At 56.6% G+C, this 68880-nt stretch overlaps 2 protein-coding genes across 3 annotated transcripts; one reads left to right on the forward strand and one right to left on the reverse strand.

The window, feature by feature from the left end:
- Positions 1 to 6648: 6648 nt before the first annotated feature.
- Positions 6649 to 40365, forward strand: TMPRSS6 (transmembrane serine protease 6). Its single transcript, XM_047786356.1, has 17 exons — positions 6649 to 6844; positions 11587 to 11720; positions 12958 to 13025; positions 13838 to 14028; positions 14267 to 14308; positions 17780 to 17984; positions 21216 to 21352; positions 22790 to 22902; positions 23183 to 23292; positions 30844 to 30989; positions 31366 to 31464; positions 32429 to 32542; positions 33875 to 33991; positions 34343 to 34511; positions 36297 to 36568; positions 38879 to 39015; positions 39519 to 40365. Exons 1-17 carry the CDS (start codon positions 6649 to 6651, stop codon positions 39675 to 39677), a joined length of 2409 nt encoding a protein of 802 aa, XP_047642312.1. The 3' UTR covers positions 39678 to 40365.
- Positions 40366 to 43268: 2903 nt separating this feature from the next.
- On the reverse strand, positions 43269 to 54715 carry KCTD17 (potassium channel tetramerization domain containing 17). 2 transcript variants are annotated; one of them, XM_047786359.1, is made up of 9 exons: positions 54496 to 54715; positions 52922 to 53030; positions 50395 to 50486; positions 49367 to 49462; positions 47057 to 47182; positions 45611 to 45707; positions 45364 to 45436; positions 44906 to 45013; positions 43269 to 43990 (listed from the first exon to the last, which is right to left on the reverse strand). In XM_047786359.1, exons 1-9 carry the CDS (start codon positions 54688 to 54690, stop codon positions 43921 to 43923), a joined length of 966 nt encoding a protein of 321 aa, XP_047642315.1. In that variant the 5' UTR covers positions 54691 to 54715; the 3' UTR covers positions 43269 to 43920. The 2 variants fall into 2 exon arrangements, with proteins under 2 accessions (XP_047642315.1, XP_047642314.1); XM_047786358.1 differs by having other exon boundaries at positions 43269 to 45436.
- Positions 54716 to 68880: the final 14165 nt, after the last annotated feature.

Below are 68880 nucleotides of genomic sequence, written 5' to 3' on the forward strand. Positions count from 1 at the left end.
ATTTGCCAGGCTGAGTACCTACCCTCATTTTGCAGGGCCAGACAAGCTGTCCCCTCCAGGCCCCACTGGAGCTTCTGGTACAGGAGACAGGCCCAGAGCCCCCTGTTATGCTAATCAGGGGGCAGGCTCAGAGTTGAAAGTGGCTCTGTGTGTGTATGTGTGTGTGTGTGTTCATTCGAGCACACGCACGCATGCAAGCTTGCATCAGGACTGTATGTCACAGGCTTCAGTGTGTTTCTGTGTGTGCACATCCATATGTGAGTTTATGAGTGTGTCTGTGTAAGAAGGGATTTCACCCACTCCCCGCACGATCGCAGTCAAAGCAGCTCAGAGTGGGGACTGACTGACCATGAGGCCTGAATGGCCTCAGTGGAAAGTCCCAGATCAGAATCCCAGCTCTGCCCGCTCTGCTCTGCCTTCCCCGGGCTCAGTGACCTCGGGTGGGTCATTTTCTCTCTCTGGACCTCAGTTTCCCCAACCGTCAGGTAGAGAGAGCAAGGCAAACATCCCAGCCGGCTGGAGGCTGAGACAGCCTCTGGTCGTGGCAGCGCAGGAGGAGGCTGGCCCGCAGGAGGAGGAACCGCCCAGCCCCAGAGAGCTCAGCCTCCAGCAGGCAGACTGTGGACCCGCCAATGGTCAGAGGGCAGGAGGGAGGGAGAAGCAGGTGCCAGGCTGGGGTTCCGTTTCTCAGATCAGAGGCGAAGCCTCAGGCCCCTGTGGCAATTGGGGTCTACCCAGTCCCTCCTTCCAGGGGCTCACCTTCAGGGGGACAGAGAGAATGTCCCCAAGGGGAACAGCATATTGATAGAGGTGGCCCAGGACTCTTCAGAGGAGCAGCCACCCCTCCAGGAGCCTTCTGGGAGGGCTGCCGGGAGGAGGTGAGAGCTGAGCTGGGATGCAAAGGAGCCGAATAGGAGATGGGCTGCTCAGGCAGAAGGAAGAAAGCCAGGTGGTGAGCAAGAGTTTTCAGGGTTCAAGTAGCAAAAGGTGATAACCTTCACCCAGAGCTGGCTCGGAGCCCCAGATCCGCAAGATGCTTCTACCCTCCTCGCTATTTGCATTGATCACCGAGAAGTCCAGTGTCACTGGGTGCAGCAAGGGAAAAGAGGGAGACAGGAGGAGGGAGCCAGGGGATGCTGCCAGGCTGCACGGGCACCCAGAACCCTGGCTGAGCTGGAAGGAATCCCAATCTGCTCTCGGAGCAGGGCACGCGGGAAAACGGAACAAGGCCCTGCTCTGGGGCAGCTCGCGGCTGGGGAGCAGCCAGACCAAGGACACAGAAGCATGTTGTGTAATTCTGGTCTTGAGAAGAGCTATAAAGAAAAATGCAGGAATTCCCGTTGTGGCTCAGTGGGTTAAGAACCCAACGAGTATCCCTGAGGATGCGAGTTTGATCCCTGGCCTGACTCAGTGGGTTGAGGATCCGGCGTTGCTGTGGCTGTGGGGTAGGTTGGCAACTGCAGCTCCTTCTGATTCATCCCCTAGCCTGGGAATTTCCATATGCCAAGGTACAGCCCTTAAAGAAAGTAAGAGAGAGAGAAAGAAAGAAAAGAGGAGTTCCCGTTGTGGCACAGTGGTTAATGAATCCAACCAAGGACCATGAGGTTGCAGGTTTGATCCCTGGCCTTGCTCAGTGGGTTAAGGATCTGGCATTGCTGTGAGCTGTGGTGTAGGTTGCAGATGCGGCTTGGATCCCGCGTTGCTGTGGCTCTGGCGTAGGCTGGTGGCTGCAGCTCCTGATTAGACCCCTAGCCTGGGAACCTCCATATGCAGCAGGAGCAGCCCTAGGAAAGGCAAAAAGACAAAAAAAAAGACAAAGAGAGAGAGAAGGAAGAAAGTTAGTTCCCATTGTGGTGCAGTGGAAACAAATCTGACTAGGAACCATGAGGTTGTAGGTTCGATTCCTGGCCTCGCTCAGTGGGATAAGGATCTGGCATTGCTGTGAGCTGTGGTGTAGATCACAGATGCAGCTCAGATCTGGCATTGCTGTGGCTGTGGTGTAGACTGGAGGCTACAGTTCAAATTTGACCCCTAGCCTGGGAACCTCCATATGATGCAGATGTAGCCCTAAAAAGCAAAAAGGAAAGAAAGAAAGGAGGAAGGAAAGAAAGGAAGAAAAAGAAAAGAAAAGATGCAGCAGAGAGAGAGCAGTGGTCAGAGAAGGCCTTGCTGAAGTAACATTTGAGCAAAGGCTTGAAGCAGGTCATGAGGCAGGACTGGAGGAAAAGCATTCCAGAAGGAACAGCTGGTGCAAAGGCCCTGAGGTGGCCTGTACTTGATGTGCTGAAGGTCTGGCTGGGAGCTGGGTGTGGCCGCAGCAGAAGGAGGGAGAGGATAGCAAGATGCACAGAGGCGATATCACAGAGGCCCTGGTGGGCTGTGACAGGCGCTTCGGGCTCTGTCCTAGATGGAGAGGAGCCATGCGGGGCTCGGGGGCAGGGCGCGTGGTGAGGGCCACTCTGGAGTTGTGCAGGAATTCACCGGTTTAGGGTGACCGGACGACTGCCTAGTCTAAGAGTCAAGGTGATGGATGATATTGACCTGGATGATGGGGGGAGCCACAGAGGTGCCAAGAAGGGGACAGGTTCTAGGAATAACTGAAAGGTAGAGCCACAGACTTTCCTGATGACTGGACCCTCATAACAACCAGGAAGCTGGTGTATAATAATAAAAGACCAGAGGGGGAGGAGGAGGAAAAGGGGGAGGGGGAGAAAGTGGGATGGACAGGGAGTTGGGGGTTGGTACATGCAAACTCTTCCATTTAGATGGATAAGCAATGAGGTCCTGCTGTCCACAGCGCAGGGAACACTACCCAGTCTCTTGGGATGGACCATGATGGAAGATAGGATAAGAAAAAGAATACGTATGGAGTTCCCGTCGTGGCTCAGCAGTAGCGAATCCAACAAGTATCCATGAGGTTGCAGGTTCGATCCCTGGACTCGCTCAGTAGGTTAAAGGATCTGGCATTGCCGTGAGCTGTGGCGTAGGTCACAGATACAGCTCAGATCCCGTGTGGCTGTGGCTGTGGTATAGGCTGCCCGCTGCAGCTCCAATTTGACCCCTAGCCTGGAAACTTCCATATGCCATGGGTGCCGCCAAAAAAAGAAAAAGGAAAAGAAAGAACATACATATATGTATAGATGGGTCACTATGTTGTACAGCAGAAATTGGCACAACACTGTGTAAATCAACTATATTCTCATTTTAAAAAAGAGAAAATAGCGTTCAAAAAAAAGATAAGGGCTTGGGATCATGTTCACAGCTGTCAGTTGCCACAATTGTCCACCACCTGCTGGGCCATCAGCCCCAAGAGGATCGGAATGCAGCCTCTTCTGTTCACCAGTGTGGCCCTGTGCCCAGCACAGAGCTGCCTCCAAGCAGGTGCTCAGTAAAAACAGAGGGGCCCATAACCAAGTCTACCGCTCCAGAGGCTCACACCCGCTTCCAAGGCCGAAGACAGGAAGATGCGGGAGAGAGCACTGCTCTGGGAGTCTGAGGCCTGCGGGCTCTACTCATCCATTGTTTGAAAGTTCCTTTCCACTCATCTGTTCTTTCACGGGGCATTCATTCAGGTGGCAGGCCCTGTGCTGGGTTCTAGGAGGATCTGAGGTGAATAAGACACAGGCGTGCCATTCTTAATCTTTTTTTTTTTTCTTTTCTTTTCTTTTTAAGGCTGCACCCGTGGCATATGGAAGTTCCCGGGCTAGCGGTTGAATCGGAGCTACAGCTGCCAGCCACAGCCACAGACACAGCAATGCCAGCTCCGAGCCGTGTCTGTGACCTACACCACAGCTCACGGCAACCCAGGATCCTGAACCCACTGAGCATGGTCAGGGGTTGAACCCGCATCCTTTTGGAGATTAGTGGGGTTTGTTCCTGCTGGGCCACGATGGGAACTCCGCCATTCTTGTGGGGAGAGAAATGAAGCCAAAATCCAGGCAGGTTGTTGATCTGACCAAAGGCTGCCTAGGGGAGGAGGTGGCTTACTCCCCAGGGCTCCATCACTGGGCAGGTGGCACTGGAGCAGCTTTTAAGGGTCCCTGGCGTCCCTCAGGCAGAGGGCGTGGCTGTACAAAGGTGCACGCCGTGGACCTGCATGTGATGTGTGATGGAAGTTAAGGCTACAGGGGTGAGGGCAGCAGCCTGGTCATGGGGGGTCCTGGGTGACATGGCAAGGGGGGGAGCTGGGAACCTTGAGAGGACTCAGCAGGTGAATGGGTGGAGGTGGGTGGGGAGACCTCCCTGGGGACAACGTGGAGGGTGTGCTGGAGGAGGAGAGGGAGGCCGGGAGGGAGTTAAGAGGCTGCCCTAGGATCCGGGTGGGAGGGGATGGGAGCTCAGGTGAATTGTGTCCCCCACATACACCACCCCCAGTTTTTTTTTGTTTTTTGTTTTGTTTTGTTTTTTCTTTTCAGGGCCACACCCACTGCATATGAAAGTTCACAGGCTAGAGGTTGAATTGGAGCTGCAGCTGCCAGCCTATGTCACAGCCACAGCAACCTGTGATCTCAGCTGCATCATGACCTATGCCGAAGCTTGTGGCCACGCTGGATCCTTAACCCATTGAGCGAGGCCAGGGATCGAACCAGCATCCTCATGGACACTAGCTGGGTTCTATACCAGCTGAGCCACAATGGGAACTCCCTAATTTCTTCTTTTTCTCCTCCTCCTCCTTTTTTTTCCTCTTCCTCTCCTTCTCCCCGCCCCCCTTCCCCCTTCTTCTCCTTCTTTAAATTTTATGGCCTCATCCACAGCATATGGAAATTCCTGGGCCAAGGCTTGAATCTGAGCTGCAGCTGTGACCTATGCCACAGCTACAGCAACACCGGATCCTTTAACCCACTGCACTGGGCCAGGTATTGAACCCACGCCTCCACAGTGACCTAAGCCATGGCAGTCAGGTTCTTACCTACGGCGCCACAGCAGGAGCTCCCGAGAGGTTAACTTCTTAGGGGTCTGGAATCCTTGCTCTGCTGAGAGGTGGCAGGTAAAGGGCCTTCCTTGCACTGTGGGAAAACTTGTCCAAGAAGCCAAAGAGCACTCAGAAGTTTGCCTGGGGGTCTAGAGTTAGAGCGGCAGGTCCAGGCACTTACAGGGTGGCATTTGGGGATTACTTCATCAAGATTTATTAATTATCAGCTGATTCACAGAAAGTAGCCCAGAATAGTGGAAAGATTGGGGAGTTAGGCACTTGGGTTTGACCCCCCACTTACCTGCTGTGTGACTTTGGGTAAGTGGCTTAGCCTCTCTGGGCTTCGGTTTTTCCAGCTGCAAAGGGGGCTGGTTGTCCATGCCAGACAATCAAATCACCTTGGGAAATAAGGCAGGGAAAACTCTGGGGTGAGTTTTTGCTAAAACATCCTGGGTGGAGTTCCCGTCATGGCTCAGCAGATACAATCCAACTCGCGTCCATGAGGACGCAGGTTGATTCCTGGCCTCGTTCAGTGGGTTAAGGATCCGGCGTTGCTGTGAGCTGTGGTGTAGGTTGTAGACGTGGCTTGGATCTGGCGTTGCTGTGGCTGTGCTATAGGCCAGCAGCTATAGCTCTGATTCCACCCCTAGCCTGGGAACCTCCATCTGCCATGGATGCAGTCCTTAAAAAAAAAAAAAAAAAAGAAAAGACAAAAATAAAAATATCCTGGGTCTCAGTTTCAGTTTCCTCATCTGTCCAATGGGTGCAGGACCTTGAAAGGCATTTGGAGGTTAAGCAAGATAACACATGTAAAGTGTCCATATAGAGTGTGCCGAGGAAGGAGAAGGCATGGGGACCTTGTCCCCACATCCCGGGTGACCAGAGGATTAAGTAGGGTGATGTCTGTGAAATGTCTTATACAGATTCTAAATGAATATTAATTTTTCTCTCCTTCTTCTGCCCCTAAGAGACTTGTGGGTGGTGGGGAGACAAGAGGGATGGCATTCTTTGAGGGGCAGTCCCTGGCCCAGCACAGAGCTGGTTCAGGGCTCCTGGAGGAGGGTGAAGCGAGTGGTTTGCATCCATACCGTGGAAAGCTCTGCTCTGAGGACTAGGAGGAAGGAAAAAACATCCCCCGGGGTGGCAGGGAGAGGGCAAGAGGAGCTCGTTTACAGAAACTTGTACCCTGTCCGTACCACAGTTTCATCTGCTGGTACAGCCTTTGGGGGTGGGGTTCAGGCACCAAAGCCTCCATCTCTCCTCTGACCGCAGATGCAAAGATGGGGGCTCTGGAGCCAGATCGGGTCCGCCTGTGAGCCGTGAGCTGGCTCAGCCCCCTACCTGCAGGCACTGCTCCCTGGCGTTATCATCCTCCTTTTCCAAAAGGCAGGGACGCCGTCTTGCTTCCAGGCAAGGCTGATGTTCAGTATAGGCTCCCATGCAAATGCCAGGCTGGGAGTTCCCGCTGTGGCTCAGCGGGTTAAGAACACGACTAGTATCCATGAGGACGCAGGTTTGATCCCTGGCCTTGCTCAGCGGATTGGGTGTTGCCCCCAGCTATGCGTAGGTTGCAAATTCAGCTCAGATCTGGCATTGCTGTGGCTGTGGTGTAGGCTGGCAGCTGTAGCTCTGATTTGACCCCTAGCCTGGGAACTTCCATATGCAGCAGGTGTGGCCCTAAAAAAAAAAAAAAAAAAGGCAGGCTGTTTTCAGCCCTGGTCTGTTTCTTCGCCAGGATGCCCATGGCCGAGGCCCCCCATGCAGCTGGTGGGCAGGGTGATGGAGGTGATGGCGAGGAGGCCGAGCCGGAGGGAATGTTCAGGCCCCCCAAGGATTCCAAGAGAAAAGTCCGCGACTACCTCCGTTTGGCTCCGCTGTGGCTGGCCCTGGTTGTGCTGGCTTCAGCGGGGGTCCTGCTCTGGTATTTCCTAGGTAACTGTGTGGGCCCCTGGGAGGGGCAGCCGGGGAGGACTTGGGGTGACTGAGGGGGCGCAGCAGGACAGACCTGATTCCAGGCTCAGCAACACCTAGACACCCCTGGGTGACCTTGGACTAGCACTTCTCCCTGAGTCTCCCTTCCTGCTCTGGGTGATGGGAGTGCAAGTTCCTTGCTGGGGCCAAGTGTCCCCTGCTCTCAGCAGCTGGGGAAGAAGTGCTCTCCCAGCACCCAGTCCTTCTGAACTAACAAGTCAAAGGAGAGTAATCATTGCTTCCCTTTCCCGCAGCCCTCCTGGGTTGCCCCTGGGGCTCGGAGCCAGCCGGCTAAGCTGAAGCACCAATTAGTGCTTCTGCTCGCTTGCGCCCAAACTGGGAACTCTCTCCTAGGGTGGGGACCATAGCTCTTTCATCTCGGGGTCTCCAGGGCTCAGCACGAGCGGGGAGGAAGGGGAGGGGGGAACAGGACTCAGGCGTTCAGGGGTGCGTCCATGTACACAGATACCTCAGCACAGCACACGTGGAATTCAACCAGGAATGAACTGGCGGTGGGTCTGGAGTGTCCAGAACAGAGGGCTCGGGCCTCTCCCATGTCCTGAATTTGGGCCCTCCCTCTCTGGTCTCACAGCCCTCAGTCAGTTCCCTGGAGCCCCAGCAGGAACTGGCCCATGTTCTGGGTCCATTCATCCATCCTTCACTCACTCATTCATCATCCATCCATTCATTCTTTCATCTATCCATCCACTCATCCCTTCATTCATTCACTCATTCTTTTATGCACAACCCAACACCTCCTGTAGCCAGTTCTGTGCCAGGTTCTAAAGATAGTCCATGCCCTCAACATAAAGCATAGCACGTGCCAGGACAGAGCAAGCTGTGGGGGTCCTGGCAGAGCCATAGCAGGGATGGCCCACCCTGCTCAAGTGATGAGAGACCTTCCATTAGACACTGGGCAAAAGTTAGATCTTTTTCTTACTGACTGCATCTCCTGGTGGAATTTCAGGTCCATTGAAAGGTATGGGGAGCCACTTTGGAGCAGCCATTGGGGCGATCAGCCTAAGCCCAGCCCCCCAGATTGAAGCTGCTAGGAAGCCTAGGTCTGATGCAGACCCTCCCACCCGTGACGCAGGGTGGATTGTGACTCTGCTCAGAGCTGAGCAACGCCGGCAGGGAGTGGAAGCTGTGTGCATTTCACCAGCGGCAGGAAGCCAGTGCCCCAAATAGCACGGGGCTGCGGCGGCCTCCTTAGACTACAGGATAATGAGTCTTCAGGGGAAACCACAGAGCGTCAGACCGGAGGGCCAGGAACTCACCTGCCAATTGTCTTTCTTCACAGAGTCTAATTTCTCCTGATTATGCTCCAGTAGTGAACTGGCCCCAGGGAATGGGTGCTCCGTGGGGCTGACGCCCCAGGGAGTGGGTGCGCCAAAGCCTCAGCTGGGGGACACCAACCCCTTCCCCAAAGGGATGAGGGTAGAGGAGGCACTTTAGGAGATGTTTGAAGGATTGCTCCCGCCCCGGGCCAGGCTGTGCTCCAGGGACCGGGCACCCAGTGAGCGGGTGGATCAGAGATGAGCCCTGCCCGGTCTGGAAGGGGAGACAGACGAGAGGCCCATTACGCTGGAGCAGGATGCGCTTGAAGGGTGGAGCGAATGACTTGGTTAAATGGCAGCCTCTTGATCCAGAAAGCGGCCCAGGAGAGGAGAGGTGGCATCTGGCTTCCCAGAGCCAGTGGGTCCTGGGCTAGTCCACGCGGATCCCCCAGAGCGGGGCCGTTCACGCTGTCCAGCTGTATTTTCCTGGTCCTTTCCCTCTCCTGCGCTCCTGGGCCACTGTGAGCCTCCCGCACACCCCCCCACCCATCTTGCCTCCTGCTTCAATGAGAAAGTGGAACCACTCAGAAGAGAAGCCCATAGGTGCCCTCCTAGTGGTGAGCATGTGCGCTGCCCTCCGCCTGTCCCCACGGGTGAAGCAGCCCTGCAATGTCTAAAGCCAGCTGTCCTCCTGGCCCAGATCCCACCCTCTTTGTCTACCTGCTGTTGGAGCAGGTTGGGGAGGGGGGAGAAAGGGAGCCACGCCCATCTCCTCCAGCCACGCCCATCTCCTCCAGCCACGCCCCTCCCATCCAGCCACGCCCCTGTCTCCTCAAGCAGCAGCATCCATCAGTGCAGACAGAGTACCTTGCCTTCTCGTTCCTCCTGTGCCAAAGTTCTCTGGTGCGCCCCCAAAACAGCCACTTCTCTGCTCCCCTTTGCAGCAAACTCCTGCCGTGTCAAAGTGCTGCTGCCTCCAGGTCCACCCCCCTTACCCCCGGTTCTCTCTGTACACTTTCCAATTTGACTTCCGGCCCTCCAGGCCCCCACAAGCCCGACGGCACTTGTTAAGGTCACCCATCTTCACGTTGCTAACACAATGGCCAGTCCTCATTGACTCTGACCCACTGGCGGCACTTGGCCAGGTGCCTCAGCCCCTCGGCCTTGAAACTTTTTCCCACTTGACTCCTCCTCTGGGCCTCCGCTCACTCCCTTACCCCCCATGATTCCCACATTTGCATTTCCAGCCTGTGACGTCACAGGGGCCTGCCCTCCTCCAGGATGTCTAAGGGCGTCTCAGAACCCCTGAGACTTAACTCTTTTGTAAACTGTCAGTCCGCCTTTTGAGTGTATTTTAAAGGGGCCTTAATTTAATTGATTTTCACCAATTGTTAACATAAAATGATATTGAACTATTGATTTTCCATGTCTCAGAGGCAATGTTTATATATAAGATTTTTTGGGGGGGTTGTGCTCACGGCATGCCGGGGTTTCAGGGACAGGGATCCAACCCTCACCATAGCAGTCACAACCCTGGACCCTTAACCCACTGGGCCACCAGGGAACTCCATGTAAGATTTTTAGAAGTTCAAGGTTTTGATAAATGAAATATAACTTGATGGTTTATATAACCATCAAGTTATATTAACTGGGCAAAAAAATGAAGGATTAGAACCTAACTCTCCATTATTTCCTCCAAACCTGCACCCCCACATGCCGGCCGGTGGTCCTTTCATAGTTCCCACTGCTCCCTCTTATTCCTTTTCTTTTACAGCCCAGCCCCACTTTGCCAGCCTGCAAACCATGACCGCTCTAATTTCAAAATATACCCTGATTCCAGCCACTTCTCTCCCTCTTCGCTGTGCAGCCTGGTCTGGGCTCCGTGGCCTCTTCCCTGGACCACTCTCCCTGGACGGCTGCAGGAGCTTCCTGTAGATCTCCCGGCTTCTGCCCTTGCTCCTTAGAGCCTGTTCTTAACCCAAAGATGGTTTTATCAAGTGGAGCAAATCATCTCACTTCTCATCTCATCTCATCTAACCCATCTCACTCTGACCTCCTGGGGTTGTAAGGCCCTACATGATGTCCCCTCCCCCATCTCCCTTTGTCCGGCTTCCCCCTCACTCAGTCTTTCCTCGTCCTCAAACACACCAAACAAACTCCTGCCTCAGGGCCTTTGCACCTGCTGGTCCTGCTGCCTGGAATGCTCTTTCCACAGATCAACACCCAGGAGGCTAATAGCATCCCCATCTTCCCTGGCCTCCGTGTTGCAGCCCACACCAGCCCCTGATTTCCACTGCACTTACACCGCTAACATATTATATATTTAAGTTTATTGTTTCTTATCTTTCTTGCCAGACTAAAGGCTCTTAAGGGCAGGGTTTTTTTTTTTTTTTCTTCATTATTTTGTTCATCGTCATGCCGGTGTATGCCCACGTGCTCCAGGCCAGGCCCGACACGCAGTAGATTGTCAACAGATGTTTGCCGAGATATTTGCTGAGACTCATATTTGAATAAATGACTGAATCGGGGTATAAACCCCGGGCTGTGAATCTATTCCCTTCACATCAGCCAAAACGATCTTTGCAAAACGGAAATCTGATGACATCATGCCTGATTTGAAACCTTTCATGGTTTCTCTCATTCATCAGGGAAAGACCAAAACCCTGCCCTGCTGCTACCTCCGCTGCTTAGCAGCCCTCCCCCATCTGCTGGCTCCACCCCAATGGGCTTTCGGGCCCTGGCCCTGGCTTTCGGCCTCTGTCTCAGGGCCTTTGCACCTGCTCTTCCTTTCTGCTCTGAAGGTACTTCCCTGTATCCCCTCTTCCCAATTTATTCTCCCTTCCTCCTGTCTCAGTTGGAGGGTCACCCTGGCCCAAGCTGGGCTTCCTTGTCATGTCCCCTCATTTGTACCTGTGCTTCCCCTTTAAGACAGAAGAAGATGAATCCTACAGGTTGTGTGTGAATGGGAAGAATGTCTGTCTTACCCACCCGTGTCAGCTCCGTGCGGGGAGACACACCTGTCTCGGTTTACTCGGGCACCTCACTCAGGAGGTGCAACCTGGACAAGCCTCCGGACAACACAGAGGTGCTAAATCAAGAACTTGACCTTCTGGACCCATGTGGCTTTCTTGGCCTTCACGTCATCCATGTCCTGGCTGGATCACTGTGTCAGCTTCTCACTGGGACTCACAGGGACACCAGCCATCTGGGGGCCTCTTTCCTTCCTGGTGTTGTGGGGCCAGTTTGTCACTACTTAAACCCTGAATGACAGTGACAAGATGACGATGATGGTGGTGGTGGCTCCTTGGAGGTCCAAGATGCTGGAGGCTGAGCCGAGGGTTTGGGGCGGTAGGGAAAGGTGTGGGGGACCCAGGAGCCTTTCCCACCTGCTCCCTTGGTTACCATTGCTGGTTTCTTCCTGGGCAGGATACAAGGCGGAGGTGACAGTCAGCCAGGTGTACTCAGGCAGCCTCCGCGTGCTCAATCGCCACTTCTCCCAGGACCTTGCCCGTCGCGAGTCCAGTGCCTTCCGCAGTGAAACCGCCAAAGCCCAGAAGATGGTAGGAAGGATTGCGGGGATGGGAGGGAAGGATGGTGGGGCAAGAAGAGAGAGGGGAGGGGCCTGATCGTGTCAAGCCAGTTGATTGGTCCATGCAGAGCACCCATGGGTGCAGAGGCGTGCTCCAGGCATGAAGAAAGGGAGGTGGTGTAAGGCGGCGGGGAAGTTAGTAGACTCTGGGGTCAGATGTACTTGGACCGATCCTGACTGTGCCCCGTAGCAGGATCATGACCTTCAGAAAGTTAAGGGGTGCTGCCAGAACCCACCCACACCCCGTCTCCTCCCGGAAGGCCATGGCTTAGGGAACTGGGGGTGGTCTCCTGCTGTGAGCCCCCACCACTCTCAGGCTCAGGACCCCACCCTGCCCAGCAAGGCAGGTGGGAAGTGCTGAGAAGTTATTCCCAGCAGCAACCCTCAGGCAGGAGAGATGGAGAGGGTGGATAAATAGCCCAGCTCCCTTGGTCCCTGGAGAGGGCGGTTCTGAGGCTGCCCCGCCCCTCTGAGAGCTCCCCGTTGCCCTGTGCCGCCGCTGCCCATAGCTGCCCCCCACCTCTCTGGCACCTGCATGGCCCTGTTTCTCTTCCCCACCTGCATCATCCTCAGAATCACCTCCAAATGAACCACTTGCCTCATGTCCTGGATTGGGACCTGCTTCTGGGGACCCAGTCAAGGCTATCTTTCCTTCTCTGTCGAGTCGGGTAACAACAGCAGTGCTTGTCTGCACGGCTGCCGTGGGGTTGAAGCGAGAGAGGAGAGAGTGTGGCTGTTGTATCTATACTATTCAGAGTGCCTTAAGAAGCCACCGTCCTGCCATCCCTCCCAGCTGGCAGCACCAACACTGAATATGCAAAGACCAACCAGCTGAGCTCCCAGTTGGTGGCTCAGGCTCAGGAGGGGACCCAAGGGGGACTGAGGAGCCCAGTGGGGCCTCTCAGAGTCAAAGAGTGACTTTTGATGAGGGGGAGAGGCTCTTGGTGCCTTCTGGTCAAGGTCGGAGCTTGTGGGGGTGGGGGCAGTGCTTGGGGGTAGGGGTAGGGACAAAAAGATGCAACGAGTTTTGTTTCCTGGCGTGGCCACTGCCCACCATGTGACCACAGGCAAGCCTTTCTACCCCGTGGACTCCTCTGTCAAGCAGGGCTGCTGAGAGGGGGCAACAGGCATCCCAAGGCAGGAGGGGCTTTCTGCAGAGGGTCACAGTGGGCAGGGGAGGGGGCTCTGACTGTTTCTCCCCCTTTTAGCTCAAGGAGCTCATTGCCAGCACCCGTCTGGGTACTTACTACAACTCCAGCTCTGTCTACTCCTTTGGGTGAGTCCTTCCAACGGCCCCCCAACAGGCCCCTGCTAGAATCTTAGGCTCCAAGAATAGGAGAGGACACTGGAGGCTTCCGATGCAATGACTTCATGTTTTAAAAATGGGAAACTGCAGTTCCCGTTGTGGCTCAGTCGTTTACGAACCCTAGTAGTATCCACGAGGATGGGGGTTTGATCCCTGGCCTCGCTCAGTTGGGTTAAGGAAGCAGCTTTGCTGTGAGTTGAGGTGTAGGTCACAGATGCGGCTCGGATCCTGTGTGGCTGTGGCTGTGGCTGTGGCTGTGGTGTAGGCTGGCAGCTACAGCTCTGATTCAACCCCTAGCCTGGGAACTTCCATACGCCATGGGGGTGGCCCTAAAAAGCAGAATGATAATAATAATAATAAAAAACATGGGGAAACTGAGCCACAGAGAGGCAACTTGGCTTCCCGTGTGTGACCTCCCTTCACCAAGTTTGGTTTCCTCATCTGTAGAATGGGCACAGTGGCCTGGTAGGGACTACCCTGAACAGTAGCCGTGGCGTCCTTAGCAAAGGCCTGATGGCATCGGGTGAGACCGTGGAGAAGCGGTCCTGGGGATGGCCCGGCTGTCCCGTGCAGGTCTGGTTCCACCGCTTACGACAGGTTCCTTGGCACACGGCCTAACCACTTGTGGCTCAGTTCCCTCACCTGCCGGTCGAATGGGGATGCTGAGAGCACCTCCCTCAAAGCTTCCCACGGGCTTTCCGATGCCTGAGAGGTAGTAAGTGCTCGCTGGGGCCCAGACGCCACACTCCCTCGCCAGCCCCTCTCAATTCTGCCCACCTCAGGGAGGGACCGCTCACCTGCTTCTTCTGGTTCATCCTCCAAATCCCTGAGCACCGCCGGCCGATGCTGAGCCCCGACGTGGTGCGGGCCCTGCTGGTGGAGGAGCTGCTGTCCACGGCCAACAGCTCGGCCCCTGCCGCCGCTGCCTACAGGGCCGAGTATGAGGTGGACCCCGAGGGCCTGGTGATCCTGGGTCAGTACCGGGGCAGGGGAGGCCTGGGAAGGCTGCCACCAGGGCTGGGGCGCTTTCAGGGATGGGCCCCCACCCAGGTGGCCAAGAGCCAGGACCGAGGGGCGGCCCCCGGGGAGGATGGGCGGTCAGGGTAGAGCTCAGTCAGGCTGGCTCTGATGGCCTCTTCTATTTTTATTTTCCTTTTGTGTTTCTATTTATTTTTTATCTCTTTATTTGATTGTTCCTTTCCTTTTAACAGAAGCCAGCGTGAAAGACATATTTGCACTGAATTCCACGCTGGGTAGGCGACTTTGGTGTTTCAAACTCTCCACTTTCCTTTGAGTTGGTGTTTTTCTTGGTTTGGTCGAGTGTCGGGGGTCCACATGGCTTTCATGGTGGGTGCAGAGGGGAGTGGCCTGGGGCACCCAGGCGGTGCCATGGTGGACTTGGTGATGGGTTTGAACAAGGCTGGGCACCTCTGGGGGGAGGAGAGGAGGTGTTGCACCGGTGTGAACACGTGTGTATCTTGTACAGAAGTATGGACGTGCTGCATGTGTGGGGTGCGAGAGTGAGTAGCAGATTTAGTTGCACATAAACATGACCCTGCTTTTCTGTCATAGAATTCCATTTGCCCACGATCCACCGTTTCCACTGACGGTAGAAAATAATCTTGCTAACTCGAGGTGTGCTTTGGCTTTAAAACTTAGTCTTTGGAGATATTTCTGTCACTCTCAAGGATACTCCCTCTCCACCTTTTCCTTTCCTTTCTCAGCCAGCCAGGCTAACCTGGCCTCTCCTCACAGCCCTCCCCTGTGCCCCTGTGCCCTGTCGCTAGAGTCTTGCTTTTCTCCAAGAGGCTCACAGTATTCCTGCTAAGCCCTGGGAAGTAAAGCACCAGCAGGACCCCTGTGCTGCACAATGCCAGGGAGTGATACCCACGTTGTAGTCTCTATGACTGGAGACGCCTGGAGTTGTGCAGTGCACCACCTGTGCTACTGTACCTTGTGACTCTGAGCATGAGCTCCTACGTTCTCAGATTCTTCCTAGACCACCTAGAAGTTTCTTTTTTTTCTTTTGGCTTTATAGGGCCACACCTGCAGTATATGGAAGTTCCCAGGCTAGGGGTTGAATCAGAGCTGCAGCTGCCGGCCTACGCCACAGCCTCTGCAATGCCTGACCCAAGCTGCATCTAAGACCTACACCACAGCTCACAGCAACACAGGATCCTTAACCCACTGAGCGAGGCCAAGGTTCGAGCCAGCATCCTCGTGGATATTAATCAGGTTTGTTTCCACTGAGCCACAACAGGAACTTCCTTAAAGCCTTTAAACAGGCTTTTGGAGCATCCTGTCCATGCCAGGCCCCATACCTGCTCTGGTGACACCACCTGACCTTGTCCTCACCCCTGCCCTCAGAGGAGCTCCAAGCCCCAAGAGGGAGACAGACACATAAACAGATTCTCACAACATCAAGTGCCAGGGTTAGAAGAGAGATCCTGGAGGCAATGCAGAAAGGGAATCATTCTGCCCTGGGGACAGAGATGGATCCCCAGGGGCCGAGATCCAAAGCAGAGCAAGGGATGGCCTCTGGAGGGAGGAAGGAGTTGCTCCTGACCAGGGGTCCCTGAAGCCTTCATGGAGGAGGAGGCAACAGACTCAGGACAGGAGGAAAGGCAGGAATCGGTCAGGTCCTGCAGGGGAGAGGGCACTCTGGGCTGAGGGACGAGCAGGAGCAAAGGCCAGGGGAGAACACACAAGGTCATGTACTTTCTCCCAGGCTCCCCAAAGACCTTTCCTCCTTTTTCCCCTCCTTCCTTCCTTTCCTTTTTAGGGCCACACCTATGGCACATGGAGGTTCCCAGGCTAGGGGTCAAATTAGAGCTGTAGCTGCCAGCCTACACCACGGCCACAACCACGCCAGACCTGAGCCACATCTGTGACCTACACCACAGCTCACGGCAACATTAGCTCCTTAACCCACTGAGCGAGGCCAGGGATCGAACACGCGCCCTCCCAGATACTAGTCTGGTTCATTACCACTGAGCCACAGTGGGAACTCCCAGCCACAATGGGAACTCACAGAATTCAGAGTGGCTGAGATACTGACCCAGAGTCACACAGTGGATGAGAGGTGGAGCCAGGATGATAAGGCAGAGTGTGAACGCCCCACATACCAGGCTGTCTCCCACATCTGGGGCTCACGCCCGCACCCCTAGTGCTTCCTGGCAGAGCACCCAACCTCCCTGCTTCACAGGCTCCTGGTGAGGTTTAAATGACATCCTTATGGCCCGTGGACCTCTGCTGGTCCCTGGAGCCTACATCAAGCACAGAGTAGGTGCCCAATAACAATGCTGAATGAATGGATGGATGGATGGGTGGGTGGGTGGTATAGGTGAAAATGGTGACAAGTCACAGAACTTTCTCCCCAGCTCCACCTTCTCCCTCCCCGCACATCCACCTAAAGAAGAACTGTCACTATGCATACTGAGCACCTGCTGTGTGCAAGGCACTATGCTGAGAACTCAGACATGCACCCTCCCTAAGCTCTGGGACAACCAGGCAAGAATTGTCATTGCCCCCACATTACAGAGGACAAAACTGGGCCCCAGGAAAGACTAGGTGGAGATTAGAGGAATCTAGGTTTTCTGGCCCAGGTCTGTAAAATGGGAACAATGAAACTATTTCATGGAGCTCTCGGGAGTTCTCGTTGTAGCTCAGTGGGTTAAGAACCTGACTAGTATCCATGGGGTTGTGGGTACAATCCCTGGCCTCGTTCAGTGGGTTAAGGATCTGCCGTTGCCAAGCCGTGGCATAGGTCAAGGATGAGGCTCAGATCTGGCGTTGCTGTGGCTGCGGCTTTAATGGGACCCCTGGCCTGGGAACTTCCATATGCCGTGGGTATAGCCCTCAAAAATAAAAGAAACACATTTGATTCCCGGGCGGCACACCAAAATAATAATAATAATAAAATAAAATAAAAATAAAAGACACACGTAAAAAAACCCCAACCCCCCAAAAAACTATTTCATGGAGCCATTAAATGAGATGGTAGGTGCATGGCCCTGAGCTCAGCTCCCTGCAGGCATCAAAGCGCTGGCTAAGTGCCATCTGTTTATTCTCGTGGTTTGGTTATCACTCGCTTCCTCCACCTGGGCGGCCTCTCAGCCCCCCTGGAACATACCCCCTTCTCTCCACCTGCAATGAAACCCTCAGCTGCTCCTCTTACTGCTGGGCACCTCCCAGCCCCTGAACTAGTCCCCGCCCCCAGTCTCCCGGCCTCCCCAGCCTTGCTCCCAGCAGCCAGAGGAGTCTATGATTCCAGCCCTGCCTAACCTTCCATGGCTCCTGTGGCCACAGGAGGAAAAGGCTCATTTCCTGGCGTGATCTGAGCCCTGCCTCCCTCCTCCAACTGGCCCTCCTGCCTTGGAGTCCCCTGCCCGCTCAGCAGGCAGCCGTCACTGTCCTGCCTGCATCTGTATCTGTCCCCAAAGTTTGTTGCTCCCGGGCAGCGACAGGGCCTTGCTCTGGTACTCGCCAAGTGCAGCAGGGGAAGGAATGCATGAGCCGGTGAACGAGTGGGTGGGTGAGGAGGCTGAAGATGGGAGCAGCAGCGGGACAGAGAGATGGGACTGAGCACCTCGGGGCTGATCCCCACCAGCGGCTCTCCCGCCCCCAGCCCTGCCCGGGTGAGGACCTGACGGGGCTGGCCCCACCCCGGGTCTCTCCTCCCAGCTAACAGGGGTCAGGGGGCCTGTCCCTCTCCCCCGCTCCAGGCTGCTACCGCTACAGCTACGTGGGCCGGGGCCAGGTCCTCCGGCTGAAGGGACCCGACCACCTGGCCTCCAGCTGCCTGTGGCACCTGCAGGGTCCCGAGGACCTCATGCTCAAACTCCGGCTCGAGTGGACGCTGGCGGACTGCCGGGACCGGCTGGCCATGTACGACGTGGCGGGGCCCCTCGAGGGGAGGCTCATCACCTCGTGAGTCCCTGGGAAGGCGGGGCGGGGGGCGGGCAGGGGGGGTGCTGGGAATGGGAAGGGGATGGAGGGGTGGGGTCAAAACCACCCCCAGATTCTGAGACAAGGGGCTGTGTGACGCTGGCCCCCGCAGTTGGTACCTGGGGACAGGGAGGCTAGCCCAGAGCGGGGTGGCGAGGGGAGACTGTACTGTGGGCAACCCCTCCCCCTCCCCCAGCCTCAGTTTCCCCATTCGTAACAAAACAGTTGCACTGGGAGTTCCCTTTGTGGCTCAGTGGTAATGAACCCAACTAGTATCCATGAGAACTCAGGTTCGGTCCCTGGCCTCACTCAGTGGGTTAAGGATCCAACGTTGCTGTGAGCTGTGTGCTGTAGACCACAGAAGCAGCTCGGATCCCACGTTGCTGTAGGGACTGCGACTGGCAGCTGCAGCTGCGATTCAGCCCCTAGCCTGGGAACATCCATGTGTCACGTGTGCGGCCCTAAAAGAAAAAAAAAAGTCAGCTCTGGGAGGTGACATGATCTTGCTAGAATGCTTCAGAATCTGGCAGCCCCAGACTTCCGGCCCCACTCTGCTACTTCCTAGCTGTGTGCCCTAAGGCAAGTTACTTTGCCTCTCTGAGCCTCAGTTTCCTCACCTGTAAAACAGGTGCACAACCACGCTTACCTTGCCGGGTTATGGTGGGAATTTTCATCAGTCCCTCTGTGCCCAGATCCTCACACATAGTAAGCACCAGTATCACTGTACATTACGTATACCCGTTAAACATCCCATGCCATCCACTATCCCTCGTCATCTAGAGTCTAGCTGGGGCTGGGTCATAAAGGGCATGGAATGCCAAGGGCAGTCTGAATGTTCACACTTGGTCAGCGAGGAACGAACGGGAAGTTCTTGAGCAGAGGAGCAGGACTTTAGGATAAGGCGTGGAATGCAGAAGGCGGGCAGGGGGTGGGTGGAGGGGAGACCTTGGAGGGGCTGGAAATGACCTTGGCCTCCAGGAGCCTGATCACCTTTCTACAGGGTGGGGGTGGAGGGCCGTGGATCTACAGGGTTCTGTAGGAGGTGGGGGAAGCCCTGGGGCACGAGGCTGCTGCCTCCCCCTGTCTTGCTTGGGCCGGCTTCCCGGCTGCGTGGGGCTGGGACCCGCAAGTTCAGATCAAGGGCTGTGCTGGAGAATGCGCTGGGCATTCTCCCGGGCCCCCTTCCACAGGGCCTCTCTGAGTCTCTGAGCTGTGAGGCTGCGCCCTCCTCTGCAGCCCCACCCCGCCCTGCCAAGTGGTGACCTCAGTCTGGGGTGTGCGTGGGCTGGGTTCCTGGAGGGCTCTGGGAAGCTCAGAGAAGCCAGACACCATCTGATTTCCAGGCCTGATCAGAGCGGGGACGCTTCAGGGCTTTCCCTGGGCTTCTCCCAGCCACCCCCCCTCAGCCTGCTGTGGCCGGCTGAGCTCTCTCCCCACTCCCTGTGGCACCAGCCTGCTTACTCCCTCTCAGACCCTCGGAGAAGCTGTAAAAGGATGGGTCAGACAAGACCGAGGGGTCCTCCAATGCACCCCAGACCATGCGGGGGCACCTTAGTGGTGATGGGGAGACAGAGTCGGGGTCGGAGGGGGGGAAGCCTCCACACTTTCACCTTGTTTTAGTTACAACCAGGGCTCAGCTGCTAAGTAAGTAAAAAAAGTTTCCAACATTAAAAGCGACCATTTAAGGTGACCTTGGGGAGTTCCCGCTGTGGCTCAGCAGGTTAAGAACCCAACGAGTATCCACGAGGAGCCAGGTGTGATCCCTGGCCTCGCTCAGTGGGTTAAGGATCCCACCTTGCAGTGAGCTGCAGTGTAGGTCACAGTTGCGGCTCGGATCTGGCCTGGATGTGGCTGTGGCTGTGGCGTAGGCTGGCAGCTGCAGCTCCAGTTCAACCCTTTGCCTGGGAACTTCCAAACGCCTCAGGTGCAGCCCTAAAAAAAAAAACAAAAAACAAAAAAAACAAAAGGTGACATCAGGTCCCTCTTAATCCTAACATCTTACCTCCCACCTTCTGGAGGGGAGGAGCCCCCGGAGGCAGAGGAGGGGGTAGCAGAGAGGTGGGGGGACGGTGTGCACTGGCAGTGACCACAGGTCCCCCGTGCCCAAAGTAGGAGGTTGAGAAAGCGGGGACCAGTGCCTGGGTGGGCAGAGGCCAGGAGAAATGGCCTTTCCCAGCACCCCTGGGGACACTCCTGGCAGGACCCTACTGGGGACACTCCTGGCAGCGCTGACTGATCTCTCACCAGTGGCAGGGCTGCCAGGGCTGCTGCAGGCGGCATTTCTGAGGCTGTGCTTGGATTCCCCACCCTCGCCTGGGTGCCTGCAGTGCCCCCATCACGGCCACTCCCACCAGTCAAGTCCACGCGGCCCAGGGTGGGCAGGCAGGCAGTACCTCCACGTTGGATGTTGCTGCAGCCCTTCTGGGGGAGGCACGGTTATTAACTTCCTGGGAATTGGTCTGCCCATCAGCAAGGGCTCCAGAGGATTCTGTGGGAGACAAGAGGAAGTTTGACAGAGGTTGGCAAGGAGTGAGGCAGAAGCCGGGAGCCCCCTTCTGAAATGGGCGGAGCCGGGGCACAGATGGAGCGGGGGTCACCAGGCAGGGTTGCAGGCCTGTCTCCGCTGTGGACAGAGCGGGGCCCCAGCATGTTCAGGAGCCTGTTTCCCCATCTGGAAACCAAGCAGTGACCTTGACAATCTCCGAAGAGCCTTTTCAAGGCTGACCTTCCTCTAAGGGTCTAGAATTCTAAGATACTGTTGTCTCTTCGGCGCCGCCTGCCCCACGGCCCAGACCGCACACCTGTCCTCTCTGTTCCAGCCCAGAACAAGGCCATAGTCAAGGGCGGCAGCTGTGGGCTGTGGCCCCCACAGGTGCCCATCTGTGCCAATCTCCCTGCTGGGCACTCAGGGGTCCCGGGGATTCCGAGGGGGTGGAGGGGTGCTGTGGGACTGGGAGTCAGCCGTCGGAGTTAAATCGTAAGCTCTACCCCCCTCCTGGCCTCTCTCCCCTGGGGAGGTGGCCTGACCCTTACGGGGTGTCCAGTCAGTCCAGAGAGGGGTCAGAGTCCTGCCTAAGGACACACAGTGGGCTGGCTAAAGCCCCGGATGGACAGGCTTCCAGTCTGTCCTCCTCTGCTCCTCCCGGCAGCCCTCTGCCCTCCTGGGGGACCTTCCCAGGCCCCGCCCCCAGCCACCTTTCTCTGTCTCACCAGGGTCTATGGCTGCAGTCGCCAGGAGCCTGTGCTGGAGGTCCTGGCGTCGGGCGCCGTCATGGCCGTGGTCTGGAAGAAGGGCCTGTACAGCTACTGTGACCCCTTCGTGCTCTCCGTGCAGCCCGTGGCCTTCCAGGGTGAGGCGGCCAGGGGCCCCTAGGGGACGGGAAGGGCTCAGGGCAGAAGGCTGGGCTGCTCCTCCGACTTGCCTTCACCTTCTTCGTTCTGGTCGGGGATGGGATGGGGCGGGGCAGGGAAGGTTCTGGAAACACCTCTGTTCTCTGTTCCCCACCCCCACCTCCCACCCCAGTTCCCCCCCATTCTTGCTCCACTGCCCCCAATTTCTTCACTCTGACCTCATCCCCTCTCCCGCCCCTCCCTCCCCCTCACCTCCCCCTCATGGTCCCTCCTGCCCTGTTGTTGACTCTCTCGTTGCAGAGTTGACTGTTGGTCCTCCCTCCTCTCCGCTCTCATTCTCGCCCCCATCCTTCTCCGTGTCTCCTCTCCACACCCCCTCCCCTGCCCATCTTCCCTCTGCACCCACCCTGGCCGAGTCTGGAGGCTGGGGTCCCTCAGACAACCCTCTCATGCCAAAGGTCCGCTGCGCAGTTCTCCCTGGACATGGCATAGGATGCGCAGGGGTGGGTGATTCACTGCATTTCATGGGAAAGGATCCCCCGGGCTGCCCCACTGAGCCTCCCCCACCCTCCTCTGCTTCCCGATTCCCCTCTCCCACCCCCTTTCTCTGGAAGAGCACCCCCGCCTCACACCCACTGGCTGGTTGTCCTTGGGCAGAGAGCAGCAGCCTCTGGGCAGCAAAGTGAACTGTGCCGTTTCCTGGGCTCGGTGGAAGGGAGGTTACGAACCGGAGCCGGCGTGCAAGCTGCCGCCACCCCTGCCTCTGCCACCAGTCTCCTCTTTCTGCCTACTCCCCCTCCTTCTCTTGGTGTCCACCCCACTGGTCTCTTGGTAGTGCCCCGGGTCCACGGGTGACCCTCTGGGAGTCCCTGGGGCTGAGAAGGTGCTAGAGCCGGCCCGTTCTCCCGGGCATCTCTGATGTAGCTCCAGGGGGAGGGGAATGGAGGGCTTTAGAACCCTGACTCCATCGAAGGTGGTGGGCCAGCTGGGGACACACCTGCTCCCCATTCCCCGCCCTCTCACTGTGTGACCTCAGCCAAATCACGCATCTTCTCTGAACCTCACCTTTGAAATGGGGAACAATTCCCTCTCCCCCAACTCCTGTAACTGTGAGCCTGGCACAGCAGTGAACATATTCAGTAAGAGGTCAGGGGCCGCACAGCTGTTGTCCGTGGCAAACACTTATGGAGCACCTAGTGCATGCCATGCCTGTTCATGCCACTCAGCTACCCTATGAAGTAGGTACCGTTCTGGTCTCCATTTCACAGATGGGGAAACTGAGGTCCAAGGTCACATGTTCACACTCAACCATTAGGCTCTACCATTTAGTGGGAGTAGGGGTGGTGGGGTTTCAGCTGCCCCCGACCTGCACCTGTTGGGAAGTGCCATGGGGTGCGGCCGAGCGACCCCGTATAATTTCTGCTTTCTGGGTTCAGCCTGCGAGGTGAACCTGACCCTGGAGGACCGGCTGGAGCCACAGGGCGTCCTCAGCACACCATACTTCCCCAGCTACTACTCACCCAGCACCCACTGCTCCTGGCACTTCACGGTGAGCCCGCCTACCCTCTGCCCGGAGCACCCTGTAGACCTCCAGAGACCCCGGCTGGGAGGGGAGCACTGACCTGCCTCTGCTGAAGCACCATCTGTTGGCTCTGGGTGCCAATCCCTCTGAGGTTGGTTGGGGGGATGGCTCTCTTAGCCATGGTGATGCCCGTTTGTTGAGTGACTAACAAACCTCAGCCCTAGCCAGTACTCTGTTCGGCAGGCCTCCTTCTCCTTTTGTTGTCCAGGGAAGTGGGGCCACCTGCTGACCAGCTCCTCTGTCCCAGGTGCCCTCCCTGGACTATGGCTTGGCCCTCTGGTTTGACGCCTACGCGCTTCGGAGGCAGAAATATGACATGCCCTGCACGCAGGGCCAGTGGACCATCCAGAACCGGAGGTACCCAACCCTGGAACCCCCTTCCTTTCCCCATAGGTAACCCCCCTTGGGAGCCCGAGTCTGGGACCTCGGAGGGGGCGCATAGGAAGAGAGCAAAGGCCAGGACTGTTGCTTGGCCCCTGACCCCATTCCTCCCCCAGCCACCACCCAGGGGTCTCAGACACACATTTGTCCTCAGTCACCTTGCATGCTGATCCTAGCGAGAGGAAAATGGTTTCGTTTCCGTGGGCACTGTCACCCCACTGTCTGGCACTCCAAATCCTTAAATGAGATGATGCAGAACCACAGAACTCAGCGGCGCTAGGTGCCTTTCCCTAAGCCCACCCGAGTGCAATTGGAGGCACCCCTTCCATTATCCTGCTCCCTTCTCTTGCCCAAAATCAAGCGGCTTCTGGGCTGGAAAGCTGCCCAGCCAGGGTCAGCGCTGCTCTTGCTAATCTGGCCACTGCCCAGAGAAACCCTGAATCCCCCAGTGTCCCCTGTGGGCACTAGCCCTGCTACCTGCCCTGCCCCTGGCCCCCCTTGTGACAAAGTTCCTGAGGAAGTTCCTGTCCCTTGGGGAGGTGGGCAGGACACAGCGGGGACAAGCCATCCTCTGATCAGTGTGCCTGCAGCTTGAGCAGTAGGATAAGAACTGGGAAATGCCCACCAGGGCTGGCAACCTGGTGGTCCTGACAGCTGCAAAGGGGCAGAGTGGGCAGGGAGGTGGGGAACCGAGACAGTGCAGGTCTGGGGAGAGGGGAGAATCAGGGCACTCAGGGGCGGGCATTTTTATGATGGGAGGAGCTCCATGTCCAAAAGCCGTGCGGGAGCATCCCACCGAGGAAGAGACAGCGGCTCAGGGGCAGGTGATAATGGGGCGGCAGGTGAGGGGGAGCAGTGGGAGGGATGTGGGAGGCAAGGGGGGGCATCAGGAGGACCCCCTTCCCTGGCTCCATTCTTGTGGGGTGACAGAGTCTTGGGGAGAGAGAAGGCATCTCAGAGTAGCCTTGCAGAACTGGGGAGAGCCCTCCCCGTCTGGGGTCCGAGGATGTTGATGAGAATGTTATCTTATTAGATCTATTATCTAACAGATCTGCCCTCCCTTCCAACCCTGGTTCCTAGGGGTCCAACGGAGTCTGAGATTTTAATATGCAATCTTCTTGATTTCTCGGTCTCACAGATTTTGAGTATCCAAGATTCCAACACACTACATTTGGAAAGTCCTAGGACTCCGGAGTTCTTGGACTCTAGGCTTGGTGTCTGAGTTCATGTCTTTTGCTTATCGCTTGATCCTATGGAAAAGCAGCAGCCAGACAAAAGGTGACAGGGGCAGGGATGTGTGCTGACTCGTCGGCATCCTTTCAGGGTTTTTGCAATGTATCAGGGGCCGAGATTAAAAGGAAAAAGAAGACATGTTGAGGGGGTGAGTTCAGGCCTGGCTGTTTGGGGCTGACATCTGATGGGGTGACTCTGGCCCTGTGTTGTTTGGAGAGCAGAGGCCACGCTGTCCTACAGGTCCCAGCACATGGTGGCATTGCTGATCATGGCTGCCCTGATCCCTCACGGAGCTCCCTCAGAGAGGGCAAGGCATTTGAATGAAGTCACCCAGCCCGTAACTAGAGAAACCAAAGCCGAGCGAAGCAGTGTGATCCAGATCGTGGGGCATGGGCGGGCACGTGCGTGCCTCCGTGCCCGTATGCGTGTCCACGTCAGCACGGAGCCTTCCAGCAGAGCCTCTGAGCAGCCGTGCTGGCTGTTCCCTCCCTTGGCCAAGGCATCCCCACCCACCCGCCTGCTGAAGGGACTCCGTTCCGAGAGCAGCCCGGGGAGTCCCACCTCTGTCTTCTCCGACCTTTGTTCAGGGTCCGGGGCTCTCAGGTGGAGCCCCCTGTCCCCCTGTCCGTCTGCCCCCAGGCTCCTGCCCGTGTCTGCGTGTGGAAGGAAAGGCAGAAGTGTGCCTGCAGGTTGTAAGCACGGGACAAACCGTTTCCTCTCGTTATGATCTTTTTTTGATAATGATCATCCTATGCAGTTGCTGGGAAATTCTGTGAATGAGCATTTGTTGGAAAATCTGCCTGTGTGGGCGGCAGAGACATGAGCGGCCTGGGGAAGAGTTGGGAGATTTCCAGGCACAGGGTCTGCAGGGAGGGGAGGGCACGGTCCTTCGGCCCGGCATGGCCATCGGTGAGAAGCCACAGAGGGCGGGTGGGGCAGAGGGGGTCTCAGCCTCAGGGCCAGCATGGTGATGAGGAGAGGCTGGCCTGGGCCCCCTCCGCTGGCAGGTGTCTTGGGCGCACCACCTTGCTCCTCTAAGCCCTTCTGCCATCCCCCCACTTCCCCGTTTTCTACCCCCTTTCTCTGTGGCTGAGGCCTCATGCCCTTTGAGTGGCCTGGAAGTGGGGGAGGGACCTGACCTCGTGAAATCCGGCCACCAGCTGCTCCATTTCGCAGAACCCACTCCAGCTGGGTGTCAGTGCGGCACTGGCTTCCCCCTTTCCGGGAACCTACCTCCTGCCAGCTTCCTCCCCTGTGATGTCACTTTTTTTGTGATCAGCCCAACCAGTTCCACTTTGCCCATGGGGACAGGCAGAGCCATTGGCTCCTTGGGCCTAGCTGGAGCCCCTCAGGCCTGGCCTGGCTCTGGGGTGGCCCTCCTGCTCTCCTGAGCCCCTGGACGGTCACAGGGGCTCCCTGGGGAACTGCCGGGTGCTGGCCACGTGGCAGGAGGGGCTCCAGCTGCTGTCCGCAATGAGCTCACAGCCTGACGATATCAGCAGCTGGTTTTCAGAGAAATCATTTCTCACGTATATCCTACCAGGGAGCTGGCACCCTCTCTTACGACCTGAAAATGGATGCTTGCTGAGGTTGAGTCAGATGCCCAAGGGCACACAGCTAGTTCATGTGGCAAATCCCAGGCTCAGCCTCAGCTCTGCAGCTTCAGGTACACCGCTCTGGCCACCAAGTCAGACACTACTGACCTCCTTTTTCAGTGCTTGCCTTCTCTGATCCTCCACCCCATTTAGCCTGTCCTTTGGGAAAGGAATGTGTATGTCTATCCGTTGATTGATCCATCCACCCCCTCTTCCACTGATCCATCCATCCAACCATCCAACCATCCATCCATCCAACAACCCTTCTTTCTTTCCTTCCTTCCTTCCATTTATGCATCCAAAATCCATCTGTCCATCCACCAACCCACCCTTTCTTCTATCCATCTATCCATAAAAACACCCACACCACCCATTCTTCCGTCTTTCTTTTTCTTTTTTCTCTCTCTCTTTTTTTTTTTTTTTTTAATAGCTACACCTGCAGCGTATGGAAGTTCCCAGGCTAGGGGTCAAATCAGAACTGCAGCTGCCAGCCTACACTATAGGCACAACAGCGCCAGATCCAATCCACGTCTGCCACCTATGCTGCAGCTCATGGCAACGCCAGATCCTTAACCCACTGAGTGAGCCCAGGGATCGAACCTGCAACTCCATGGATACTAGTTGGTCCTTAACCAGCTGAGCCACAATGGGAACTCCCATCCTTCCTTCCATCCATCCATCCACCCACCATCCAATCTTTCTTGAACTCCTCCCCGTGTAGAGTTGCTGATATAGAGGGTTGACCAGGTCCCTGCTTACTGTCCAGGTGAAACAAGAAGGAAAATTCCCCAAATCCAGAGAAGTGAGAAGGCGCAAGGCAGGGCCCAGTGCAAAAACGTGCCTTCAGACTCCCAGCACTGTGTAGCTGAGATGAGAGGTGGGCTCCATAGCCTTCTGACTTCTGGTGCTCTCGGGAGAAGGTCTGTAGGGGAGGGGACAACATTCGGTGGATGGGGGGGAATGGGAGAGCCAGAGGATGCATACCTTCTCCCAGAAGGCACTGCAGCAGGAACCAGAAAGGAAGATATGCAAAGGGGCCAGGCCAGCACGTAGTTCCATGAAGCAGGTTGCGTGGGGGAGAGGGAGGGAGGGGCCTGCTTAGCTGGACCACACGTGCCTTGCCTAATTCAGGTAGCTTCTGATTACTTCCAGCCAGTGTTTCTGGGGCTTATTTTTCAGATGCAAAAATCTAGATTATTAGATGAAATTATTAGCTGGCAACTACATTGGAAAAAACAACAACAACAAAACTTTTTAACACCACGTAGACTAAACAGGTCATCTATAGGTTGAGCGATTCAGCGTAAATCGCCAGATTATAGCCTCTGCCTTGAATTCTTTTCTGGCTCCTGTTAACGAAAGGCTTTGCCCCGGGAATTCTGCCATCTCCAATTCTGCCCCAGGCCTCCAGAGTGAGAACTAAGATGCTACCCAGACTGGGTAGGCTCTTGAGTACCAGGCTGAACCACAGATGGCTTCTGGAATTCTCTCTTGGATGCCAGTAGAAAGATGTCCCTTTGGCAGGTGCTGGTGCCTTAGAGCCCCCGGCCAAGGCTGGCGTGACCATGCAGCCTTCAAATTCTTATCAACATTCCAATGCCCTCCAACCCAGCTGTGGCCCCTCCCTGTCTCTCCACACTCTCTCCATGACCGTGTGGGGACAGTGCCCCAGGCCCCCGAACCTTAAATATCCTCGGGGATGTACCTGTCCCATATTTCCCCCTGCTCAGTATTCCCAGCCCCCAGATGCCCTGTCTGCTCCCCAGGGCACTTCTCTGGGGACAGTAATCCTTAATGACATTTGTTTAAATACTTTAAAAACAAACAAATGACAAAACCCCCTTGTTTGCCTGGGTTGTTTCATTTGTTTTGTTTTAGGGCCATACCTGCGGCACATGGAAGTTCCCAGGCTAGGTGTCCAATTGGAGCTTCACCAGCTGGCCTGTGCCACAATCACAGCAACGTGAGATCCAAGCCACATCTGCAACCTAAATCACAGCTCACGGAAATATCAGATCCTTAACCCACTTGAGCGAGGCCAGGGATCCAGCCTGCATCCTCATGGATACTAGTTGGGCTCTTAACCTGCCGAGTGGCAGCCTAACTCCTGCTTAGTTTTAAAAGGATAAAGGCCAGACTTGCTCAGGGACGCCCCCTGGTGGCACCTTATCCCTCTCTGGTCCCCCAGGCCTGTGGGAGGCTAGGTCGTTTTCAAAAACTCCCATCTCAGAAACTCTCTATACTCTTTAAAATTACTGAGCACCCCAAAGACTTTTTAACCTGTATGAAAACCATATTTATAATCTATGTTTACAGTATTAGAAATTAAAACTAAGAACAGTTAAAAACATTTATCAATTCATTTAAAATAATAAGGACATTTTTTATGAAAAATTAAATATATTTCCCAAAGCTAAAAACATTTGGTGAGGAAAAATAACATCGTTTTGCATTGTTGCAACTTTCTTTAATAACTGGATGAATACACCCCAACTGAATCTCCCCACATCTGTTTCTGCATTCAGTGGGTTACCATATCAGACCTCATGTAGTCTCTGGAAAATTCCACTCTATCCTTGTGGGAGAAGGAGGGTGAAAACTTGAGAATTATTATAAAAATAATTTTTAATTTAATTATAGTTGATTTACCACGTTGTGTCAATTTCTGCTCTACATAAAAATAATTTTTACTTTGGACCCCCAGGGCCCCCCAGAATTATTTATTGGTAGGAGGGCAAGAAAACGGCCACTGCAGCCAGACAGTATAGGGAGGCTGTAGGTTAGGCCAGGTCTGAGGGGGGGCCATGGGGGACCTAACCGCTCAGCCTCTGGAGCTCAGGTGGCCTTGAGGGTCAGGGAGCCTACCTACCCAAAGAGCGGGTTCAGGGCAGCCTCCTGGCTCCTGCGGACGCTGGATTCGGGTCCAGCCCAGCACGTCCCTTCCAGAGCCTCATCTGAAAAATGAGATGAGAACAATGCCTCCTCACAGGGTGGCGTTGCTGAGATGCCCTGCCACGAGGCCTCGGGATTTTAATGAAGGAGGCGCCGGACCAGAAGGTCCAGCTCTGCCCCGCCCCCCAACACCTTGGGATGTTAAAACAACCCCCAAGCTCTTCCTCAGTGGTTCATTGATTAACTCACTGATTATTTAGGTGAACTATTAAGGGCTTGCCATGTTCTAGAAGTTCTGAGGAAGTCTCTGCCCCCCACCTTGCCCCCAGGAGTTAGGGGACCAGTCTATGGGATGCTGTATCGGCTGTGGGAGGCTCCCATCATGCTTTGGGGCACTCCCACCTGCTCTTTTGACCGCCTCCTACCTTCTCAGCGGGGGGCATTTTCACCTCTCTCGGCAGATCTTCCCGCCTGTGTTCTGGGTGCATGTCCCTCATCCATGCAGGCATTTCTGTTTGCTCTGTGCAAACACTCCCTTCTCTGTGGGGCCATTCCCATGAGCTGATGGGGGCCGCCCCTTCGGGTCTGTGAGGATGTCCCGCTGGGGGAAGGCAGGGAAATCGAGGCTGCTCTCGGAGGAGGGTTCCGCCTTTCCGGGGGCGTGGCTGCGCCTGCTCCGTGAACACACACCCACTTGCTCTGCCAGGCCACGTGGGACCAGACACGACGGGGGGATTGAGCCCCAGGGTCTCCCACCCTGGAGATGGGAGGATGGCTACCTGCTCTCTGGGGGTATTCTGTCTGTCTGTGGAGGTCTCCCACCCGGTCTGTAGGATCAAGAGCATCATCGGTGGGGTTGGGGGTCCGGCTGGGATGAACGTGTGCTCCTGAGGCTGGGGGATGGGCCCACCCGAGTGTGGCCACGCTCGGAGAAGGTGATGCCCATTCGCACTGCACTCGTGCCTCCCTCATGGCCAGAGAGTCACAAGGAAGCCACCAGGGCTGTGGAGGCTTACTCAGTGGGCGGGACAGGCTTGACTGGAGACCGAGGCTGCCTTCTCACCCCACGCAGAGCACGGGGGGCAGCGTCCCTTCTTGTCAAGGACTTTTTCTTTTCTTTTTTTTTTTTTTTTGGCTTTTTAGGGCTGCAACCATGTCATGTGGAAGTTCCTGTGCTAGGGGTTGAATAGGAGCTGCAGCTGCCGGCCTGCACCACAGCAACACAGGGTCCGAGCCAAGTCTGCCACCTGCACCACAGCTCATAGCAATGCCAGACCCTCAACCCACTGAGTGAGGCCAGGAATGACCCATCCTCATGGGTACTGGTCAGGCCCATTACTGCTGCACCACAGCAGGAACTCTCTGTCAAGGACTTTTGTATCTACTGAGGCATTGGGGCGTTTTGTCAGATGTCAGGTCAACAGAGATGGTAATTTCCCTTATTTTATAAGGGAGGGAAGTGAGGTTCAGAGAAGGACCCTGACCTGCTAGAATCTCACAGCTCCTAGGTGAATGGGACTGGAATCCAGATGTGAAATTTTATCCTGCAGGCAATGGGGAGCCACTTGAGGGCTTTTGAGCAGGGGAGTGACATAGCCAAGCTGATTGTTAGATGATGCTGGGGGTGAGCCGTCACCCCTGGGGAGACATCAAGACAGAGGAGGGGGGGGTGGGGTCAGGGTGTGGCTCCCCCTTCCTCTCTGGCCGCCTTGTCCTTGCTCTGTCTGCGCCTGGGCCCCCAGGCTGTCCCCTCCCTTGGACCAGCCCGTGTGGCCCTGCGTCTGAGTCTGTCACTGGTCACCCCTAGGCTGTGTGGCCTGCGCACCCTGCAGCCCTATGCCGAGAGGATCCCCGTGGTGGCCACCGCCGGCATCACCATCAACTTCACTTCCCAGATCTCCCTCACGGGGCCCGGCGTGCAGGTGCACTACAGCTTGTACAACCAGTCGGATCGTGAGTGTGGGCAGGCTGGGGGGCGGGGCGGGCACCCCCAAACCCTCTGCAGCTTCTCCCTGCCTCTCGCCTGTCCCAGAAAGCACTGAGAAGCTGGCAGGAGGAGTGTGTGAGTGTGCCTGTGCAGATGTGTGCACAAACGTATGCAGCTTTGTGTGTGCCCACGTGTGCACGGCAGTCATGCGTGTCCACGAGGTATGTACATACTCATACATACCAGCCTGTATGCTGCGTGCCTGTACCCAGACATGTATGTCCACGTGGCCCATGTACACAGGCACGTGTGCGCGTGGGTACACACATGAGCACACAGATGCGACGCGTTTGCACGTGTTTCAATGGTGACGTGTGTCCTAATGGCGCCCTCCCTGTCCAGCCTGCCCCGGAGAGTTCCTCTGCTCTGTGAATGGACTCTGTGTGCCTGCCTGCGACGGGGTCAAGGACTGCCCCAACGGCCTGGACGAGAGAAACTGCGGTGAGCAGTCCCCCACTCCCATCTCTCTCCCCACATCCGGCTGCACTGCGCTGAGCCCACCCCTTCGAGAGCGCCACCACCATGGACAGCTCCCACCAGCCGCATCCAGGGAGCAGGGCGCTCTCCGTGGGCAAGATGGAAGCACAGAGTGGGCAAGGGGCCTCTCCAGGGCCACCCCATGGAGCAGTGGCAGGGACAAGCTGGGACCCAGGTGTCCTGACTCTCTGCTCAGGGCTTCTGGCCACCAGGCCATCACGCCCAGTCTTCTGTCCAGCCAGCCGTCCAAGAAGGAACAGAGCACATGAGGGAGAGTTGGACCAGAAGGAGAAGGCTCTGAAGCTGGGATGGGCAGGCCCAGGGTGCCAAGGAGAGAACCCTCCATCTCCCTCCTTTGAGTGGCATCCCTACCCTTCACTCTAGGGTTTCAGGCTGGAGCTGCCAACTCCTCCTGAGGTTGTGCCCAGCCCTGGCAGAAGGGGCTCAGGGTCCTGATGGCCCCCCAGCCAGGACCCTCTTGGATGTTTACCTCTTCCTCTGAATCCTGGTTTCTGGCCCCCAGAGTCACCACCAGGGAAGCCTGTTCTTGTCTCATCTCCCCAGCTCACCCCATCCCAGCAAAATTTTACGTATGTGGGGAGAGAAGCAGGAGGGAAGGGAGACGTGCCTGCCTCTGGGCTGATCGTGCCTTCATGCTGGGGGAGGTGCCTCATATTTGAAACCAGAACATCTGGCTTCAAGTTCTGGCTCAACCAGGTGACCTTGGACAAGTCATTTCCTTTCTGTTGCCACCCATGAAATGGGGCATCTCACGGGGTGGCTGTGACACTCAGGTGTAAAGGAGCTGAGAAAGAGATGTGTGAGCGTGACAAAATGAGACCCAATACGCATTCTCCAGGCAGCACAAAGTCCCAGCCGGCTGCCTCTGGCTTCCTCCCACCTGTCCCCTCTCTGTGTCCTCACGCAGTTTGCAGAGCCACATTCCAGTGCCAAGAGGACAGCACGTGTATTTCACTGTCCAGGGTCTGTGACCGGCAGCCCGACTGTCTCAATGGGAGTGATGAAGAGCAGTGCCAGGAAGGTAGGGCAGGGTATGGCCGGTATCTAGAGGGAGAATAAAGAATGGGCTCAGCCAGAGAGCCCAGCCCTTCTGCATGCTTCTCCTGCAAAGGTTTCTGCCCTCTGGTCCAAATACTTACCAACCCATCTATAAGTATGCTGTATGTCCATCTGTCTGTTCATCCATCCATCCATCCATCCATCCATCCATCCATCCATCCATCCACCCACCTGCCCATCTATCCATCTTCTGGTCTCTCCAACCACCTTGTCTGACCATTGATTCATACCTCCACTCACCCATTCACCCATTGTCTAACCGCCTCTCTCTCTACCCACTAAACCACCAATTGATCCATTTACTGATTTACCCAACTACCTGTCCATATATGTCCTTTGTTCCATCCTTCCTCCATGCATCCATGAATGCCGATGTACATGCATCCATGCAGTGATCTTTCTAACTACCTGTATGCCCACTGGCCCTTACATCCACTCATTCATCCACCCTTATAGCTGCTTGTCAGTCTTCCTACCAGACCATTAAGCCACCCATTTGTTGGTCTGCCCAATCTCCTGTCTGAGCCTCCAAGGTTTAGCCATCCATCCATCCATCTGACCAACCAACCTTCACTTGCATGCCACCCAGGGATGCGCGAAGCAGACTAAGGAAATGGAATCAAAGATACCAGAGATGTGGTCTCAGCCTTCTGGGGATTACTTGATAGTAAAAAAAAAAATGATGGGTGACTCTCTCTGGCCCAAAGGCTTTTGAACATCACGTCCAGGAGCATAGGGAGACTGGAGGGCAAGGAGGAGATCAGGCTGGGAAAGCTTCCTAGAGGAGGTGGGCTTTGAACTAGACCTTGAGGAGACATAGAAGTTAAATAGAGGAGGAAAGGAGATGAGGTGAAGGCTGGGTGGTGGAGCAGAGAGCTCTTCATGGTGAGGAGCAGGTGGGGGGCCAGGTGGGTGCCAGGCTAAGCGGGGAGCCCTAGTCTGATGGGAGAGGCATAACCCTGCTCTGGGAGGCTGGTCTGAAAGTGGAGGCACAGGTCTGCCTTCAGGTACCACACCTGGGGGGGCATGACCCTGCGGTGAGGAGCCCCAGCCTGAGAGGGAAGCATCGCTTTCAACCGACCAGGCTGAGGGGGTGAGGGGTGGGGAGGGGACATGGCTTGCCTCTAGGGGACCCTACAGGAGCCTCAGGACACCCATTAGTGTGGTCAAGAGACCCCTCCCCAGTCACCTCCCGGCCTCTTCCAGGCTCTGTCTTCCCCGGGCTTGGTTTTGGAGGCTCCCTCGGGCTCAGGGACCCACCCTCTGCGCCCTGCCCCCACTCCCTCTATCCCAGGGGTGCCTTGCGGGACCTTCACCTTCCAGTGTGAGGACCGCAGCTGCGTGAAGAAGCCCAACCCGCAGTGCGACGGGCACCCCGACTGCAGGGATGGCTCCGACGAGCAGCACTGCGGTGAGCCCAACACCTGGGGGCTTCGATGGGGGGGGGGCAGGACCCCCCCTCCTCTGCTGGGCCCTCGAGTGTGGGAGGGAAGGAGGGCCCCCCACCGGGGGGCGGGGGAGCTGGAGGGAGAGCTGGCCTCTGTCCCTCTGTCTCTTCCGACCCCGCCTCTGCCCCCTCGTGGGTCCCGGCCACCTCCCTCCCTCCCGCCTTCATTCTCCTCCTCCAGCTCCCTTCTCCTCTTTCTGCCGCTCTTCTCCACGCCCCCCCCCCCCTTTCGCAGTGTCGCTGTGTCCTTTGCTCACTGGTTCTCTCCCGCCCCTCCCCCTCTGTCCATCCCTGCTCCCCCACCACCACCCCCAGACTGTGGCCTCCAGGGCCCCTCGGGCCGCATCGTGGGCGGGGCCGTGTCCTCCGAGGGTGAGTGGCCGTGGCAGGCCAGCCTCCAGGTTCGGGGCCGACACATCTGTGGAGGGGCCCTCATCGCTGACCGCTGGGTGATCACAGCTGCCCACTGCTTCCAGGAGGACAGGTGAGGGGGACAGGGACACAGGCCACGAGAGGTGGGGCAGGGAAGGCCGTGGCAAGAGAGTACAGTGTGTCTGAGATCTAAGCAGACAGAGGGAAAGGTGGGGTGGCGGAGAAGCCCCTCAGACTGGCCGCCACTTGGGTTCAGTCGGGGCTCCACCATAAACATACTCCGTGGCCCTGGAGATATTGCTCAACCTCTCTGTGCTCCACTTTTGGTACCCTGCTTTCCGCTGCGCCTGTGATTCATTCGTGTGCTCATTCATTCATTCAGCAGTATTCGTTGTGCTCTTAGTATGTGCCAGGGGCTGCATTAGACCCTGGGGTACAGCAGAGAACAGAACTGCCTGACCTGGTCAGAGGCCGTGACCCCGCTCCTCCAGGCGTGCCTGCCTGTGATCTGGGAGGAGGCTCAGAGAAGCCCACAAGAAGGGACATCTCACTCCGTCCGGTAGACATCGTCCCCATCTGTGTGGTGGCCTGGTAGTACCTCCTCTCCACCTGCAGTCCCATGTCCTGGACCCCAGGCCCGCCCCCAGCACACACGGCCCCGGCCTCTCTCCTCCCCACCTCCTCCTGTGACCCGGGTCTGCGCAGTCGGAGCCAAAGGCCTGGAGCCCCCAGGGCACCCCCTCCTCTTCCCCTCCCGCTCCAAGCCACAGTGCAGGTCCTCTAAGTGCTCCGGACACATCTTCAGCCACTGCCTGTCCACGCAGCCAGCGCCACCCCGGGTCACCCTGGGGGGGCCGGAGCCCGGCCACCTGGGGGCTTCTTCCAGGTGTGGTCTGGCCACCTGGCTTCCTTCACCCCATCCCTGGCTCCCTACTGCCCACGAGGCAGAGAAAGACACAGACAGCGACCTGGCCTCCTGGGGTCTGCACATCCCAGTTTCTGCTGAGTCCTCCACACTCAGCTTCCACCCCCTCCTCCTGAGGACCAGGTCTCGGGGTGGCTGGGGGTCCCAGCTGCTCTATAAAGTGCACAGAACAGAAGGAGAGGGGTACTGGTTGGGCCCCGGCACTGTGCCAATTTTTTTTCTTTCTTTTTTTTTTTGTCTTTTTGCTTTTTCTAGGGCTGCTCCCGTGGCATATGGAGGTTCCCAGGCTAGGGGTCTAATCAGAGCTGTAACCGCCGGCCTACACCACAGCCACAGCAACACGGGGATCTGAGCCACACCTGTGACCTACACCACAGTTCACGGCAATGCCAGATCACCAACCCACCGAGCAAGGCCCGGGATCAAACCCGCAACCTCATGGTTCCTAGTCGGATTCATTAACTATTGAGCCACGACGGGAACTCCTGTGCTAGTTTCTTATTAAAGTCCCCGGAGTTCCCATTGTGGTTCGGTGGGTTATGAACCCTACTAGTATCCGTGAGGATGTGGGTTCCATCCCTGGCCTTGCTCAGTGGGGTAAGGACTCCATGTCGCTGTGGCTGTGGTGTAGGCTGAGCTCCAATTTGACCCCTGGCCTGGGAATTTCCATATGCCGTGAGTGCGGCCCTGAAAAGAAAAAAAGAAATCCCTTAGGAACATATGAGTAGGAGATGCTGCCCCATTTCACAGGTGGGGTGGCTGAGGCCTGGAGAGGTGCACACTTATCTAGGGAGGGATGGAGCTGGGGCTGGAACCCAGGCAGGTGGCTCCAGGGTACCACCAGCTGCCGGCCTTCCAGGGCAGGACGGGGACGAGCATGGGGGGGCGATGTCCCAGGTGGGGAGGCTGGCTGTCCTAGGGATGGGGCTGGGACAGGGGAGGTGGCCGCTGAAGGAGTCCCCCCCACCCCAGCATGGCCTCCCCAGCGCTGTGGACCGTGTACCTGGGCAAGGTGTGGCAGAGCTCGCGCTGGCCAGGCGAGGTGTCCTTCAAGGTGAGCCGCCTGCTCCTGCACCCGTACCACGAGGAGGACAGTCACGACTACGACGTGGCTCTGCTGCAGCTGGACCACCCCGTGGTGCGCTCGGCCGCCGTGCACCCCGTCTGCCTGCCTGCACGCTCCCACTTCTTCGAGCCGGGCCTGCACTGCTGGATCACAGGCTGGGGCGCCCTGCGTGAGGGCGGTGAGCCGGACTGCGGGCAGGGGAGATAGGATGGGCCCCCCTTAGGCAGCTTCTGAGCCTGGAGCAGAACAGGCAAGGGGTCTGGGGGCTCCAAAGCCTGCTCGTCCTGGGATTCAATTGGGCTGGATTTCCCAGAACACGTTTTATCATGGGGGCTGTGGGTCCCTACCCACCCCCAACCCCCCACCCGTCCCTTCCTTCCAGAAGGGCATTTAAGGAGTTCCTGTTGTGGCTCAGCGGTAACTAACCTGACTAGCATCCGTGAGGACGCAGGTTTGATCCCTGGCCTCTCTCAGTGGGTTAAGGATCTGGCTTGGCCGTGAGTGGTGAGTTGCAGTGTAGGTCGCAGACACAGCTCGGATCTGGCGTTGCTGTGTCTGTGGTGTAGGCTGGCAGCTGCAGCTCTGATTGGACCCCTAGCCTGGGAACCTCCATATGCTGCAGGTGCAGCCCTAAAAGAGACGAAAAACAAAAACAAAACCCCCAAACCCAAAAAACAAACCCAGAAGGGCATTTAGGAGAAGCAAGGTCATGGAAGGCTATGTTGGGGGTGTGTGTGTGGAGTGACGGGGCAGGCCAGGGATCCCATAGCTCAGGGCCAGCTCCACCCCTCTGCTCCTTGGACAGTGGGACGGTGGAGGGGTATGTGTCTGTGTTGGAGGGAGGCCAAAGCTCTTAATTATTAACATTTTCCACATCGAGGTTAGATTTTAAGGGAACATGATGTCATTTAATCCATCCAATAACCCTCCTTATTGGTCATCATGGGCCCCATTTTAAGGATGGGAAAACAGAGGCTCAGAGACATTTAGCGGTGGCTCAGAGTCACACAGCCAGAGAAGGCTGGAGCAGAGACTAGAAGCCAGGACTGTCTGAGCTCAGAGCCGCAGCTGTTTGTACTCCTGCCTCTCAGAAACACGGCTCTCTCCCCTTCCCTCCTAAACTGACTGGAGCTGGCCACCCCCGGAGGCCACTTCTTACTTCTGTACATACAGCCACGCCCTGCTCCCTTCGTGGTGGGGGCTCGACAAAGGTGAACCATGACTTACAGTCTGGAGGCAGGCAGGATTGAAGAAGAATTTAAAGATGGAGAAACTGAGGCTCAGGTGAAAAGTGACTTGTCCAAGAGGATAATGGAGAACCCTGGTAAGGCAAGGATCGGTTCCCTCACTCATTCATTCTTTCACACAGTTTTTGTTTTTTTGTTTTTTCTGGGTTTTTTTTTAGGGCCGCTCCCACAGCATTTGGAAGTTCCAGGCTAAGGGTGGAATCAGAGCTGCAGCTGCCAGCTTTCGCCACAGCCACAGCCACAACCACGCCAGATCTGAGACGCGTCTGCGACCTACACCACAGCTCACGGCAACACGGGATCCTTAACCCACTGAGGGAGACCGGGGATCGAACCCGTGTCCTCATGGATGCTAGTCGGGTTCATTTCCGCTGAGCCACAACAGGAACTCCTCAACGACACATTTATGAGCACCTGCTCTCTGCCAGGCATCACGTTGGACAAAGGGGATATTGAGATGAACAGGGAACCCTCTCGGAAAGACAGTGCTAAGAGCTGACACGGCTGGGGAGGGCCGTGGGCAGAGGCAGCGGGGGTGGCGAGCTGAGCTGAGGCTTGGAGGATCGGTCAGCAGTGCCCCCTCAAAGGGGAAAGGCACTTCCGGTAAGATCAGAGGTGTCAACCCAGGGAGCCCTAGGATCACCTAGCACCAGAAGGGACGCGGGGGCAGGTGGGTCTGGGTGAAGATGGGCCGGAAGGGCAGGCAGGGCCTCGGAGTCCACCGTGAGGATCTTGAGCCAGTTCTCCTGACCTGCACCGAAGCCTCAGGTCTTCGAGAAAAAGCACCGCTGTCCGGGCCCCTCCCTGGCCATACAGACCAGCTCTCCGGTGGGACTGGGCGCCGTGTATATGGAAGCTCCCTGGGGATGCTAACACGCAGCCCTCTCGAGAAGTGCTGCCTGGACAGTGGGGGGATGCTGACAAGCTTTAGGGGAGAGGGGAGGGGTAAGATGTACGTTCTGGAAAAATCCCCCAGGGCTGTCACAGAGCAGAGAGGAGGCTGCCCCATGGCCTCCAGGAGGAAGAGGGAGGGAGAAGCTGGAGGAGGTCACTAGCCCAGATAAACTCTGGGTGGGGGCTCTGCCCCTAGGAGCCCCTCGGAGAAGGAGCCAGAACGGGGTGATGGCAGGCAGAAGACGAGTGGGGGAGGGTGGGCAGAGCAGGAGGATGAAGGGCACGCCTGAGGTGCACAAGGACTAGCGAAGGCTCTTCTCACCTCTGCCCTCCGCCCCGCTGGGCAGGCCCCACCAGCAACGGTCTGCAGAAGGTGGACGTGCAGCTGATCCCGCAGGACCTGTGCAGCGAGGCCTACCGCTACCAGGTCACCCCCCGTATGCTGTGTGCCGGCTACCGCCGGGGCAAGAAGGATGCCTGCCAGGTGACTCCCAGGGGGCGGGAGGGACGGGAGAGACAGGGCGCTGCTCATGTCACCCAGGGCCTGGCCCTCCGCTCACAGCAGCTCGCAGCAAGGTGGGGTTGGCTGGCCCCATTTCATGGATGAGGAAACTGAGCCTCGGGAGGTTGAGAGGTTTGCCCCAGGTGGCAGGCCCCAGATCAGAAGAGACCCGAGGTAGGCAGGCCTGAGGCTTGGTCTGAGCTCTGCTCCTTGCCCGCCGCAACGCACTTGGCCCAAGTGATCCAGCAGAAAGACTGGAAAGAGCCAGCAGAAGGGAGGCAGAGCCGGGCAGGGCGTGGGGCCACGCGGCCACGATGCCCCGCTGGAGGCCACCCTGGGCTGGATTGGGCTCCCTCCATGTGTCAGAGGCTTCCAAAGAGGATGTGACTTTCTCGCTGTCACTCAGAACATCCTCAGCAGTGGGGACCGTTGCCTGGAAGGGGGTGCCTTTACCCTGTCATGACCCGTCTCTCCTCCTCTTCCAGGGTGACTCGGGTGGCCCGCTGGTGTGCAAGGAGCCCAGTGGCCGCTGGTTCCTGGCGGGGCTGGTCAGCTGGGGTCTGGGCTGCGGCCGGCCCAACTACTTTGGTGTCTACACCCGCATCACGGGAGTGATTGGTTGGATCCAGCAGGTGCTGACCTGAGGCACTGCCCCCTGCAGAGCAGGGACCCACCTCTTGGACTCAGAGCAGGGGAAGCCAGTATTCTGTGGGTGGCAGGCAGGGCCCTGAGGGGACAGGAGATGGCATCGCTCCTACCCCTGGGCCTGCTCCAGGACATCTGCCCCAGAGGGGCACAAGGAGGGATAAGGGCTATCAGCTGGTGGTCTGGCCTCCCCCGAGGGCCTGGGATGGTCACCAGGCCTGGCTGGGGGCGTTCGTTCCCATCCAGCCTGTCCCCTCCCGATTCACTCTTCTCCTTCCCCTACCGCTGACTTTGGGGGGCAGAGTGAAACAGCAATCACGTGGCTGCCAGGTCCTGGTAGGAGGGTCTGAGCCCCACCCTGGCTCCCACGAGGAGGATGCTGGGAGGGCATCCCTTCCAGAGGGCCACTTCCAGCCTGTGAGGCCCTTGGCCCCACCTGAAGGGTGAGAGGAAGGTGTCCCCGTAGGAAAGGCCCTCTGAGCCCTGGAGACAGCCAAGTGGACCAGCCACCACTGCAGGCCAAAGGGTGGGGAGCCCTAGTCCATGGTCGTCCCCCCCCCACCGCCCCCCCCACTCCCCGGGCCTTCGCTGCCCATTCTCACCTGGAGGTGAACTCACCTGCCCTGTGGAATAAAGCCATCTGTCCAAGGTCCTGCTCTGGGGATTAAATGGGGCCCCAGGTGCCACCCTCAGGCCCTTGACTGAACAGACCCTGCTATCTGCTCAGCCCCCTGGCCAAATGTCCAGAAGGCCAAGGTGGGGCAGTGGGGGTAGGGGTGCCCTCCAGGCAGTCCCAGGAAGGCAACAGTTTGGTGACCCTCAGGTCAGAGTGAGGGCCAGGACAAGTGACGGGCTCCGTCTGGAACCTGCAAGAAAACTGAGGGGCAGAAATCATCAGGATCAACCCAGGGGGCAGCAGGGCAGCTGGGGCCCTGCTTCCTCTCTGGCTCGGCACCCCCTCTGCGTTCAGAGTCATTTATTCAGCAAGCATCTCACAGGCGCCTACCATGTGCCAAGTACTCTGCTGGGGTCACAGAGCTGCACAGAACTTGGCTCCCCACCTCAGCAGGGCTGGGGACGATGATCCAGTGTGAAGGGGCTTTGGGGTCGCCTGTAACTCAGGGAGTGGTGGCCAAGGCGGGGGAAGAGCATTCCAGGCTGGGGAACAGCATGTGCAAAGGGAGAGTCCCAAAAGTCACTTGTCTGTTAGAGAAGAGTAAATTGTTTTTAGTCAGAATAGAGGTCGGGGGAGGGGGGGGAAGATGCTGAAAAGGAATTCATGGGGGGGGAACTGAGATTAGATGGCAAAGAACTTAGAGTTGAGGAGTTCCCGTTGTGGCTCAGTGGTCACAAACCCAACTGTTATCCATGAGGACTTGGGTTTGATCTCTGGCCTCGCTCAGTGGGTTAAGCAGCTGGTATTGACACGGCTCGGATCCTGTGTTGCTGTGGCTGTGGTGTAGGCCGGCAACTATAGCTCCACTTTGATCCCTAGCCTGGGAACCTCCATATGCCACGGGTGTGACTCTAAAAATAAATACATAAAATAAGAGAGCGAGAGCTTGGAGTTGAGCTAAGGCCTTGCCCCTGGGTGCTCTGGGGAGCCATGGAAGGCTCTAGAGCGAGGAAGTGACATGTGAGTGGATTCACATTTTAGAACCACGACTGGCACCAGCATGGAGGGAGCGGGAGGCAGGGAGGCCGGGGAGGAGGCCACGACAGACCTCCAGGGAGAAGAGGATGGGTTGAGGAGGGCGCTGGGGACAGACACAGGGTTAAAGGACCCTCGTTGTCCCTCAGGTGCCTCAGGGGATGGGGTGAGGGGAGGCGGTCACCCAGGACTATGCCCACCTGGGCGGGTGGAGGACCCACTGCCTGATGGGGGGTGCAGGGACACACTCCTGGAGGGAAAGGCTCTGGGAAGGCGTCATGAACTTGGGGCGCGCCTGGGAGGGAGATGTCGAGGAGGCAGGTGGAGCTTGAGAGAGGTTTGGAGGGACTTTCTAGCCACCATCCAGGGAAGACGAAGGAGGTGGGGGGGGGGAGACACAGAGGAGGCAGAAGGGGCCCAGGTAGGAGGCTGAGGGGTGTGGCCAGAGGCTGGAGGGGGGCTGAGGGGGCGGGGTCTCAGCCGCCAGGGTGTGGCCTGAGTGGGCGTGGTCGGGGAGGGCGCAGGGCGGGGCCCTGGCGGAGGCGAGGAAGGGTCTGGTCGGGTGTGGATAAGTCCTCCCAGGAGCCTAGCTGGGACAAGGAAGTGGGGAGCCTAGCAGGGCACCTCGTCTGCGAGGGTTTTCAAAGACAGAGAGTGGCCACGGCATCCATGTGTGGAGAGCCCTTCGCCTGCTGGGTCCCGCCTGTGGAGACGGAGCTGATGGAGCAGCCGCGGTGGATGGACACATTTGGGGTGGGAGAGGGCTGCCAGGAAGCCTCTCAGAGATCTCAGAGGGGTACTCTGCTAAAATGCAAATTCATGGCCTTATCCCAGTCTTAATTAGTCGGAATGAGAGGGGGGGTAATTTGTTCTTTTCACAAGCCTCCTGCCGACTCTCTGGCAAGCAAAGCCAGATATGAAAAGTGGGGTCAACTTCAGAGAGCTGAGTGGCCCAAGGGGAAGTGGTAAGGTCTCCCCAGAGGGCTGAGTGGGCTGGGGAGGGCCTCTGCCTAGGTGGCTGCTGCTTTGCAGAGATGGCCCCCGGCTGGGCTAGGATGCTGGGAGGCAGGGTGGGGGGAGCAAGGCAGACACTCAGTAGGACCAGAGAGATGAAGGCCAGGTGGGTCAGGGGGCCAGGTGGACTCAGAGAAGATGGAGTGGGTTGTATTTCCCAGGACTTGGGACAGAGGGTGGAGGTGGCCTGAGGTATCACAGCAGGAAGCAGAAGGGATGTCCTGGGGGGCTGGGGTGGAGCAGAGGGGATGTCCTGGTGTCCCAGGACGGAGCAGAGGGGGCAGGGAGAAGCCAGGAAGCAGAGGGACACCTGAATGGTGAGGTGGCGCTGCGAAGGGGAAGTCAGGGAGCCAGGCTTGGGAGGACCTGGTTTCCTGATTCCCAGAAGCCTGACTTCCCACCCACTCAGCACTCCAGCTAATCTAGGTCTGCCTGGTGGCGGGGAGAGACATGTGTGACTCCAGGGGACAGGGCCTTAGAAGTCACCTGGTCCAACCCCTCTCTTTACTGATGAGGAAACTGAGGCCCAGAGAGGGGCAGGCACTTTCCAAAGTCCACCCAGCAAAGCAGAGTAGGCACCCTTGGCATCTGGCCACTGGACAGGGATCCAGCTGTGATGCCCCACCCTCAACAGGCACAGGAGAGTGACAACTGGGTGGGGTCCCCGGGCTTTAGGAGACAGTCCGATTACCTTTGGGTTGTCTACCCCACCTTGAGTTCAGCCCCTGTCCCCAAAGGTGGCCCAGAGAAAGAGCGGGAGGCAGCCAGGCTGGCTGTTTCTTCAGGTTTTATTCCACGGTGGGGTCGGACACAGCTGAGAAGCAAGGAGCCAGCCTGGGAGAGGCCAGAAATGCAGGAGGGGCCCCTCGCTCAGCCCCTGTTCCCCCCCCCCGCTGCCCCCCTCGTCCCCCCCCTCCCCCCCGCTGACTGTCCCCTGGGCAGAGGGAAGAACATCCCCTTTCCCTCATCATCGGTCCCTGAGTGGTCGCGCTGCCACTGTCAGCATCCTCCCGACCAGGGCGCTCTGTGCCCCAGCAGGACAGACGGGGTGGGAGCAGCCAAGGTGAAGGCCGAGTCGCCCATCCCCTCTCTCCTATGGGACCAAACCCCACACCCTTCATCTCCCACCAATCCCTGAAGCTGCATCCGGGGCTTTATACCCTCCCTGAGGGTTTCGGGGACCTTGCTCCTCTTTGTAACCTCACCACAACCCTGTGAGGGAGGCGGGGCAGGGAGTGAACCCATTCCACAGACAGGAAGATGAAGGCTCAAGGGGGTGACACGATGGGGCTGGAGGAGTGTGGATCCGCCATGGGGCTGAGGGGCCCGGGGGCGGGGACGGAGGGGCGAGGGAGACACAGCTGGACGGCGCCGCCACCCTCTGGCCATGGGCAGGTGCCCTGCCCAGGGGTCCCAGGGCCCACTTCAGGCTTTGAGAGATCCCAGCGGGCCCCCACCCGGCCCTCCGAGGCAGGGGCAAATCACAGCCCCGCAGGTATAGACAGAGGTGACAGCGGGGAGACCTCTTCCTCCACCTCGGGCCAGGGGCCCACCCCATGGTACAAAAATAAAGGATTTCAGATCGGAACCCCAAGTCCCTGGAGGTGATCTGGGGCCTCACATCCGGGTGCCTCTGGCTTGTAACAGCTAGAAAATAAGAGGGGGCAGGGGGAGGGGGGGTGGTGGTGTTCGGAACACCGGGAGGGGGATGAGAGGGTAGGACCAGTGAGGAGGGGGTCGTGCAGGGCAACAAGAAGGGCAGAGAGGAGATTGAAATGGAGGGAGGCGGGGTGGGAGAGAGGGAGAGAGAGAGAGGTAGGTGAGTACAAGGTCCTTGCTGGAAGGAAGGCGGGGGCTGAGGCCCAGAAAAAGTGGATCCAGAGCTGAGGGGGGGCAGGAGCAGGAAGGGGACCCAGCTTGCCCATCTGGGAGCCCCATGCCCCATCGTGGGCTGGGTGGTGGCCACCTGGCAGTTCTGCCAAGACTCTGGCCTGAGTGTGGGAGGCTGGTCACCACGGTCTCAGGCAAAAGCTCACAGAGATCAGCTGTCTGTCCCCATTTTAGAGGCATCTGTGGCCCAGAGAGGGACAGTGACTTGCCCAAGGTCACACAGCAGGCAGATAAGATTGCGTGGGGGCCTGTGGGCACCTGGCCAGGGCTTCTTCTGCCCTGGCCTGATCCTCAGCCGGCTCCGGCTAACTCCTCATCGGTCAAGGGAATCCAAGTGTGGCCTGGCCTTCCCACCCCCGCAGAAACTGGGGAACCCAGTGCCAACCCAGGAATGCTGGAGTTCCTGGCCACGCGGGGATGAGGTCAGGGCGCCTGGCTTCTGTTTCCCTTCCCTCCTGCCCAGCCTGGCTCTGGTGCTGACAGGCAGGCAGGAAAGAATCTCCTCTCCCTTTGGTCGTGTCTCAGAGCCTCATACCCAAGGCCCAGAGAGGCCGAGAAACTTTGGTGAGAGGAGGAGAAAATCAGCCGGAAGTTCAGCTCAAGTCCAAGGAACAGGAGATGAGCACCGTCCGGGCTTCCACCCCTCCCTCCAGCTCTGCCAAAGCTACAAACCAGGAAAGGCAGCTCTGGGGGCGGGCGAGGGGCCCAGGAGGGGGCCCAGGAGGAGCCCTTGCTGCAAGAAGCGCAGCCTCAGGTCTGAGGGCGTGCGGACGGGAACCTGCAAGGAGGAAAGGTGAGGAGGAGAGGACAGGGCGGCCACGGAGCAGGGGGACCAGCCTCAGACGTGCCCGGCGGGGTCGGCGGATGCCGACGAGGTACAGCCGCACCCCTCCTCCCCGGGCCTGGAGGCAGGAGGTGCCAGCAGGGGAGCAGGAGGCGGCAGGCAGGACGCTCTGGAATGTAGGGCCAGGGCGCCCGGGTGGAGGGCGCAGGAGGCTGGGACCAGGGCAGCCCCGGGATGGAGGCGCGAGCAGGCAGAGAGGAAGCCCGGACAGGGGCAGAGAGGGAAGAGGCAGGGTGTAGATGAGATCCAGGAGGAAGAGGAGGTGGATGAAGATGAGGCAGGAGCTCCAGCGGGAAGCGGAGGAGGAGGAGGCGGTGGTGGGAGGGAGAAAAGGTTAGCGGGATCCTGAGATGACTGGGCTGCAAAGAGAAAGTGAGAGAAGGGATGGTTATGCAGGAGAGGCGCCAGGGCTGCGCTAACCCTGGTGGGCCGCCCCCCCGCCGTCCCAGGGCCCCGGGTCTGCAGCTGGCTCCAGCTCGGGCAGGAGGCTCCGGCTTTTATTAGCAATCATTCTCCTGGGGGGTTGGCTGCACCTTTCTCCTGTGTATCTGCCTCCACCTGCACCTCTGCCACCTCCACCTCCACCTCCTCCTCCTGATGCTGCTCCTCCTCCAGCGGCTCCTCCGCGCTCTGTGAACCAGCCGGCGGACCCAGGGAAGAAAGAGCGCAGAACTAACCAGGGGGCCAGGGCCTGCTGGCGGCTGTCCCCGCGGGTTCCCATCTCAGGGCAAGGCGAAGGGGGGCCTCCGGGGGAGGGGGAGCGCTACAGCCACAGAAGCTGGGGCATCTTGTCCTGGTCCCCGGGGGAAGCCTGGGAAGGGTCTGGGGAAACCAGCCGAGGGTGGGGTCCTGCTGAAGATGCTCGCAGATCAGCCTGGCTGCTGGGATGCGAGCAAGGCTGGGGCACGGGAGAGAGGCGGGGATGAGTGGGTGCGGCGTCCTTGAGGGGTGCCTGGGAAGGCCTCATTTTAGGAGGTCCAACCCAGAGTAGGCATGCGGCCAGGGAGGGCTCAGGGCAGCCACCGGCCCCGTCTGAGATGCCAGCCACAGCCTCTGGCACCCCGGGTCCCGAGGTCTCTCCCAGAGAAGCAGAAGCAGCAGGCTCACCCTGCACCCTTGCAAGGCCGTGCCAGCCATAGCCCAATGGGGGCGAGGCGGGCAGGGGAGGTCACAGCACAGGGAGGCAGAAAGACGGGAAGCTGGAGTTCCTACATCTCCACCACACAGGGACAGGCTTCTAGAAGGAAGGAATGTTCTCCCTTCTTCCCAGCCTGGCTTGCTGCCTGCTCCACCGGTCCTACCGTAGGGCCCTGGAGGCTTCTGACCAGCTCTGGGTCCAGGGTGGCAGGACCTCTGCTCAGCCCCTCCCCTGAGCCAGCCGATGTCCCTCACTGGCCATAAACAGAGATCTGGAGCCCCCAGGGCTCCTGACACCTCTTCGGCAGAGCCCGGGCAGGAGCCTGGGGGAGGGACAGGATGAGCAGACTCCCCATGGCCCAGGCCCCTGGGAAATACAGTCTCTTCGAATCCCGGAAGTTCCAAGCTGGACGGCATCACAAAGAGCACGTGGTCCCTCCCTCTCACTTCTCCGAGAGCCCAGCCAAGGTGTCAAGAGGGGGTCAGAATCGTCCAAGGTCTCCCAGGGGGCTCGAGCCCAGCCCCCTAGTTCAGGGCACACCCCCTGTGCTGCACCACCCCATGGCCACTGCCAGCCCACTGTTCAAGTGGCATCTAAGTCCACTCTCACTGTGCCCTGGGGATGACCCATCTCCCTGCCCCCCTAGCCTGGGCCTGGGTAACTGGGGTGAGCAGACAGGACCATGGGTGGCATGGGATGGATGGCATTGACTGTGACCGAGGGAGGGAAGGGAGATGCGTGGGCAGCGGGAGGGAGAACGAAGCAGCAGGGATGGCCGGGCAGGGGGGTGGGGGGGCGCGGAGGGCGTGAGGGGAGGGAAGTAAGGGTGGGGGCCGCTCACCTTGGTTTTGCGGCTGGACTCGGAACTCAGCCCGTGCGGGGAACTGTAGAGCTCCTTGGACACCACACACAGGAACTCTGCCTGGTCCTCGCTGCCGTAGTTGTAGGAGGAGCCGATGTTCACCAGCTGGAGAGGGGAGCGTGGGGAGAAAGTGACAGGTAGAGTGGGGGGGCGGGGGCAGGTGGACACTGGCACTTGTCAGGACCCAAGTGGTGCCCTTGCTGTTCTATTCAGGCCCATCCCTGGGTTTCCGGAGGGCACTCGGGCCCAAAGTCTCAGTCCTCTCCCCTCCCCCACCTAAGCCTCTGGTCTATTTCGAGGGCCAGCCTCCCCGAGTGGCTTGGCTGGGCCTGATCCTTAGAGGAAGGCGGTGACCGTTGCTGTTCCTCCCCCACCCAGCCTACTCCCAGCTCTATCGGGCCACTTTCTAAAAGCAGGCACAAAGAGGCAAAAAAGGGAGTTCCTGCTGTGGCTTAGCAGGCTGTGAACCGGACTCGTCTCCAGGAGGATGCGGGTTTGATCCCTGGTCTCGCTCAGCGGGTTAAGGATCCGGCACTGCCTTGCGCTGTGGTGCAGGTTACAGACGTGGCTCGAATCCCGTGTTGCTGTGGCTGTGGTGTGGATCGGCAGCTGCAGCTCTGATTGGATCCCTAGCCTGGGAACTTCCATATGCCGCAAGTGCAGCCCTAAAAAGCAAAAATAAAATAAAACAAAAGCAGGCAGAGGCTCATACAGGGCAGACTGTGCCCCTGTCCCAGACGTGGCTGAAGCAGCCCCAGACCCAGGTTGCAGGATGAGGTTGGCATGACCTGGGGATGGGGCCCCAGAGAATATTCTGTTCAATCCTTTTTTTTTTTTTTTGTCTTTTTGCCTTTTCTAGGGCTGCTCCCAAGGCATATGTAGGTTCCCAGGCTAGGGGTCTAATCGGAGCTGTAGCTGCCGGCCTACACCACAGCCATAGCAACACGGGATCGGAGCCACGTCTGTGACCTACACCACAGCTCATGACAACAGCAGATCCTTAACCCATTGAGCAAGGTCAGGGATCGAACCCCCAACCTCATGGTTCCTAGTCAGATTCGTGAACCACTGAGCCACGACAGGAACTCCTATTCTGTTCACTCTTGGAAACAGAGGTAGAACAGGTTGCCCGTTCCTTAGGCCAGTGGCCCCCTGACGTGCTAGCTCAGCCTTTGAGGGCCCATGCCATTGCCAAAGACTCCCACAGGCTCTCAAGAGTGGCTTCACCTTTGTTCTGGGGTCCCTAAAATAACCACATTGTGTGGGAACCTCCACATAGTGTGGGTGTGGCCCTAAAATTAAAAAAAAAGAAAAAGAAAGAAAGAAACTGAGGCCCAGAGAGATGTGACTTGCTCAAGGTCACACAGCATGCCTGTGGGGAGGCCTGGATTCTGGCTCCTGGGCTGGGCTCGTCCCTCCATGCTGCCTGGCCATCTGGGGAGCCCGGCCTGCTCCCTTCTTCAACCTTCAGGTGCAAAGGAGCTTGTGTGGGTAAAGGGCCGGCCCGATGCTTCCTTCCCCTTCTTGAAGGGCACATCTGACCTTGGGTTAACCTGCTGGCTCTGTTCCTCTGGACACCTGAGAAGGCGTGACGTCAGCTGCATTACTAGGACAACACTGTTGATGATCAAAATCTCTCCCGGAGGACAGGGAGGAAGTACAGGTCACTGTAAATACTTCATGAGAAGCCACTGCTCTGGGCTGCCCTGAATGTCACAGTGCTTGTAACTGGGCATGTCCCTTAAAGGAACCCAGAGGCTATGCCTGGGGAATTGTTACAAGAGCTGTGGGTCCAAAGGGCCCTCTGCTCCGTGCTATGAATCTTGTCCTTGCAGCAGAGCTGTCGTGCTGCGGGGAAGACCACCACCCGCTGGAAAGACTGCCACCAAAGGGGACTCACCGGAGCCGCCCTGCTGCCAGCGGTGCTTCCTCCTTCGCCCTTCCTGGTCAATCTGCTGCCTTTTTTCTTTTTTTGGCCACACCCCCGGCATGTGGAAGTTCCCAGGCCATGGGGAATCTGAGCCACAGCTGCGACCTATGGCACAGCTGCAGCAACGCCTGTGCCTTTAACCCACTGCGCTGGGCCAGGGAGCCGACCCACACCTCGGCCGCTGCGGTCGGATTCTTAACCCACTGTGTTACAGTGGGGACGCCCCAGTGTGGCATTTCTTAATCTTGTCTAGTTTGACTTAAGCAGACCCCTGGGTGGGGGCTGTGGGAGGGACCTCCCCCCCAACCCCAATACCCCCTGCTTTGCCCAGAGGTGTGGCCCCCGCACATGCAGCCCACCTGCTCGAAGCGCCAGCCGTCAGACATGGTGGAGACCATCTGAGTGAGCTCCTCCTCCTGGCACTGCAGCACGCGGTACACGTGCTTGGGTGGCACCTGCAGGCAGAGGGGTGACGTGGAGGGCACCTGTGGGAGCGCCAGGCACCCAGGACGGGAAGAGCACCTGCCCTTCCCCCACCATCTACCCCCCTAAGAAGGACAGAAGGTGGGGGTGGGGGGAATGGGAAGACGGGAGCTGTGTTCTGAGTACCTACTACGTGCCAGGCACGGGACATGCAGGATCCCACTGAATCCCTCCCCAACTCTGGCAGTAACGGGGTGTTCATGGAAGCTCAGAGGGGGTGAGTGACGTGCCCAAGGTCACCCAGCTAAAGAGCAGCAGAGCCAGGGCTGGAACACAGGAGGGGCTTGGGGGACACCCTGGGTCCCTCACTAACTGAGGCAGCCCCTCCAGGAGACACAGTGCATCTCAGCCCCCTTCAGTCTCCTGCACCAGGAAGATGGGGCCTCACAACCCATCTCCCACCCCTCGCATCTCTCCCAAGATGGGCAGAAACTCTCTCCAGCTCCTCCTCCAGACTGACCCCTTAGGCCTAGGGCCCAAGCTCAGAAGAAATGCCAGCTCCAGCAGCGGGTGGTGTGCCCCCCACGGGACACATGAATGGACAACGTACTAGTCCTGAGTTGCCCCCCAGAGGGCCCCCTGTACCTCCACACTGACCCCGTTTTGCCTGTGAGGAAAGGAAGCCTGGCAGTTCTCAGCACGGCCATATTCCACAAGAGGGAGTCAAGGTCCAGAGAGGGTCGTGATGGGCCCAAGGTCACACAGCAAACAGAACTCAGGATCCGTCTCCCAGTCTGGGGCTTTGCTGGGCCGTCTGGGAGCTGGATCAGCACTGCCCTTACAGGAGAGCTCAGCCTCCCCAAGGCAAACTAGTTCTGCCTCTTCCAAGCTTCCCCTGCCTCCCTCCCTCCACCTCCTGCTCTGGCCACAGAGGCCACCCCACTGCCCCACTGCCCCCCCTGACCTGTGTGACAGTATAATCCTTCTCTTCCATCCGGTCTTTGATGATGCGGATCAGCGGGCCGATGTTGTAGAACTCCGCTTCCTCCAGGACCCCTGGCACAGACAGAGCAGCCCCTTGGTCACTCCCGCTGCCCCCGTGTCCCGTTCTCACCTTGCCCCCTCCGCCTCCAAACCCACCCCCTTTCCGGCATCTGAGTTCAGGGGTCAGGCCAGAGGACTGCCTTCCTTGGGTCCCACGCTCGCTATGGTGGGGGTGCGAGGGAGCCATCGGCTGCGCCCTTAGCTGCGCATCCATCCCTGCTGTGCCGAGCACGGTGACCCGGGAACACCAGCGGTCCCTAGTCTGGGGGCTGCTCTGGGGCTCTCCAGAGGCAGCGAGCCTGTTGCCACTGGGCCCTGGATCTCCACAGAGAGAAGGGGTTGGATTGGCCCCTGATGACAGGCTCTGGGTGATGAAGCACCTGCTCAGGGCCAGGCATCACGCTAGGCACGTGACACGCTTTACCGCAGTTCATTCTCAGCACGACAAGCAGGTACCTTCGTCACCCCCCTCCCCACAACTGGGGGAACGGAGGACCAGGCAAAGCAGCAGCTGGGCAAGGCCACACACGCAGCATGTGACAGCTGGGATTCAGACTCAAGTTCCTCTGCCTAAGTGCATGATCGTCCTGCATGTGCATCTCCTCGACTGCCACACTTCACAGTTTGCAAAACCCCTCCTGTGCTCATCACAAGCCCCAGGGCCGGGGGCAAGCAGGCGTTACTGTCCCCTTACAGTTAAGGGAACTGAGTGTCTTAGAGACTGAGTGAGTCACTGCTTCGGTGAAAGGGACAGCCCTCAGCCTTTGGGTGCCCCTAAGGTCCTGGAGGGCAGGGGCATTTCTAGTCCTTTCCATGACTGGCCTCTGCGTGTGATCTGCCCTGTTGTCCCCAACGCCCACACAGCCCCTAACACAGAGGAGGCAGTCAGTGAGCACTGCTGCCTGGGTGGCCCCCACAGAGTCCTGCAGGTGACAGACAACCACTCTGCGCCTTGGATCCTCGGGGCCTCGGTGCCAGGCACTGCACTAAGTGACACACTTGTATGAGGTCCTTTTATCCTCCCAGCAGCTCTGCCAGGTGGGTGCTCCTGTCACAGATGCAGGCATGGAGGTGCAGAGGGATAAGTGACTTTCCAGAGATGCAGGCATGGAGGTGCAGAGGGATAAGTGACTTTCCAGGCGTCACACAGCTAGTTAATTTCCTCCCAGATCCCCTGACCCCCTGGATGGGGGCCTTAGCCCAGTGTGAAGGTGCTGGAAGTGCCAGGGCTTTGACAAACCCAGAACCTGTAAACAGGTGGTGGACTGTTTAGCTGCCCTCCACACAGGACCTACTCCTGGGCCCGGGCCACGCCCACGGTACCTGCTCCCCCAGGGGCCCAGGCCACGCCCACGGTACCTGCTCCCCCAGGGGCTGCCAGGAAAGCTGTGGGGCTCTGCAGGGCCCATGCCTACGGTGGGCTCTGATTTTCAGCCCTGTCCCACTGGGGAGCCACGTGGCCTCTAGATCACTGTGTCCCTCAGGGGTCAGGACGGAAAACCGGGGGCCCGGGTGGGGATGAGGTCTCTGTGCTAAACACCTAGAGGGTACAAGCCCTGGGACGCGTGACATTTATTGTCCCTAAGGTAAATCACCGCCCTCACTTTACACACACAAGTGGAGACTCAGAAAGGAGTGACAGGTCTAAGCTGGCCTGGCTGGATCCGCAGACCCAGAGCCACACCCTCTGCCTTAAGGAAAAGTGTACTTGGCACCCCCAGCTCTTGACCGGGGCTCTGCCAAGAAGCCATTCTCCCTGGCAAGGCTCCCCCACTGGGTGCTGGGCCCAGAAGTGGACATCTACTGGGCCTCAGCCACCCAGGCCTGGGAGGGACTGAACCCTCGCTGGAGAGGGGACTCCCCACTTCCCCGCTGCCACCCACAGCTGGTACTGCGCTACAGAGGCTGCCAGTTTGGGGAAGAGGCCCCTGCTCCACCAGCTGCGGACTGTAAGCCCTCCCCAGTCATCTGAGATACGGGATCAGCCAGAGAAAGAGAGCCGTACTCCCTCCATGCCCACAGCCACCCTTGCTCACAGCTGGCTTCCTGGGAGGCCAGGCCATCCCCGCCCACAGGGGAGGCTGCCAGCCCCACTGGCTCCCACTATCTCTGCGGGGTTTTTTTCCTTTCTTTTTTGGCCATCCCATGGCATATGGAGTTCCTGGGCCACTGCCTCTGTGCTTGTCACCACACCCCCCCCATCCCCTGCCGCCAAGAGCACCCAATGAAAGCACGGCCAGTCACCTTGGCAGAGTCCCCAGGCCCAGCCCGGGCAGAGGTTTTAGGATTCGATCCTGTCAGGGATGAGAAGAGGCAGGAAATGTGGAAGAAAGGCGATGCCCCCTCCAGCTGGGAGAAATAACTTTGGACCTCCATGGAAGGCCCTGGCAGGCCGCCCAGGACAGAGCTAGGGTGTGAGCCCCGGGCAGACCCCTGGACCAACTCACCCTCCTCGGCCATGTCCTTGTCCAGCACCAGCTTGCCGTGCCGGAGGAAGTTCAGGATGGGCCCGAAGTAGGTGGGGTCTCGGTCGATGAGGTAGGCCCCAGTCTCATCCTGCGGAGGTGAGGGGCACAGGCGGTCAGAGGAGAAGAGTGAACCCCCCCTCCCTGTCTGACCCTGCACACCCCCTCCTCACTTCAGTCCCAGTAAAGGATCAGAGGGAGGGCAGGAAGGGGCAGAGGGTTTGCTCATCCCCAGAACAGAGGGGCAGGATGGAATTAAAAGGCTTCAGGGTCAGGAGTTCCCTTGTGTCTCAGCGGGTTAAGAACCCAACTAGTACCCATGAGGATGCAGACTTGATCCCCCGCCCCGCTCAGTGGGTTAAGGATCCAGTGTTACCCTGAGCTGTGGTGTAGGTCACAGATGTGGCTTGGATCCTGTGTTGCTGTGGCTGTGGTGTAGGCCGGCAGCTGCAGCGCCAATTCGATCCCTAGCCTGGGACCTTCCATATGCCGTGGGTGCGGCCCTAAAATGAAAAACAAGCAAACGAAAAAAGGCTTTGGGGTCAGATATACCTAGGTTCAAATCCTGCCTCTGCCTTTTCCTGGCTGTGTGACCTTGGGCCAGTGAATGGGCCTCTCTGAGCCTTACTCCTCTCCCCCATAATGAGGGGACATTGTGAGCATCCAGTAAGGTCTGAGTGGCATCCGACCCAGAGTAGGGCTCAGGGATTGTCCCTCTTAGAGGCTGTTTCCTGAAGCCAGCCCTAAGCTGTCTTCACTAGATCCCCGGTCATTCTGGGGATGTTTACAAGTTTCCAAAGGAACCGCTCTCTCATTGGATACCCTCAGCCTGCAGGGAGGCAGGGCGGGCATCAGCACAACTCTACAGAGAGAAAGCAGAGACATCATCAGGTGAGGGGACTCGCCCAAGGTCATAGCATCAGAGGGTCTGGAAATGGGATGGAGGGAGCCTTTGAGGTCATTGCCTGACCAGCCCCCTGGGGTTGCAGGCTGGAGGCTGAGCCTGGCGCAGGGAAGTATCTGACCCAGAGTCATGCAGGCAGTTTTAAAGCCGAGATGGGAACCCAGAAATGGTGCCCCAGGCCAGCGCTCCTCCCAGATGAAGCCCAGCTCAGAACACACCCTGGGGTTTCTCCACCCAGCTCCTGGCACACCAGGCCACCCACACCCCAAAGGGCGGGGAGAAGCAGCCTTGCACTCCTTCTGTGGTGCAGGAGTCCGGTTTGGGCAGGAGAAAAGGCCCTAGGGGTCTGTCCCTCCCCCCAACTCCAAAGCAGGGTGAGAGTTCCCATCCATCAGTCTCCGGGGTTGGGAGCCCTGGGCACAAAAGCTCCAAATGGCCGCAGCCTGGCGTTGTCCTGTTGCCACGGCAATGGCACATCCCTCACTCTCCGATCCACTTCCTTCTCCCGGGCTCCGGCCAGTTCTTCCCGCCTCCAGCTCTTGGAAATAAACCCGGCCGGGTTTCCAGCCCCGAGGGCGGGCCAGGCCGGAGAGCCAGATTCCAGCAAGCGAAGGATCCCCAGCCCGACAGCCGCCCACCCCGTGGGCCTCACCCGGTCGGACTGCAGCTCTTCCCCCTGGCACAGGCGGCTGAGGAAGGACTTCTGCTCCCTGCATAGCGTCTGCCGGGTGGTCAGGAACACCGTGCCCCCCACGTTGAGCCGCACCCACTTGCCCCAGCCGCCCGCCCCCGCCGGCGGCGCTGCCTCGCCGGCCTCCATCCTCATCGCTCTTCCCAGCGTCTGCATCCTCCCGGCGAGGCGGCTGGAGGCGGGCAGGTACCGCGCGCAGGGCATGCCGGGAGCTGTAGTTCGCACCGCCCCCCGCAGGTGGAGCCCCGGCTGAGGGTCCCCGGACCCCCGCGATCCTGCCTTCCCCAGTCCTGCCCTCCTTTACCCTTCCTGGAAGACCCGCAAGCGGGTGTCTCTTAAAGAAGCCCTTGGCCAAATTACTCTGGGGAAGGTCAAGTTGTTTTTCTGTCATTTTTTTTAAAGTTGCGTTGAAGTCTAGTGGATTTACAATGTGAGAATTTCTGCTGTACAACAAAGTGATTCAGTTGGACATGCACACGTCTATTCTCTTTCGGATTCGTTTCGCACATAGATGATCACAGAACATTGGGTAGAGTTCTCTGTGCTGCACAGCAGGTACGGGTGGGCCAGTCATTCATACCTCAGTGCGCATGTGCCAATCCCAAACCCCCCACCCCCAGACCATTCCAGCCCCACCCCCTCACCTGAAGTGACGGTCAAGTTCGAAGTCACTGGGAGAAGAGTGAGTGAGACCCCAAGCCAGCAATCGCCCTCTTTGGTCTCCCAGCATCATTTTCCTTTTGTCCAATATGGGTTATCAAACAGCTGACCTGAGAAGAAGGGCCAAGGGCTGAAGGGAAGTTTTCCTCCTTAACTTCCTTTCCTTCTCATGGTTTCAGTCCTGGTCCTGGAGTAGGGGGAGGACCTGAGACTTTGCTCCATGATGTCAGTGTCACAATGCCAGTGTCACACCCACTGGCCCCGCACACTGGGCAGCCTGGCCTTGCACTGGGGGAGAGCTTATAACTCCTCTAGCTCTGCTTTCCCCTTGGCAGGGAAAGTGGCACTGCTACCAGACTCCTGCTCCTAGGAACTTGTGTTCTCTTAAGCACAAGTTCAAGTGTGAACTTGAGCAACTTCCCCCCTGAACTTCAGTTTTCCCTGAATGGAGAATTAGAATAGTTGCTACTGGGGAGTTCCTGTTGTGGCTCAGTGGGTTAAGAACCCCACACAGTATCCCTGAAGATGTGCATTCAATCCCTGGACTCACTCAATGGGTTAAGGATCCCACGTTGCCACATTTGTGGTGCAGGACACAGATGTGGCTTGGATCCAGCATTGCTGTGGCTGTGGTGTAGGCTGGCAGCTGCAACTCCGATTCGACCCTTAGCCCAGGAACTTCCATATGTTGAGGGTATGGCCCTAAAAAGCAAAAAAAAAAAAAAAAGAAAGAAAAGAAAAAGAGGAGTTCCCGTCGAGGCTCAGTGGTTAACGAATCCGACTAGGAACCATGAGGTTGCGGGTTCCATCCCTGGCCTCGCTCAGTGGGTTAAGGATCCGGTGTTGCCATGAGCTGTGGTGTAGGTCGCAGACGCAGCTCGGATCCCATGTTGCTGTGGCTCTGGCGTAGGCTGGAGGCAACAGCTCCGATTCAGACCCCTAGCCTGGGAACCTCCATATGCCACAGGAACAGCCCTAGAAAAGGCCAAAAGACAAAAAGAAAAGAAAAGTAAGAAAGAAAAAGAATTCTTGCTGCTGGACAGCACTGTTGTGAGGACTGAATTATGGCTGTGAAACACCTGACATGGTCTCTGGCTTGTCCTATACTGAATAAATGGATGAGTGAATGAATGAAATGTGACATGGGATATGAACTGGCCTTGGAAGATCAGCAGCTCCCCCAGCACTGGGTTAAGTCCTCAACCACTGTCAGCTCAGATAAAACCATAGCAGGAATATTTCTTTTCCCACGTAAGCGCTGGAGGCAGGGAGTGACATGGTCAAATCTGTCCCTTGGATCACTCTGGGGGTTTCAGCAGGGATGGTTCGAAGCCCCAAGAGACCAGCCAGGAGGCCACCTGAATGAGGAGTAGGGAAGCCCTAACGAAGCCAACATCAAAGGGCCAAATCAGGGGTGGATGCTTCAGCGGATACCCTGGGGGTGGAAGTAAAGGTTGAAGGGATTGTGGGAAGGAGGGAGGAGGGGGAAAAGGGGGAGGGGCCGTGCTGACGCCCTGGCTCCTGGCTTGAACCACCAGCTTTGCTGAAGCAGGAGAGGCAGATCTTGGGAGCAATCAGGGATAAGGAGGTCAGTTTGGAACTTGTATTTGCAGTGCCTGCGGGCAAGTGACATTTGTCCCTGCAGGTGTGATATTCAGGAGAGTAGTGTGGGCTGGAGAGGACAGGCGGTGCTGTCCTGAACCCAGAACAGGAAGGAGGACCCCCCCTCCCCAAAGAGGATATAAAAGTCCCAGAGGTGAGGGCCTGGGAAACCTGTCTCCAGGTGGCTCCAGTGGATGGAGAGGATGGGACACCATCTGGAAGGTGAGGGACAAGAGCCATACTCCAGAGACCAAGCAGGGGCCAGTTTGAATGAACAGATTTGGAGTTCCAGTTGTGGCTCAGTGGTAACGAACCCAAGTAGTATCCATGAAGATGTGGGTTCGATCCCTGGCCCCGCTCAGCAAAATAAATAAAATAAAGTTATAAAATAAAAATGAATGAACAAATTCACATGAGGAGTCAAAGTTGAGAAGGTGGAAGTTCAGCGTCCTGAAGACGCAGGGCTTGCCTGACCCAACCTGCTCCTGCAGATGTGGCAAAACCAGGCTTGGAGGCACAAGAGCGACTTGCAAGGGGTCACTCAGCAGATGAGAAGCAGACCCTAGATTTCTTAGGCCGGCCCTTGGCCACTGGGGGCTGCCTCTCCCTAGCAAGGAGCACACTCGGACAGCGTAGAGTTTGTTTTTTATTTGGGGGGAGGGGTTGTTTTGTTGCTTTTTAGGGCTGCACCTGCAGCATGTGGAAGTTCCCAGCATAGGGGTCGAATCAGAACTGTAGCTGCCAGCCTACACCACAGCCACAGCAACACCAGATCCAAGCCGCATCTGTGACCTATGCTGTATCTTGCAGCAATGCTGGATCCTTAACCCACTGAGTGAGGCCAGGGATGGAACCCGCATCCTCAGGGAGACAATGCTGGGTCCTTAACCCGCTGAGCCATAACAGGAACAATGGAAGTTTGTTTGTTTTTTTTAATGGAAGCATACTTGATGGATAGTGTTGTGTCAATTTCTGCTGTACAGCACAGTGACCCAGGCAGACGTAGGTATACATTCTTTTTCTCATATGATCTTCCATCATGTTCTCTTACAAGAGACTGGATAGAGTTCCCTGTGCTGTAAGTAGGTGGAGTTTTTAAACTAAGGAGGAATGGGAGTTCCCGTTTGTGGAGCAGTGGAAAGGAATCGGACTAGGAACCATGGGGTTGCGGGTTAGACTTGCTCAGTGGGTTAAGGATCTGGCGTTGCCGTGAGCTGTGGGGTAGGTCACAGAGGAGGCTCGGATCCTGCGTTGCTGTGGCTGTGGTGTAGGCCGGCAGCTGTAGCTCCGATTTGACCCCTAGGCTGGAAGCCTCCATGTCCTGTGGGTGTGGCCCTAAAAAGCAAATAAATAAATAATAAACCAAGGAGGAAGTTCATCAGTGTGGCACTTTGGGAAGCTGAACCTGGCCTTGGGGCACTGTCGAGTTGGAGCGAGAGCCTGGGGCCTGGAGGGAGAAATGAGGGTGAACCTGTCCAAAGCCCCCTCCCCCTTTTTCCCCTAGCCCCTTTTTCTTGGGCTTCCCCCACTGCAGAGACCCCATCCCTGGGCTGCCGTGTGGCAGGTGTCCCACTGGGCCTGGCTTGGAGATGGGGAATGAAACAAAAGCCCCAGCGCCCGGAGTGTCTTTAGCACAGGGCCGGTCCTCTTCCTTCACACTGGCTTCTGTTGTATTTTATTCCACTGCTTTCGTGCTTCCTACGTGCCAGATGCTGTTCTAAGTGCATCGCCCCACGTAACAGGTGTGCTCGGGGAGACAGGTGACAGCAGGAGCTACCGTCTACTCATCGAACATGCTGGAGACCATGCTGCAGGCATCCGAGACAGCAGTGGCAGCTGTCATGGAAGGTTTATTCGGGTCCAGGCCAAGACTGTGCGTTATCTCATTTCATTCCCACAACAGCCCCACGTGACTGATCCTCTTCCCATTTCTGTCTTTTTTTTTTTTAATTCTTTTTTTTGTCTTTTCTAAGACCTGGGAACCTCCATATGCTCCACCTGCAGCATATGGAGGTTCCCAGGCTAGGGGTCGAATCGGAGCTGTGGCTGCCAGCCTTCGCCACAGCCATAGCAACGAAGGATCCGAGCCTCGTCTGAGACCTGCATCACAGCTCATGGCAATACCGGATCCTTAACCCACTGAGCGAGGCCAGGGATCAAACCCACAACCTCATGGTTCCTAGTCGGATTCATTAACCACTGAGCCATGACGGAAACGCCCCACCTCTGTCTTAATGGAACATGAGACTGAGGCTCGGAGACCACGGGCCTCCCGTGATGCTGGGTGGTGCTGGGAATGGCTGCCAAAGGCAAGAGCTGGCCTCCAAGCCTGCCTCATGCCCAAGCCTACATGGAGTCCCAGTGCACCCCTCCACAGGTGTTTTTTTAAAATTCATTTTATGGCTGTATTCGTGGCATATGGAAGTTCCCGGGCCATTGATCAAATCCGAGCTGCAGCTGCAGCAATGCCGGATGTTTTAATCCACTTTGCCAGACTTGGGATGGAACCCATGCCTCTGCCGCAAGCCAAGCCGCTGCAGTCAGATTCTTAACCCACTGCGCCACAGTGGGAACTCCTGCATTCTTAACCTGAGGTACTGATGAGGAAACAAGTGGCCCAGTGCAGGCCAGCTCAGCCCAGGGCCAGAGCTCATCGCCAGCATGGGCTGGGGCCCCAGAGGTGTCGGGGAGGCTATGCCAGCAACTTTGGTCTCAAAGTGGGGAGGGAGGCTTTGGATGAACCAGTCTCACCCCCCCTCCTCAGAAGCCTCCCCCCCAAGTCCTAGACACTAGCATCCTCTTAGTAGGCACCTAATATGTTCCCACCGGAGCGTCCACCCTGCCCCCTACCAGCCATCATTCAGGGGCACCACTGTGTTCTGGGCACCAACTGTGCGCCAACCAGAAACCCAGAGCTGAAGACGCCAGGGGTGGTCCCTGCCCTAGAGGGGACTTCAGTTTGAGGGAGGTGGGCTGGAGAGGCTTTGACAAAACAGGGAATCCCAGACTGTCCTGCTTGTCATTGTGGACTGGCACTCTTCATAATTTTATGCATGTCTTTCCCCAGTTAGAGGATAAGACCAAATATCCTTTAGACACTTTCTGGGGATGGTGGTTACCCTGGAGAGCCCCTGGTTGCACTGCCCCCTGCTGTCCTTTTCTGGGAAGAGCCGCTCTCAGGTGCTTATATATTTATTTATTTATTTAGCTCCCCCCACCCCCCCCCACCCCCCAGGCATGCAGAAGTTCCCAGGCCAAGGATCCACCAGAGCCACAGCAGTGACAATGCCAGATCCCCAACCCCTGGCCACCTGGGAACTCCTCTGGTGCCTTTTAACAGGGCTCCGAGCAGGGCTTGAAAGTAAGACAGGACAGAGGCGATTAAGCAGCAAGCTCCCCCACAAGGATGCCAGCCCAAGCTTTGTGGCTTGCTAGCCGGGTGATCTTGGGAAAGTCACAACCTCTCTGAGCCTCAGTTTCCCCATATCGAAACTGGGTATAAGAATAGCTCCTAGCTCATGGGGTTGGTGCGAGGATTTGATAGGTTAACACGTGAAGTTACAGGAAGAGCTCTCAGCATATTGCCTGGGCAAAAAAGCCTCAGTGAATACTGACATTTGAGAAACCAGTCCTGCTACTCTATCTCTCATTGTCTGGACCCATAATCAGAGGCTGAGCCAAAGGCTGCCCCTTTAAGATCCATTTCCCATTGGCCAGGGGCGAACTAACCCAAGCAACACCTTCCCTGCTGGACTGGGAGCGAGAGGCAGAGAGAAAGGTCACCTCAGATGAGCCAGCCCCCCCCCCCCCCCCACAGCAGAGCCCCCATGAGACCTCAAGGGGGCTGGGAGCTGTTCTCCTGCCAGAGAGAGCTGAAGGAACAGAAAATGCATCCTGAAGTTCTCACCTGAGCACATCACCGCATCCTATTTGGATCATCTTCTTAGCAGCATCCCCCACCTCTGAGAGGCTTGCTCACATCTGCTGTCAGTTCCATGACTAAGATGGCATTCCGCCTCACAGGGTTTTTTTGGGATTCAGTCCTCCTCTTCCCCACGTTCAGAATGTCAGAACATTCTGATTAGTCTCGACTCTTTGTGTGTGTGCGTGTGGTTGTTTTTTCCATCAAATCAATTCCTATCACGGCCTTGCCTGACAGTTCTGCCTCTTACCTTGGAAGAGGGGTTGTCAGTTGTGCGTTGGCACATTTTTGGGTCACCCGAGGAGAAGAACAAGCATAGCTAGTAAAAGAGAGTGTGTCCTGACCAGCCAGAAATATTCCAACAAGCTTTCAGGGGCCGTGGTCCAGAGTTTGGATTTTGGCTTCATGGTTCCCGGTTCTGAGACCTCACTAATTAGTTATGTAAATTCTTCAACTTTTCTTTTCTTTTCTTTTCTTTTTTTTTTTTTGGTCTTTTTGCCATTTCTTGGGCTGCTCCCACGGCATATGGAGGTTCCCAGGCTAGGGGTCCAATCGGAGGTGTAGCCACCGGCCTACACCAGAGCCACAGCAACGCGGGATCTGAGCTGCGTCTGCAACGCCGGATCCTCAACCCACTGAGCAAGGGCAGGGGTCGAGCCCGCAACCTCATGGTTCTTAGTCAGATTCATTAAGCACTGTGCCACGACGGGAACTCCTTCAACTTTCACTTTATACCATTTGCAATACTTACATCATAATGTTATTCATATTTCTCACAGTAAATGTTAGCTATTATGACTGAACACCTATTATGTGCCACGCCTGGGCTAGAATACTATTATTATACCCATTTTACAGATGGGGCTAAGAGAGGCTAGATAACTGGTTCACAGACTTGAATATCTATAAGATAATAAGTATGCCACAAGGCATTTACCTAGAACTTCCTCTAGTTGTCAACAGATAGGCACAGAGCCTGCCCCAAGTGCTGGATTTTTAGAGTTTCTGAAATGAAGGTGCAGACCCTACCCCCTGTGAAGAATCACGGAGCGGGCCCATAATGTCTGCGGACTCCAGGGGGCGCCAATTCGCACCGTGGAAGGGCAGCCAAGGGTCTAGAGGGTGGGGTGACTGTCTTCCAATTTGCACAAAAATGCAGCTGGGGCTGACCGTGAAGTTTTCCCATCCTGGGTCCCTGCTGGATGCCCTCAGCCTGGGCGCTGCTCTCTTCAACCACCCGGCGAGGGCTCAGCCGGTTCCCCGCTGGTCGGACCCCGCAGGAGTGTGGTCTGCTTCAGCTTCACCAGCAGGGGGCGCACCAGCCTGCCCGGGACCTTGGAGGGCCTCGCGCTGCGCCCTCGCCCACCCGGTCCACGCGGTCCATCTGCTGCTGTTGGTTCCCCTTTTCAGAAGCTCAGCTCCCCGAGGACTGAGGTCGTGACAGGCGACTAACTGGCCAGCCTTCCCCAGGGACCCCACGCTTCCCTGCAAACGTCCTTCTGGCTCCTGAGGACGTCATTCCGAAGATGGAATCAGAATCTAGTGATCAAACTTGAATCAGGAATGACAGAACCAGGAATCTACTGCCTGTCTCCTGGGGTCCCGTGGACCCCTGCTCCTGCTACCGGAGTGACTTTTATGAGCACCTCCAGGGCCAGCTCTGTGCCAAGCATTTTCCTGGATTATCTCTCTTAATCCTCGTCCAACAGGACACTTTAAGAACCACTTTGCAGAGGAGGAACCCTAAGGGTATTCTGTGGGCTCTTCTGGTCCCCAGATTGTCTGGCGCCTTCATTCTCTGTCGCCTCTGGCTCCCGCATGGGCCCCTTGGGATGGAGAAGGGAAAAACAGGTTTTTCTTGCCTGGCGCCTCTATCCTCTTCTGTGGCCAGAGCAATGACTCAAGCGGGCTTGTTTCACCCTGGAGGATCGTTTGACGTGTTCTTTGGAGCCCGCATTGCTAGGAGCAGCTCACGTGGGGTTTCCAGCCCAGGCAGGGCGTCCTCTGCTGCCTGCCTGGACCACCCCACTGGAGGACCACCTCACTGGACCCCACTGCCCAATCCTTCCCGCCCCAACCCACAGCCCTCATGCACAAAGGCCCTCTAGGCAGCTCCTAGTCTTCTTCACCCTGGTCCTTGGCTGGTCCCCCAGGGAAGCCGTGGCTTGCTCAGCGCTGGCCAGGTTCGCCCTGCGCAGCCGCATGGCCTGATTCCACTGCCCAGCAGCCAGCCAGGCCAGCATCTCGCCTGAGACTTTCCCAGACAGGGGCTCCACGCGGCCTCTGAGCCCCCAGGCATCCAGCTCAAGTTCTGCAAAACGGCCTCCGTGATGTGCCTCCCCCCACTCATCCTGCAGGGAGGGGAGGGGAGGGGGCACCCCAGGCAGCGCCCCCTCTTGGGGAGTGCCCCAGCACCCCAACAACTGGCTCTAGAGCAAGCCTCCCTGTGCCTCCCAACTGCTCCTGCTGGCATCTCTCCTCTCTGCTGTGGGCAGGACGTGGGGACTCCTCTAGTTGCTAAAACGAATTCTTAACCACCTCGGTTGAAAGAGCTGCTTTAGATAGTCTAGTGCCTTGTTTTAGACTGTGCGTATAGTTAGCAGCCCTGTGAAACTGAAAACCTATGTTTAGAAAAATAACAGAGAACAAACTTGTGGTTGCTAATGGCGAGGGGGGGAGGGGCGATGTAGGGGCGGGGGAGGGGGGTACCAACTATTGGGTGTGAGACAGGCTCAAGGCTGTGTATTGTACAAAATGGGGAAGGCAGCCAGTATTTTGTAATGACTGTAAGTGGACAGTAACCTTTAAAACTTGTATAACAATTAAAACATGTTTAGGAGTTCCTTTCCTGGTGTAGTGGAAATGAATCCAACTAGAATCCATGAGGATAGGGTTTGATCCCTGGCCTCGCTCAGTGGGTTAAGGATCTGGCATTGCCGTGAGCTGTGGTGTAGGCTGGCAGCTGTAGCTCTGATGAGACCCCTAGCCTGGGAACCTCCATAGACCACGGCTGCGGCCCTAAAAAGCAAATAATAAAAATAATTATAAGGGACATTTTACTTTGAAGTAGTTTCAGACTTAGAGAAAAGTTCCAAAAATAATACCAAAAATAATCATTCTGGTGGAAAGTTAACCCAAACGTTGCCATCTTACTACTTGCTCTTTTTCATTCTCGCTCCCTCCTTTCTTGTTTGTCTGAACTGTTTGGGAGTAAGTGACACAGTTAATGGCCTTTCACTCAAACTTTCCAGGGTGATCTCAAAATAAGGACATTCTTGGCGTTCCTGAGGTGGCTCAGCGGGTTAAGAACCCTAATAGTATCCATGAGGATGCAGGTTTGATCCCTGGCCTCACTCAGAGGGTTAAGGATCCAGCATTGCTACAAGCTGCAGCAGTGTAGGCTTGGATCCAGCGTTGTGTGGCTGTGGCGTGGGCTGCCCAGTTCAACCCCTAGCAAACTTCCATATGCTTTTTAGGGCATATGAAAATTCCCAGGCTAGGGATCGAATCAGAGTTATAGCTGCCGACCTACACCACAGCCACAGCAACTCGGGATCCGAGCCGTGTCTGCGACCTACACCACAGCTCAGGGCAACGCTGGATGTTTAACCCACTGAGCGAGGCCGGGGATCAAACCCGCATCCTCATGGATCTTAGTAAAGTTGGTTAACCGATGAGCCACGCAGGGAACTCCCAGTGGACCTTCTTTAATAGAACCACAGTGTAATTTTCAAAGTCAGGAAATTAACTTTGATACAATGTCATTGCCTTATGTACAGATTTCTTCACATCTCCATCTGTCCCACTGATGTCCTTTATGGCAAAAGAATAAAAGGTGGTTTAGGCTTCTATCTGGGATGCCCTGCATTCAGCTGGCACGTCTCTTTAGTCTCCTTTGATGTGACACGGTCCCTCCGTCTTTCTTGGTCTCTCCCTTTTGAAGAGGACAGGCTGCTTATTCTGCAGAATGGCCCTCCATTTGGGTTTGCCTGATGGGTCCCCTTGATTTGATGCATCATCTGCATCTTTGGCCGGAAGATCCTGGAAGTGAGGCTGTGTTCTCCGTGCATCGTCTCAGGAGGTTCGCGTGTCCATTTAGCCCATTACTGGAGGTTGACTCAGATCGTTTGGTTAAGGCGGTGTCAGCGTGTACAGATTGCATAGTTACTCTTTCGCCCTTTAAATGAATCAGTATCATGGGGGGACATAGACGGAGACGATGTTGATATCCTGTTTTCCATCAGACGAATTCATCTCATCGTGAGGATAATGACATATTAATTGTAATATTCATTGATGAGTCCTGCAATAAATAATTATGACGGTGATAATTACCAAATTGTGATTTTTTTTTTTCTTTTCTGGCCACCCCATGGCGTATGGTGTTCCTGGCCCAGGGATGGGATTTGAGCCACAGTTGTGGCCCACGCTGTAGCTGTGGCAACACCAGATCCTTTAACCTACTGTGCCAGGCCGGGGATGGAACCTGTGTCCCGGCGCTGCAGAGACACCACTGATCCTGGGGGTTCATTCCATCGTTCTGTCTACATTTGTTAGATGACATTCCATGATAAGGGAGGTATTTTTCTTATCCCTCGTTCATTCATTCATTTATGTCATTACGGATTACTGGATTTTTAGTCAGGGTTATAATCTGTCACTATTATTCTGTATTTTGTTGCCCAAATTGTGTACGAGTTGGGCAGTGGGAACTCCTCCAAGCTGGCTCCTATCCTTTTTTAAAAAATAGGTTCTTGGAGTTCCCATTGTGGTGCAATGGGTTAGTGGCCTGGCTTATCTGTGGAGGTGCTGGTTCGATCCCTGGCCCAGCACAGTGGATTAAGGATCTGACATTGCTGAATCTGTGGTGTGGGTTATAGCTCTGGCTGGGATCGATCCCCAGCCTGGGAACTTTCATGCTGTGGTGGTGGTCCATCCCCCAAAATAGGTTCTTAAATGAAATCCTTTACTTTTTTAAAAAGATTGTGGTAAGGAGTTCCTGTTTTGGCTTAGCAGGTTAAGAACCTGACTGGTATCCATGAGGATGCGGATTTGATCTCTGGCCTGCCTCAGTGGATTTAGGATCCAGAGTTGCCACAAGCTGTGGAGAAGGCTGAAGATGTGGCTGGGATCTGGTGTTGCCGTGGCTGTGGCATAGGTTGGCAGTTGTAGCTCCAGTTTGACCCCCCCAGCCTGGGACCTTCCATATACCACATGTGCAGCCATAAGAAGAAAAAAATGTGGTTAAATACACAGCATAAAGCTCACCGTGGAATTGGCCCAGATCATGCCGCTGTGGGAGTTCCCTGATGGCTCAGTGGGTTAAGGATATGGCTTTGTCACTGCTCTGACCCCTGGGAACTTCTTCATGTTGCAAGGACAAAAAAAAAAAAAGAAAAAAGAAAAAGAATAAGCCACTGTGGCAGAAAAAGTATTTTGTGCTGATGGCATTGAGTAGGCTTTTTTCTTTCTCAGCCTAAATGCAGAGACTGCCCCAGAACTCAAAGGAACTTGTCATAAATCCCCTCTCCGGGAGCAGTCGGGGAACACTGGCTCTGATCCTTGGAGACTGGAAGGCCGAACTTCCCCTAAACAGACATTGTCCCAAAACGATCACTTTCTCCTAAGAACCCACTAATCTTTCCTTAAAGTAATTTGCTTTCCCAGAAGTGTCCATTCCCCTTCTTCTTCCTGCACTAAAATGGCATGTAAGGGAGTTCCCGTTGTAGCTCAGCAGTAATGGACCCGACTAGGATCTCTAAGGACACAGGTTTGATCCCTGGCCCCGCTCAGTGGGTTAAGGATCCGGCATTGCCCTGAGCTGTGGTGTAGGTTGCAGACATGGCTCAGATCCTGTGTGGCTGTGGCTGTGGCATAGGCTGACAGCTGCAGCTCTGATTTGACCTCTGGCCTGGGAAATTCCATATGCAGAGGTTGTGGCCCTAAAAAAAAAAAAAAAGAAAAGAAAAGAAAAGAAAAGAAAGAAAAAGAAAAAAAGAAAAAAGGAATGTAAGTCCCCAGTTCCCTCCTTGAGTCACTTTTCTTTGAACTCCCATACTTACATGTGTGATTGCAATCTGTCTTCTCTTGTGCTAATCTGTCTTTGCCAGAAACGCAAACCTAAGAAAAGAGAGGACGGGTTTTTCCTTTGTACTATTTTAACTAATTTTTTTTTTTCTTTTCATGGCTGCAAGAGTGGTATATGGACAGTCCTGGGCCAGGAGTCGAGTAGGAGCAGCAGCTGCCAGCCTATGCCATAGCCATAGCTTCGACCTATGCCACAGCTTGCAGCAGCACTGGATCCTTAACCCACTGAGGGAGGCCAGGGATTGAACCCACAATCTCATGGACATTAGTTGGGTTCTTAACCCGCTGAGCCACAATGGGCACTCCCACCTTGCTTTTTTGCACTGAACGCTGGAGCCTAGAAATCAGGCCATATCATTTCAGAGAGATCTTCCTCATTCTCCTTGCAGCTGCACATTGTGTGAAGGTACCCAAATTTATTCACCCATATTCTCCCATACACTTAAGTTTAGCTTGTTTCTGGTATCTCACAATGACAAATAATACTGTAACAAGTAACTCAGTTGTGCATAAGTGTTTCCATATTGTTAGAAAATTCCTAGAAGTGGGATTGCTGCGTCACAGGTAAGGCCTATGCAGTTTCACTCAACATCTGTGTAACTTTTCTCTCTCTTTTTTGTCTTTTTAGGGCTGCACCTGTGGCATATGGAGGTTCCCAGGCTAGGGGTTAAATTGCAGCTGCAGCTGCCGGCCTACACCACAGCCACAGCCAAGTGGGATCTGAACCGCATCTGCTATCTATACCACAGCTCTCGGCAATGCTGGATCCTTAACCACTGAGTGAGGCCAGGGATTGAGCCCGAGTTCTCATGGATGCGAGTCAGGTTTGTTCACCACTGAGCCCCGACGGGAACTCCCTATGATTTCTCGAGCCTTTCATGGTTCAGAAAAGGGGAAAGGCCATAAGAGGCAGGAGTGAGAGGAAGCGGAGGCAGAGGAAGACGGTGAGAAGAAGAGTGGGTAGGAACCTGCAATCAGCCTCCCCTGGGTAATAACTTCCCTCTGCACCGGCTTCCAGAAGCCTCTCTGGTACCCAGCTCACCCGGGAACTTCTGGAGCCCCCCTCTCACCTGGTTCTGGGCCACACAATTCTACAGTCTGTCACATGCTTTCACTTAATTGTGTCAGCGGCCAATGACTGCATCCTTCGTCGATATTTCCTCTGCTGATGGCTTCTATGTTCTTTAAAGGGAGGGAGCACATCTTTTTTCTTTTTTTTTTTTCCTTGTCTTTTTAGGGCTGCACCCTAAAAAGCATATGGAGGTTTCCAGGCTAGGGGTCCAATCGGAGCTGCAGCTGCCGGTCTATGCCACAGCCACAGCAACGCCAGATCTGAGCCACATCCTCCACCTGCACCACAGCTTGCAGCAACACCGGATCCTTAGCTCACTGAGTGAGGTCAGGGATCAAACCCACATCCTCATGGATACTAGTCGGGTCCTTAACCGGGTGAGCCACAACGGGAACTCTTCTGGGAATCCATCTTTTATACAAGAATCCCGGAGCGTGCACACACAGCCCAGTAAGTCACTTGGTCTCTGGTTCCCTTATTGCTCACCTGTGAGCAAAGGGACACGCATCTGTAGAGGGCTTATCACACCCCCACCTCCGGACAGAGCCCTCCCTTCCTCTTCTGTGACCTCCTGCCCCATCCTGCCTCACGGTGATGAATGCTATATGGACATTACGCCCGGGATTCCAGTTCCAGCCCTACCCTTCCTGGGACCTCAGGCAAGGCACCTGACCTCTCTAAGCCTTACAGGTGTTTTCTTACCTGTAAAATGAGGGAATACTAACACCTATTTCTCAGGGTGGTTGGATTAAGGGGCTACAAATTACTTAGCTTCCTCCTTGGACACGGACAGTCCTCAGTCAAGAGATGGTGAGTGTCTAACTTAGCCCCGCCTGGTATTTATGCATACATAGAATATTCATGAAGCCATTACCATGTCAGTCACTGTGCGGGGCCAGGAAGAGAACCATGAATAGGATCCTTCCAGGCTGTCACTGGGAGGCAGGAGCAAGCTGGGGAGGACCGCATCTTGGTAATTAATAACGCATGTCTGCAGGGCTTC

This window comes from Phacochoerus africanus, chromosome 7 (genome assembly GCF_016906955.1).
Source record: "Phacochoerus africanus isolate WHEZ1 chromosome 7, ROS_Pafr_v1, whole genome shotgun sequence".
NCBI lineage: Eukaryota > Metazoa > Chordata > Mammalia > Artiodactyla > Suidae > Phacochoerus > Phacochoerus africanus.

Excerpts from the sequence above, each read along its gene's own strand:
- TMPRSS6 (XM_047786356.1), top strand. The coding sequence starts at position 6,649 with ATGCCCATGGCCGAGGCCCCCCATGCAGCTGGTGGGCAGGGTGATGGA. Across the intron at positions 30,990-31,365 it reads CTTGTACAACCAGTCGGATC|CCTGCCCCGGAGAGTTCCTC; the intron begins GTGAGTGTGGGC and ends CTCCCTGTCCAG. Across the intron at positions 33,992-34,342 it reads CTCCGACGAGCAGCACTGCG|ACTGTGGCCTCCAGGGCCCC; the intron begins GTGAGCCCAACA and ends CACCACCCCCAG.
- KCTD17 (XM_047786358.1), bottom strand. The coding sequence starts at position 54,690 with ATGCAGACGCTGGGAAGAGCGATGAGGATGGAGGCCGGCGAGGCAGCG. Across the intron at positions 47,183-49,366 it reads ACGGCTGGCGCTTCGAGCAG|CTGGTGAACATCGGCTCCTC; the intron begins GTGGGCTGCATG and ends TCCCCTCTCCAG. Across the intron at positions 45,437-45,610 it reads GGCAGATACACAGGAGAAAG|CCCAGTCATCTCAGGATCCC; the intron begins GTGCAGCCAACC and ends TTCTCTTTGCAG.